The following is a 55,019-nucleotide window of genomic DNA, read 5'->3' as shown; positions in this document are numbered from 1 at the left end:
GACTGAACCACAAGTCAACCTCATGGTGTCGATTGAGGAACAATTAGGGGATCCGGAAGTTCATTAAGATTCCTCCTCTGCCGACAATGAATGTCCGTAAAGAATTTCATGGCGGTCTATGAAACAGCTGTCAATATGTGTCAGTCTGAACCAAAGTGGTGGGCCGTCTGACGGACCAATATTGCCATATCATAGTCACAAAGTCCCATGAGAACAAATCAGAAGCATGCAGTGAGTAAAAGCCCCTAAAAAGTGTAGCAAGTTCACATTCTTTACTGCTGATTGAAAGTTGTGATTGTGTGCTTCAGGATCAAATAAGCCGAATTAAAGGACGAACAACTCTCTAATCAACACTTCTGTCAACTCAAATGAATGCGGTGAAAAAGTAATGCTTTCTTTCTCTCACTCCACATGTTGACCCTTCATCTATCAATAGCGTTTAGAAAATGCTCTTAAAACTTACCACCACACCCCATCTCACCTTTTCTAGGGTTTTGGTAGCATGCCCTGTATATGAAAATGTGCTTTTCCACCTCAAATCTCTTTTTAATTAAAATTGTTGGAGGAAAATAGGCAGAAATGCGGCTTATCCCTGTCCCTCTGGCTCTGGGCTCCCAGCGGCAACAGGTCATGTGTGGAGATCTCCAGGAATGGGTGGAATAGCTCAGATTCCTAAAAACAGCAGGGACTACAGCCTGATTCATGGCCCGAGACGTGTGACCACTGGCCACCATGCATGGAGAGAATCGCCCCAGCTGGTAGAGGAGCTGGTCCTGCGGCAGCTGCAGGTCATTGTATCCCATCGCTGAAGGCCAAGAGGTGAATTCTATTTCCAGAGGAAATGTGGGGAAAATTGGAGAAGCATCATCAGTGTCACTATAAGGCTCAAGTTGAAGGCTAAAGAGGCATTCGTTGTCCCCAAACTGTGTGTGTGTGTGTGTGTGTCACATTTGTCTCTGTTTGGCTGTGACCACGTGCGCATGTGCTTGTGTGCGGTTTCATTATATTCCCATAATGTTTGTGTTGGTCCACAGGCTTCTTTGTCTGCACTCTCGCTGATGTGTGCACTGCCCGCTGAGCGTGTGTGTACACGGCTGCGATCTGAGCCCCATGGCGGCCCAGATAACACTATCTCTGTGGAGCCAGAGCCCCGTGGTTCTATTCAGCGCGCTGGATGAGAGGCTGGGACTGCCCAGCACGCGGACCTGCTCAAAGAAGGAGGAACAAGCTGGGCTGTCACTGTAGGCTAACCTGGCTCATAATGGTTTATAACCTCCTCCTCGGTGCCCCTCTGGGGGGCTCTGCATTATGTGTGTGAGCTCGGGAGGGTTGCACAGAGAAGGGCAAGAGACAAGAAGAGGGTGTATTCCGTGTTTTATTGCCATCATGGCACCCTCTGGACTGCTCCTGATTAGAGTCAAGCATGAACAGGGTCAACCAGCTTTGCTAAAGAAGCGCCCCTCCCAGCGTGACATAGACAGAGGGTTCAACTTTTCCTTTATTGGGGATAGCCACGGAGCTATTCTTTAAGAGGGAAAGCGAATAGAAGACATGATGGGGGTCCCTCACTAATTAGATCTTTCATTGTGGCACAAAGCAAAAAGTGGCAGCGGGAAAAACACCCTAAGCCTGTTTCATAGCCCCAGAGGAACCCCTGAGAGCGAGCGATTACATGTACAAATAACTGATAAATGCAATTTCCTAATGAATCAAAGCAAATAATCCAACACGTGTCAGGACCTTCAGCGGGGGTAACCTTCATCTTTTCTGAACTGGCGGGAAATTGTCATCCATCTCTTGTTTCCAATCCCTCATCACATATTGATAAGGGGAAAACACTGGGATGATATTCAGCGGTCCGACCGTCCATTAATGCCTCTCCAGACTGGCGCGACGCAAGAGGAGCGACGTAAGCAGGAAATACACCTAAATCGTCTTTCCAACAGGCTGTTGTTTATGTATAAGATGCTAATGAGGTTTCCATTTAGATTGCCTGTTCCATTTTGAAAGGAATTGTGGATGGTCGATTAGAATAAAAGGACTGCGGTGCAGTCTGGTGAGGGGTTTTTCTTTCATTTACGGAGATTAGGGGTTTTACCTACTTGAAGATGAAATTGGTAAAAGTGTGCACATGGCCATGTTTACATAAAAAAAAGACAGGATCATTACTCGAAGAGCTGAATGTTTCCTCGCATTAACCTGCCACAAAAGCCTTCTTGGTGGAGTTTTTTTGTCCGGGAGAGCCTTTACGCTTCCGAATGTGGGGATGACTAATGAAGGCTGGATCGCCAATTTGCCAACGCCACGTGAACCCAAACAGAAACCCTCTAGATTTTGTTTTGATGTGCTAATTTTATTTATTCGGGGGCATGTAGTGCAGACAAATGCAGGTGTGCAAATGAGTGCAAGCACAACTGCACTCACAGATGGCAATTAGGAATACGTATAGAGGTTATTTAAGACCAAATTCACCCTTATAGGAGGGTTCAGGGCTTATATGTAACATTCTTTTTTGTACCGGTTTTCTTCTCGTCCTGTTTCTCTTACAGTTCTGTGACTTGTAGCACATACACTCAGGGTTGGGCATTCGCAAAAACATCATAAACTATTTCCATTACATCTGTTGCAATCCTAAGTACTCAGAGTGCCTTTCCCATGAGGGCCTTGACCTTTACATTTTTCTTGAACCCCACGGAGTAGACTTTCACTAACTGCGTTTCAGGGACAGTGCTGATGCTAGTTAAGATAAGGTTCTCCAATTAGGTCAACCTTGTGGAAAACACACTCAGTGTCCACTGCAGAGCACTCTGCACATCTTCTCCGATGGCATCACTCAGCCAGTCGAGCATAGGGATCATTTAACTGTAAACGTCGGGCCACTCCTATGTACTGCTGCTTTGTGTTGGTGTTGTGAACTGAAATTCCACTGGCAAGGCGGTGTCATATGTCCTATTCTCTCACACAACACACAACATGTGATATTTGCATGTAGAAGACTTTAACATGTGGTACATAATATATATATATATATATATATATATATATATATATATATATATATATATACAGGGCTCTCAAGTGTCACGCATTGAGCGTGACTGTCACGCATTTCGGTCTTAAGTCACGCCCTCCCGCCACACATCGTATTTCTCACGCTGAAAAAAACCTCTAGGCTATTTAATGTGCCGCAGCGCGCAAACATGACCTGGTCGCGCTGCCCTCACCATGGAGGAATCAAGCACGTCTCCCCCGAATCCCCTAGAGTTCTGCCGCGAGGTGCCACTCATCAGCCAATCAAAAAAAAGAAATGGGCTACACGAATAGCCAATCAGAAAAACGTGTATGTTGTATCTGGGTGAAATGTAATCCAGTAACCAATGAAAATAAAGCTAATAATAATGGGGGGAGGGGGACTGGTCTGTGGGCATGGACAGAGGCGCGGCCGGGGGGGGAGAGGATATGTCACTCTTGCCTGTCTTAAAAGCTTGAGAGCCCTGTATATATATATATATATATCATTTGGCTTACTCCCCATCGAGACACTAACAGACTGTAAAACACACTTAATTCTAACTGAAAAACAAGCAGCGATGTATGCAGACAATTGTCTCAAAGTCGTCGTAAAAGACAGTAGCTAGCCAGCTGTCAGTTATTGGTTTAATAGACTCCCATGTCAACTGTCTGTAGCTATTCGTTTTTGCTAGAGCAGTTTATGCTCTGACAGCAAAGAGTTCAATAAAAGTGGACAAGGCCACACGGCTAATAAGCTGCGTTAGCTAGCCCTTTTCTTTGACATCGCATCACTTCCTTCACAGCTGTCAAGACACCTATTTATTGGTCAAGGCTGTCAAAGTTCACCTAATTGCGGCCAGACCAGGCCTTAAGAACATCTATTCCCGTGACATTCACCTGAAAAATATAATTGCATGTATAAATAAGAAAGCAATCTGCGTATATCAGCATGTATGTGTGTGAGTCTGGTTGGCTTGTGTGTGCGTGCATGTGTGCATTTTGGCATCCACCGCTCGGTCACTGAAAGACATTCTTGCCCAGTGCCTTCGGTCTCTGTGGTCGCAGGGAGCGGCTGATTGTCCCACAGGCAGACAGGAGGAGGGCACACAGCTGCCGCACACACACACACACACACACACACACACACACACACACACACACACACACACACACACACACACACACACACACATAGCATAGCATAGAGACAATTGCGCACACAGACTCAAGCCAGTCACAGATGACTCAGGCCTACAGATATAACTGCACGAACCCTCACGCTGTCAAACGCTTGCACACACTCATGCCCACACATAAGAGGGCGAGCCAGAGGGCAGCATGTCAGGAGAGTGAGCGTGGACGAGAGTGTAGAGAGCGAGCCAGGACAGCGCTGGCGCTCGGCCACTCACACAGCGTCAATCTCTGTGCCAATGAGCGGAGCAGAAAACAAGTCTGGACCAACCTTCTCAATCTGGCCTGCTGCTCTCTCCCTGACTCCCAGCCAGAAACCTCTTGGTTGGATCGCTGTTGAGATCCAGAATTCATGGTCACAAAAAATCTTGCCAGGTTCAAGCTTCAATGTGCAACTTTTTGTCCAGAGGCAGCTGAATGTTAGTGTCGTCCCATCTGACATGTTGGTCCCGATCAATGGATTCCAACTATACTGTCTACATGTCAGAGACCCATCAAGTTGTGTCTATTTCAAATGATTTTTATAGTGGATGTTAACACTACATAAGAGTGGATAATGTTTTCATACAATTGAATTGACAGATTCAAGAATTTACTTCTTAGTTTAAGCTATTTAAATAGTTTATAAATTACTATCTATTTAAACTGTTAATTCATTACATATAGCAAACTATTTCAACCATTTATGGATGCATTTTAATTATTTAAATTGTTTGTCTATTACTTTAAGTTATTTCAACTGTTTTTTCTTCTTCTTTAGGCTAACAATATACTTTAAATTAATAATTTCCACTGTTTGTTTATTACTTTAAGATAATTAGTTTTGACTGTTCATTCATTACTTTTTACTCCATTCTCAATAGTTCTCATGCAATCTCAGCAATAGCATGTGGCCTTAGGCGTTGCAGCATTACATGTATCCCGGGTTGGGAATAACTGATCTAGATGAAATGTCTGTTTAATTAATTGCATTTACTTTACAAGATGGAATAAATCCACACGCTGTCAAAATTAAAAATGTTCTTTCTCTACCACAAGACCGAGAAAGACAGCAAAGAGACAGAGATAAGACATACAAAATATGCTAGATATGTGTTTGCACTTGAATGCCCCATTTATGTATCTGCTGTGTGTGTGTGTGTGTGTGTGTGTGTGTGTGTGTGTGTGTGTGTGTGTGTGTGTGTGTGTGTGTGTGTGTGTGTGTATGCTTCCATCCATGCTTGTGTGTCTTTGACAGCAATCCAAGGTTGTGCAGGTGCATGTGTGTGTCCTTCCACCCCCGTCTGCTATCCAGGACCACTTCAAGCCACTAGACTGCCTCCACCACCCCTTCCTCCAGACACACACACACACACACACACACACACACACACACACACAGTTCTCCCATTCTTCGTCCTATGTCTGCACACTGCTGAGGGCTCTTATTTGATTAGCTGCGATTTGCTTTGTGAAGCAGTGGAGCATTTGGCTCACCGGGGGAGCTGTACACAGCACACATACACTTTCACGGACGCATGCGGGTTCTCAGACAATGCACACACAAAGACGCATATAGGATACATGCGCATTAATAAAGGAACAGAAACATATAATTATGGACATGAGCTCGACAAAGGAATATCTTGAGAATGGCAAAAAACAAATCTCATTCTGAAAACATGTGGACCTGACATGTGAGTGTCACAGCCTTCACCGCAAACGGCTCCTTTAACAGTGACTAACCAACGTCTGTTTACTGGCCATGACCTCATTCCGGCCTTCTCAGGAAATAACCTCTGATTACATAAGGATGACTGCGGAGCGATACCCTATCTTCCATGCCTTAGTCGCACTAACCACCTCCTTCAATAATGAATGCCAGGTCAATGTGTTGGTGAGGGTGCGTGTCTGGGACACAACACAAACAGCGGCTGTCCTTGTGTCAATGTCGGACTCCCTATGGCTTTGTGTTCTCTTCATTCATCAGGGAAGATGCACACGAGGTGACAGATTAAAGGAAAACAATGAGAAGGGTTTTGGGTATGTGCTGAGTCAGCAACAGTTGTACATTTTCAACACACTTCGTGAAATAGTCACAACATTTTAAACTATTGATTCGTGGATATGGACACGTATTTTCAATTTATTTCCCCTTTTGTCACTCATTATTTTCAAACTGATGTAGTTTAATTATAAGTATATTTCGTGCCACGTTTTTTCTTTCAAATGATGCCACAAAACGGTTTAGGCAACAAAACCACTTAGTTAGTTCATAAAAACAGTCACTTAACAACAATGCTTTGTGACGAACACTAGACTCGGGGTTGATTTTGAATTTGAAAAACAATATTTCCTCTGAAACAATGCATGAAAATCCTTATTGAATCCTAATTTTCTACCTAGATTGTCTATGACTGTCTGTTCATGTGTGGTCGACCTTGTCTGAGATTCAAACACAGTCACGTTTTTTATGTTTTACGACCCAAAAGTAATGACAGTGTCATTAAAAGAAACAAGGCTGTATCTAAATCCAGCAGCAAAGCCAAAGCCGAGAATATTTCAACATCTAACTAACCAACAATTTTCGTATTTTGTGTGTGCAAGGATGGCAAACAGAATGATTTGTATACCAGGCTGGGTCACAGGGGCAGCATGCTAAACAGGGTATTACAGACATCCCTCTCCCCGCCAAAATCGAATAACATAATTCACCGTAATATGTGTTTCATCACAAGCAGCTATGTGAAGTGCCTTTTCTGTTTTGTCTTCCCTTCACACTGACAGTTGTGCACGGTTCCTTTAACACGTCACTGTGTAACTACGGTCATGTTCAAAGGAACGTCCTCTCAACGGTTGTTCTTTTGAAGCTGGGCTTGAAATGAAACACACAGCTTTGTGTAGTCAAAGAGTTATTTGTCTCTCATTCCTGTAACTTCTACAATATTAGCATTTATTTATATTCATAAGAGAACACACAGAACAAGAACAAGAAAACATGTTTTTTTTCCTCTCAGAGACCATCAGAGTCCATCAGAAAAGACATTGGAAGCAGCCATATTTAGCCTTTATCTGAAAACCCATTGGCCAAATAAAACCTACAACAGGTCTAACATGAAAATTCAATGCATACCGATGCCAGCATTATAATCATAAAAGAACATGAAAGAAAAAATGTATATCTATCAGGATCTTCGTCTCGCTCACAGACCACTTCTTTAGGTACAACATATTTCCCTGTAAATGTACAACTTTAATCTTGGGAATTCAGACGTTTATTTTTTCTTCAGAATATCTATTTATTGTTTAACCAACAGTTGCTCAAATACGCCCTTCATACACTCATGTCTCCTTTTCCTGTCCTAATTTCTTGTTCTCTAATCTAGCACTTCTGTCTTTCACACCCCTCCCCATCCCCCCTCCACCACAAGGGGTTAATTAAAACTGATTGGGTCCTCTGAGACTACACCTGCCTCTGACAGGTAAGGTATCGGCTCATATGAGCAGCGTGTATCTGTGTATGTGTGACTCTATGCGGATGATATGTGCTTAGCACATCAGTCTGTAAGCACATCATGTGCTCTGCTGCTCTGGGTTCGAAACGGTCCCATTAGAGCACGATGATAGCTATCAGAGTGTCTGTTGGTTTAGACATATGCATCTGTGTGTGGCCTCCAGCATTTATCTCTGAATTTGCATGTGATTTGTGTCGGTGGATACGTATGCATTTCATTTGTGCATGTCTCCTCTTTGCACAGCCACTTAAGGGTCTCACGCTTGATGTGCTGATTAGACTCTGCTGGCTGGAACCAATCGCTGCTCTGCTTTAAGTTCACGCCTGTCTGCCTGTCTGTCACATTTAGAGCCACTGAAGGAGGAGACGTACAGTTTAAACCTAAGATCACCACCTTCCCCATTACCGGGATCCCAAACACAACATTACGTATCATCCGTTAGAGGGTTATTGCATTCCACGCGGATGCTGATGGAGCAGAAACCTGAGCAAAGAGGTCAAATGCGTGATTGAAATAGTGATGTAAAACATGATGGCCCACATTACGGCTGTGTGTGTGTGTGTGTGTGTGTGTGTGTGTGTGTGTGTGTGTGTGTGTGTGTGTGTGTGTGTGTGCGTGTGTGTGTGTGTGTGTGTGTGTGTGTGTGTGTGTGTGTGTGTGTGCATATTTGCTGGCAAGTGAGGTGTTTGTGTGCAGAGGCAAGAACCAGTGTTGTATAACAGCAGCTGGCAGGGGAGAGGTGCAGCACAAACACACACACACACACACACACACACACACACACACACACACACACACACACACACACACACACACACACACACACACACACACAGAGATCCCGCTGCTAGGTTGGCAAGTAGAACAGTCAAATTAGCCACTGGAGAACAAACCGATCCAAGAACTCTGCTGGGAAAAGGTGAAGGGGAAAGAAGCAATAGAACGGGGAGAGAAAGAGAGAGAGAGATGGAGTGGAAGAGGTGAAGAAAGAACAGCACGGACATGACAGAGAGGAGGAAGATGAGAGGCAGCACCATGAGGCGAAACCACGACAGAGTTGTAAACGAGTCTGAAAAAATAAGAGCGGGGGAAATGGGAGACATAGAGGAGGTAATTGAGAGAGGGGAAGATGGGCAAAGTGAGCCAGTGTGAGTAAGGTAATGAGGGTGGAGGGGGTGATGGTGGTATAACAAGGGGACATGTGCATTATGACACTATAACCATAAAACACACAGCACCGAGGGGACCACTTAGCTGATGTACAATTCAAGTTATTTTAAGTTAAGTAAGAACATTTTAATTTAATAATAATATTAAAAAGATTAGAGACAACACAGATCATGCCAATGTAGTTATGTATTCCACGGAATTTATTGTGTATATATGAGATCTAAGAGAATGTCCGCAGCCATCAGCAGTAATACGAGAATAACTTGAGATAAAAAACAAGGTGAGAGTAAACAAGCGGTCCCTAATGGTGCAGTGTGCCCTTCATGGCCAATTAGTGGCCCAACGAAATGTAACCTTGGTGGGACCTGGCACTGTAGTGAACCCTTGAGCCAATCATTGTACTTTTCACCATGCAGCAGTGTTCACCTAAATTTGCATCACTCGTCAAAATTGTATCCAAATTCACAATGAGTTTGCATGACAAATTCACAAACTGATCCACAATCTCAAAAAGAATCAATGATCTTACAGTGAGTAAGTGTTATTGCAATGCCAATCTTTTTTTTTATTAACTTAACAAAAAGGTACCTGAGGGGTGGTGTTGGAGAGCACTGCACACACTTGAAATAGGAAGCAACGCATATGATTTTGGATTTAAAACTAGACTGTATGTAAGAAGTGGACGTAGTCATCGTGACATCACCTATTGGTTTGTGGACTGCTGTTTTGAAGCCTTGAGTTTGACATTTTGTCCGTCGCCATCTTGGTTTTTGAGCGTCACCATATTTATTATGGTTTTGCAACCAGAAGTGACACAGAAAGGCGGAGTTAAGAGCGCTGAAAAGGACACTTTTAGTTAACCAACATTTTACAATTAACTGTCAAGGGGTTAAAGTTCTAGGGCAAAGACGAGAATGGCTCCCAGACTGGACTTGTGGTAGCGACCTGTCAATCACAAGGTAGCCACAACCTAAAGCATACCCTGCTTTAATCTGTCTATTTTACTCTAAAAGCTACAATAACTTACTAAATAAACTTCATGCTGGATTGAAGAAGACTTGAAACTAGCAATTGAGACCATAACCTAATGTTTACAATATTTACTGAGGTAATAAATCAAGTGAGAAGTATGCAATCAGTCTTTTCTTTGCAACCAGAGGAGTCGCCCCCTGATGAGGTCACCGTGGTCCGGACCTCGGTGTGTTCTGCATGAAAATAACTTGACTTTAGTGCAGCAAAGACACCAAGATTACCGACCTATTCATCTGATCACTGTCACCGCTTGTGTGTGTGTGTGTGTGTGTGTGTGTGTGTGTGTGTGTGTGTGTGTGTGTGTGTGTGTGTGTGTGTGTGTGTGTGTGTGTGTGTGTGTGCGTGTGATCTTGTGGTTACATCAAAATCTCAACTCAATTCATGCAAAGCGTGATTCCTCGTGGTCTGGAATGCTTGTGGTTCCATGCCATTATTCCAGAGACAGACATCATCGGACCAAATACATGTTGAGGTCAATACAATATAGGTTGTGATAGCCAGTGATGCCAGCTAGTCAGTTTCAATCAAAGCTCAGCTTTGGGCCATGAATAGATTCTGTACAAGATGAGGTGACTGAGAGAAAAAGAAAGAGAGAAGGTGATGGAGATGGAGAGGAGAGAGAGGAGGAACATGCACTGCCCAGTGTGCCCAGGATAGGATTAGCACCATGCTGATCAACACAAACAACAACTCATCTGATCAAATTCAATCAAGGTAATTATCACATAAATATATATGTTCTTTGGCTTACCTTTAGGCTCAATTTAACAACAGAAACACCTAGCACAATTATAGTGAAGTAATTAAGTATTATTGGATAAACATATTGGTGTAAAACACACATTTTGCTTCCATTTGTGTACTGTTTGAGACACATTCAAAATTCTAAATGATGCAAAGATGAAATCAAAACCCTGCTTAGGAACATTGTTGGCCCTGACTTGAAAGTGGCATGCCAACAGTCACACAAAGTCCACTGTGAAGACAGGAAAAAGACACAGTAGTTGTTTCTTCAATCTGTATCAAAGCCCACCATGCATGGTTAGACACTTTGTAGAAAAAACTTACCAACGTAATTGTCTGATTCTGTCCTTTTATCTCTTTGTCCTTGGTTACATTCACTGGCTTTCATGCTCAATGCTGAGGTACCTTCTTGGTTGTAGGCCATTATGAAAATCTGTCGAGTCAGCAGAGATTTCAGTACAATTGACCAATAAATTAGAAAAAAAGACATATCTCATATTGACATTTTGGACAGGTTTTAATTGACATGTCTTATTTGTAGATTTGACTAAAACTGAAATGCTGAAATTGGAGTGTCAAAGTGTCCCAATCAGGACAGAGCAGCTAACAATATACCAAAATCTGAATGTATTTGTGATTCGTCAAAAGCATACGTAATCCAAGGCAAAATAGATTTCCCTTAAAAAGGCAATCCCAATTGAGTGTTTTTAGGACAAAACTCTGAACGGGTACCCGGTCAATTTTGATGTGATCATTGCCAATGTCTCCCCGTCTTTGATCCCAGAGACGCTTGGTTGTGTCTTTTTTCCATCTGAATCGACACGCTCGTCACATGTGTGTGTGTAGGCCCGGAGAGTAAAGAGAGGCAGAGGAGGGGAAGACAGCACCGACAGGGGTATTCTCTGTAATGAGCTGGGTTGAGCCTGAGCCAGACCTGGGCCAGACCCACGGCAGCTCGGTCCAGCTAATTATGCGAGGCTGCAGACAGAGGGGGACAGCACAAAGAAGAAAGGAGAAGATGACATGAAAGAAGAGAAACGGAGGGAAGGAAGGAAGATATAGAGATGGAGGGACTGACACATTTAGAGAAAGCAAATGGAAGGGAGTGATGTGCACAAGATGAGGAAGGCAGCGGTGTACAAAGAGAGGATGAGAGGGAGCGGGGGAGGGGACGTAGCAGAGGGGCGGAGGCTCGTCCTTTGGCCGATGGTCAATTAGTGGCGGCGAGAGCAACAGGCCGCGGCGATCAGTGTGTGCGCCTGCAGAGAGCGCTCAGCTTGTTTATTCTTCTGCTGAAGGAGACAGCCGGGACACCTCCAACACAGAGTCCGCAGAGCATCATCATGGGAAATGTTAACGAGGTAAATGTGGGAAGAAATATTTCTTGATTTTCATTGGAGGAAGCTAAGGATATCGCTCTAAAATTAGATACCCAGCGCTTGAAACAAACTTATGTATCTCTGTATAATATCAGAGTTATGCAGCGTTGCAGCAGCATTCTGGAGTGAAATGGCTTTGAACACATTTTACGAGAGGATGAGCGAAGCACCCTTTGGCCATCTGGGTCAAGGATTCACAGGTACTTGTTAGCTAAAAGATAAGTGGCCACTAGCAGTATGCACGCAAACTTGACCGAAACTGACTTTAATGTTCACAGTTCCACTGTGGGAAAACATTACTGTAATAATAAGGTGAGATGTTCTAATAAGTCATCCTTTCACAATGCCGTCCCTTAGCTTTCTGTTCACTATGACACATTCATTCAAAGCTCCATTTCCTGATATAGTAAGTCCAGCCCTTTATATTACAACATCAGTCAAGCTTTACTTATACACGCTTTATATACTGAAGACTGTTGTGGGAGGGATTAAGTGTCTGTAAACTTACTACTTTTTTGCCTTTGTAAAAGCCTTGTAAAGAAAAAAGTCAAGTATTACATGAATTATAAAGAAACAAAGGTTGAATATTATGTAAACAATTTGATTTGGCTGGCAAAATATAAACTCAAGCGTTGTTACCACCTGCGGGAGCCTAGCGCCCGTCGTGATTACGTAATTTCTTTTGGACGCTAGGCTTGTTAGTAGCAACATAAGCTGCAGAAGTGAATTTTAATAGATCAGAACCTTTAATATAGAGCCATTGGTCTATCTATTGCTTTTCAGATGGAACACAAAGATAATTGTATCGATGGCATTGGTATACAAGGTCAATGACAAGCACAAGAAGTCCTGTACAGACACAAAGGCCGTATTTAGTGTTGAAGCTCAACGTTAGAGCTTCTGCATATCATATCTTTCTATGAACACAAAAGGTACAAATTCTGGCTTCACACACCTAAACACACGCACACACAGCTTCATGCACACTGCAGTTTGCGGGTAGTTGGCCTCTTCCCCGCAGCCTCCCAGAGGAACATAGATGTTAACAGGCATTGTTGGGGGGGCTGAGCTGAGGGTGTTTTTTAATAGCTCATGATTACTCTGGAGAGGGGGAGCCCATAATTACAACCACAAATGATTTCACGCCCCTCACCCCCATGATGTGCTCTGTTCCTAATCACAGGGAAGCACAGAAGGGGTGTAGCGGAGGAATCGGAGCTCCGACAAAAGAGGTTTCCTCTTTGTTTGCTGACAGGACATCGAGAAAATGAAAAGTGGCGCGTTTCGCCAGGTAAATGTACCGCACCGCCGTAGGGTTCCAACATTTGTGATCATGAGCGGTGAAAAATACCCTCAATGCATTTTTAGATGTTTGATTTATCTCTATATTGGATGTTAAAGTGAAAGTAAATTACTACATGCCATTTATTATCTCCGAATTAAATAAAAACAATCCCCTTCAAGTCAGTGGTTCTCAAACTGTGGGGCACGACCCTCTAGTGGGGCACAGAAGTATCACAGGTGGGGGAATGTAGATATATATTTGTTTTTCTTGCTCAAGCAGACTTCAACATGCAAACTATGGGGAGAACAGGGATCGAACCGGCTACCTTGTGATTTCAGGAAGACCACTCTACCCCATGAGCTACATGAGAACTTCACATAGTACAAATGTACAAAGTACACAGGCATAAAACGCCATTAATAAATACATGGCGAAATGCCTGTACTTTCATGGAAATGTTTACGTTGCAGCGTTAACAGGATACACTTGCGCAGGCGCGACAGCCAAGTTTCTTTGCGACTCACCGATTCTTGGTGTTTTGCCAAAACAAAAAAAGCAGAAAAGTCTATCTCATGGAGATCGGCTTTTTGTTGGGGCGGTGGGTCATAAACATTTTTCTTCTTCCAAAGTGGGGCATGACAAAAAAAGTTTGAGAACCACTGCACTACGTACAGTTGTAAAAACACACACACACACACACACACACACACACACACACACACACACACACACACACACACACACACACAGAATACAGACGATTAGCAGCAGTTTTCTTAATTTGCTGTTCTGGGGTACATATTGATGAGATGACCAAGGCCAGAATAAAGACCTCTCATTTCCCAGACATATCCCTCTGTCCCCGATGTCAATTGTGATTGTCTCTTTTAACCTTGCTGTCCTCCGTCAAGATTATCTCCTTTTTTTCTGCTTTTTTCCCCCTAAACAATTCTCTTACATCATCCTTTCACGTCTTCCCGAAAAGCTTGAGAGGGTTTGTTTGTCATTGCCTCATTTGTGTTTGCTTCTTTTATCCATTAAACGCAGACTCTGGGCTTCCAAACAAACCACAGTGAGACGAGCACAGCAGTGCAGCAAGCTCTTGCTGAATTACAGAAAGAAGGTGCAGCAACACTTTCGCAGCAATTTGAAGTTGTTTTTCTAAAATAAATCTTCACGATCTTGACCTTGATGTCCTCAGACGAGGCTACAGTCTCTCTCTCTCACACACACACACACACACACACAGACACACACACACACACACACACACACACCTTCACATGCTTTGATACTACCCAACAATCAGACTGAGTTAGCATTCTGCCCACACGTCTCTTTTGCCCAGCCCATGCCAGCCAGACACACAAGCGCATAATGGCCAGACTACATGTCCTTAATGGAGAAGCAGACAAACAGAGGAATGCTGGGGAGAGGATGGTGAAACCGTACGTCTGCCCACATCAGCCGGCCCTCAATAGAGATTGGCCAGGAACACATAAACTGCCCTCCCTGCAGGAGTAAAATAGTTAAATAGGGCTTCTCTTCTTCTTCTCTTTCATTGTCTGGCTCTTAAGTCTGAAAGAGAAAATGCTGGAACGCGAGCAAGTGTCTGCCACCTTACCAACTGCTTTAACTTTTACTTGCATTACATTTACATTTTATGGGTTTTTGCAAGAGTACAATATGGTTAGTTCTGGATCAGCAGAGGAAAACAACCAACAGTCTGAGTCAGAACCAGGTTGCCAGGGTGGAAAATCCCTGGTGTTTATCCTTTCTATTCGGTAATAATGCTATTATGGTGATCCCTTAATTCATACTCACATTTTCTAAAAAGCCCAAAAGTGTTGGGTGATAAAGGGATTTTGGTCAAGATTCCCCATTTTTTCTTCCCCCACTGCATTACAAACACTTTATGTATTGTGTAACTATTTGATCTTTTGGATAATTATTCAATTTTTTTCTTTACAATAAATGCAACAAGGGATGAATGTGAAGTTCGACCTTCCTCAGCAGAAAGAAACAAGTACATAAACGTTCCTCTTTTCGGTCCGTTCCTTCCCCCAAAAATGTTCATACAGCCCCTGCTTCGGTTGAACTCTAGAATCCATTTTTGTATAGAACAAGGACGGTGGAGTTTGTCCTTAATCTCATACAGTGCTGTTGCATATGGACAAGAGGAATGATAACAATGACCAGACACTCTTATTTGGGTTTTTCCCCACTTACTAACAAACTAAATGGCTTCCTTAGATACTTATGAAATATGCTAAGAGCGAGGGTCAGCGTGTCTCTTCCGACCGCTGATTCCCTCCCTCTCTCTGACAGTTTCACAGGCTTTGTGCCGCCCCTCATAGCAGCCTGGTTGAATGAACACAATCCCATTATCGGTGACAGTCAATTAAACACCTAAATGCCAAATTCTGAATGCTTGATGCTGTGACACAGAGGGCAATTGAAGATCGTTGGCCAGAGACGGATTGGCCCGCCCGAGCCTGGGAGGGTAGAATTATGGTGATGGCGGTTTCTGAATGTTTATTGGGATATCAAAGTACCTGATCACTGCCATTTATACAAAAGTATTTTGTCAAAGCTGGGCTGTCCTTGTCCACGCTACAACCTGAGAGCTGTGTCTCGCTGCGGACTACGGCGAACGATGCAAGGAGAAACAGAGTGAAGAAGAAAACAGAGGGATACTAAGACCAGGAAGAATGAAAAAGGTCATATCAGTGTGTGTTTGCTTTATCGAGAGGGGAGTCTAGTGAACATTTCTGTCACATTGTGTTGACACAGCAGGGAGTGAGGGAGAGAAGATGAGGAGGAAGGGGCTGAGCGTAAAAAAAAGAGAAAGAGAAAAAGAGTGAGAGGAGGAGTGTTTATTCTCTTTTCCTTCCCTCCTCTACTCAGTCTTTTCCCTCCCTTTTTGTCCATTCAGTAGTGTATGTGCTTGTGGTGTGTGTGTGTGTGTGTGTGTGTGTGTGTGTGTGTGTGTGTGTGTGTGTGTGTGTGTGTACGTACGCACTCTCTGGTGCACTTGAGTCTTTTACTGATTACCTCACACACGTGAAGTCTTTCTGGAGGGCTTTTAACGGAGGAGGATTATCAGGCAGCCAGAGCCTTTTAACCCTTTCTCTGCCCTCACTGCTCCGACCAGGCAGCTGACAAATGCTCCTCCTGCATCTCCATCCAAAAAGGTGCAATATGCAATGCTTGAGACTATATGCTAAATAGAGGGAGTAGACTACTCTTTTAGTGTATTAGAAGAAGGAAAAAAAGTAACATGACCTTTACAGACTTTGAAGGGGAAGTGACATAAACAAAAGGCCTACTGTATGTATACTATGTTCAAAGTCAATAACAAGTTACATTAAATGTTAATGAATACAGGCAATTATAGTCATTATTTACGTGGGAATGTAATGCTTCACAAGCTGTTCAGTAAAATTAGATCTGACATTTCTTATAAAGCTAACAATAACAATAATATTCAATGTGCAACCATTTTTAAATATTGCAAAAGTGAAATATCAAATGTCGCATTTGCATTAGCAGGATTCAAACAGATAATATATAATAATACACAGATAAAAGACTTCCTGAATATCAATGAAACAGCTTTATGACACATAAAAACACAGAATTGCACTTCATAAGCCAACAAGTATAGGATCAAATAGCATATTTATCCCATTTCATTTGTTAAATTTCTAATCAGTTTTCATAATTTGATATATAAACAATATGCAATGGCAATAATAACACAGGTAGTTTGTCCCATTAGGTTGGTTGATATTTAAAAGACTTTTTTTTTTGTTCCTTAGTAATAACATTACTAACATTCTTATCAAGGGTCGCCAGGAGAAATAGCTTGTTTGGGTTTGAGGACAACTTCACTAAATCAGGGTCTCATTTGCTCGTCCCCTCCTTGACTTTAAGGTTTGTGTTTTCCGTACAGGGTGAGGGTATATATAGCGTATTATGTCCGTCATGGACTCCAGGCACAAGGCCTCTCTGCTAGTTTACGTGTGTGCCATCTCTGAGGTGGTCGGGTGTTTGTCTCTTCTCCCTCCCCTCCTCATGTTTTCCTCTGTTTTATGTGTGTGTCCTGCCCATCCTCTTCCATTCAATCCCCCGTTTAGCATGACAATAGCTGCCTGCAGAGACACTCTCCCATGTATTGCCCTGGCCACCGCTGGCTACTGGCAGGGGCCCATTCACTGCTGCAACCTACCCTGGACCATAAAGAGCCTGGCAGCACCGGCTAGGCCCACAGCCAGCACCCCACTTGTTGTGTCTGCCGTCTACACTACCGGGGAAGGAGGCAGGGAGCTGGAGCTGTTGGGTTTATGTCAGGGGTGAAAGAGGAGGAGTTTGGTTTAATGTACCCAAAAGGATAGACCTGCACTTTGAATGAACAGGAAAACTGTAAGGACAAATTGTTCAGCGTTTAACCTGAGAGCAAGAATAAAGGAAATGGTGGATGACCAGATTGTTTCAAGACCAGACATGGTAATAGCAGTCTGAGTGCTGGGTGTGAGCGTGTCCCGTTTGTGTTTAATTTTTTCTTGAAACTGTGGAACAAGAAATAATTTCATATATCCTTGGTGTTCTGTACTTATGTGGTCTGAATAAGGATTTTAAAAATGCATTTTACTTTAATGCTTTCTGCAGTCTCAAATTTAGTTTTTCCAGCAGACATAACTTTTTTGTTTTGGACTGACACTGTCATTAAGTTACTGAGTGATTTGATTTAATCAATATCTATTTGGGTCGACACTAAAAATAGTCTGTTCTATCACTGAGACGGCACAACTGGATATTAATGAGCTGGGGAACCTTAGCTGTTGCTTTGTAGGCTATCATCAAGGATTTCAGCTCTCCCTATGACGCTTGGTCAAGATCTTCACGCAGCGCGTCAAAACTATAACTCTGCACTGCGGTTGCAGTAAATTCGTGGTTGAATAAATAAAAAAAAACACTTGTTTAGGTTAAGGCAATAAAGCCACTTAGCTAGGTTTAGGAAAATAGATTGTGGTGTGGGTTCAACATTGTTTTTCTTCTTTTTTTTAACTTTATACTATGCCATCATACTCAGTAATTTCCTTGAGCTTCTACTAATGACATGGATGTACATTGTAGTTACTTGAAAGCGTCTTGGTGCGTCTCACACAGGTGCTAAAGGGTGCCTTGGAAGTCAGTATAGGATGCCGAGCGGTGCTGGGATGAGAACGGGCTGACGTAGGACGGAGTAGACAAAAGACGAAGCAGGTGTTGAATTAGCACGGATGATAAGTAACATCTAGCGGGAGTCAGTGCTAACTTCAGCAAGCTAGGCAACTAGATTCAACTTTCAACACCGAGTTGAAGCTTCAACTTTCTGAGTGGAAAGCAAGCTTCACAGTGTTGCAGGTCAAATGTGTAATGTTGCTAATGGTAGCTACATGACCAATGCTATGTGAGCTTGCCATAAAAGAGGGGATAGACGTATTGTATCAGCCTTGGTAGACGATACAGGGCTATTGCGTGCTGCACAGATTCTAGAGAGGATTCTGTCTTGTGCTGATGATTGCCAAATTAGAAGAAAAAAAGAAAAAATGCCACAAAATGTTGCCCCCCTCTCCTTGACGATGGCTGGAGGTCAGACTGGTTAGCTGCCAATTGTCGCCTCTTTAGCAGAAGCCACACATGATTGGCCTCATCTGAAGAGTTGCGTTCTCTCCAAAATCAGCAATTTAGTTGTGGGGCATTCACAAGGCCTCGATGTGATTGGAGGAGAGGTTGTGTGTGTGTGTGTGTGTGTGTGTGTGTGTGTGTGTGTGTGTGTGTGTGTGTGTGTGTGTGTGTGTGTGTGTGTGTGAATGTATGTGTGTGTGCATGCCTCAGACCTTGGGAGGGCTGGCTGTGCAAGCCCAAGCTTGCCCCGCGATGCCACAAAGCCTGTCAGAAATGAAAGATGATGGGAACACCGAGCCAAGAAGCAAAGAAGAATATTCAGTGATTCTTTTAAGGACAAACGCACAGCCAACCGTCACACAAAAGCTGATATATGATACGGCACACTTATTGGAATTTGTCTGTTACATAATCTGTGCTTTTAACGCGCCGTTTAGAGACAGATGAGGAAACAAAGAGCGAGCTTCTTATCTTGAGGAAGAGCTGCATCCAACTATTATTGACGCAGGTGACCCACAGTAAACAGATTGGAGAGTTTAAGATTAAACAGATGACCAGTACAGGTTGTAGCAGTGTGTGTGTTCCCTCGACCTCCGCGTAGGCAGAACTCCTATGAAGAAAAATGATTAAACAACAAACTAAAGTGGAGTTTACAGATGTCACCTCACAAGCAATGAGAGGAAAGCTTTTGCTGTTGATTTAACCCTTAATCCGTTTAAACGTATTGACAGAAGCTGTTGCAGAGGGAGCGATCTATTGGAGCCGTGGGGTCGCTTGTGGAATTTTCCACTGGTTTCACACAGTAAACACAAGACTTTTCCACTCATACCAAGTTCTTTTATAGAGTTAGAAGCTTCAGGCTGATTCTCAATTTATCAGAGGATGATTAGCTGATTGAAGTTCGAGATCAATTTTAAACTCCCGGTAAAATGGCATTTTCACAAATGAGCCCAATCAATACTGTGGCCCATCAGCATCAGAATATGCAAGCAAGTTTCAGAAATTGAAAATCAGGGAGAAAATTGCACTTTATATGGAGTTTTGAAGATAACGTTGATGATAGTGTTTTGTGTGGGCTCATCTTATGGTGCCTTCCAGAAATATACATGAGACGTTGATTTGGAGTTCAAATTGTGTTTTGGACAGAGGAGGCTCTGATTTGTTCCTCTGGACAAATACTGAAGGAAAGAGAGATGGGATGTTTAAAATGTTTGGAGAACTGAAATAGAGGTTGACTTGCATTGTGAGCAGCACAACAATGCAGGATGAATGCTCCCGCTCAGCATAAATTTGTTTAATAATTGTCAAAGCAAATATACATTATCTGATCCTATTTCATGGTTGTCTTATTACAGAAAAACGCTGATGATTGACCAGCAAATAATGTCCCTCAGTCATGCTCGGGGAAGTGGAACACCATGTCCTGCTGTGAGAAGGAAAGGTATGTTATGCTGCATTTATATAACGTTTTATATGATTTATATTTTGGGACTTTTCAAAACCAAGCAGAGACACCTGATGCAGCAATTGGCCAGGTGAGAAGATAGAGCATCTATTTTTTATTTATTTATACAACTACTTCCATCACTTTTCTTTGTAAACCAAGTGCAACAACATTAATACCCTAGTTTTTGCTGTCTTTATAGTATCAAAGTACTCATGTGTTGATGTTAGAGTATTATATTATTATTTATGGTGCATTTTACGGTTTTAGTTGATCGAGTTGGAGCTGTCACATGAGATGACAGGTGAACAATGCTGTACATTACCCATATGGCACTTGCATTTGGGGCAGATCGAACCAAAAATAAACAGTACACCAACTGCACAGTAATTATGATTTCACCTTCACTGAGTGTGCATGTCCTTCTCATCCACCTGTGCTGAGTCATAAAGGCCCATCTCACTATCTCGACTGACTGGTAACAGCCAGAAGCCGCTCCTCTGTCCAGACAGGCCTAGACTTGTCTTGTACAATGATTAGTCCTGCTTGTCTTACACCGGACACAATGGTCCCTTCCTCAAGGCTTTGCATCTCTATTGACCCATTGCTAACTAATTGGAACAGAACGAAACGAATAGGGGGAACCAGATCGTTTCATAAAGAATAATAAGAGAAGCTCAATGTGGGTAAGCCACATTCCAGTGATGACTGTAATGACTGGGTACGATACTGGAAATGCTCAGTAATGTTCCCTTAATACTGTAAAACTGTATGGCTATGTGGGGTCATCTTATGTTAGACATTTAGTTGGACTTAACTGGAGTATGTTAAAGAAGGCTATCCCTACACAAAATGTACGTCTTTATATATGTCATTTTGTAGGAGTCAAAAAAAGTCTTAGAAAAACAACAACAACAACAACCAGTGCAGGAAATTATTTCAATCGGTTTCCATTACACATTTGCTGCTCAATAGTGCTGCATTGGCAATGGTGGTGGGAAGTCAGTGAGGGATCATGTCATTTGTGAAGATATGTAATTAAGGGTTGGCTTTTTTTCTGATGTACTTTTTTGTAAGGGACCATGTATAATACTAAACCTAAATGTTACCATTTGATGTATTGTATCTGAGTTTAAGAATTAAGATGCGGATCCATTATTACACCAGATATTTAAATTCAGTATTCATATCAATCTTTTCAACCTTGATGAAAATGTCAACATTAAGGGGCTGAACATTGGTTTGGTAAGGAAACATATCTTTCATACAATATTAAAACCGAGCCAAGATCAATCAAGCCACTGTGTGATCCTTTCCATAGTAGTAGTTAGCTTATAGCAGCTCACCTCAGCTGTTTTTGCATTAGTCATTGGCATATATTTGTAATTATACCTCATGACACATTAGTATGTCAACAAAATAACAGAGGGCCTAACCAGTAGTTGCATTAGATGTTCTCGATGTCCATGTCAATAAAAAAGTTTTGGGCCTTAGCTCTGTGCATTCTGAGTCACAAATGTACCATGTGAATATCAGACAACAATTCCATAAAAATTAATCCAGTGAGAGATAACCCACACATGGGGGACGGGGACATTGCGTGCACAGAGTGAGAGAGAGAAAGAGGGAATTACGAACCATCAGAGAGTTCTGTGAGGGCATCGAAGGAAGAGTATTGTTAGAGTGATCACTAATGAGGTGTGTGTGTGTGTGTGTAGGTGCACCTGTGTGTGTGTGTGTGTGTGTGTGTGTGTGTGTGTGTGTGTGTGTGTGTGTGTGTGTGTGTGTGTGTGTGCGTGCGTGTGTAATTAGTGACTGCGAGCCAGTGAGTGGAGGATAAGAGCAGGTTTTAAGGACGGCTGGAGGACACATGGCAAGGAAGAAGAGGATTGTCCTCTGGAGATGACAGGGAAATGTGTTTGTTTGGAGGGAGGGGGGCACTCAGGAAGTAAGTCATATTACAGTACTGTTTAAGACGTGTCCCCTGACACGCAAATCTCCAAAGAGTTGCGTGCAATCTGATGTTGGTGTTGCTTATGACAAACTCCACAATAGCTGCTTCATGTCAAACAAGGCCCGTAGACCTAGTCAAAGCATCTTCCATCAAGATGGTTTCAGGATGGTGTATTCCTTTGTTTAAAAAGCACTCGTGTGACGCAATAGTTTCTCTCACTGTGTCCAATTGGACACTCGTTAAGCAACGTAAAGCCTAGTTTATGGTTCTCCGTCACGTCGACGGCGTACCTACGTCGTTGAGCATTCGAAGTTCTGCGTCGAGGGACCGCGTTGCTCTGCAATTAACCGCCAGGGGGGTGTGGCTGTGTGGCTGTGTGGTTTCAGGGGTTATAGCCAAATTCCGGTCACAGTAAACAATGGCGACCAAGTTGGAGCGGCTGCATTAAAGTTGGAGCTCATCAATATTGAAGAGCAAATGCTTATATTGCAAATGTTGAAGCGCAGGCGACAGAGAAGACGTTTGCGGAGGTGGTCTGTACGACCACTAAACCGGTCGAGGCTGGGAAAAAGCAACTGCCGGAAATTACGTTCTGAGCGGACCAATCACAGCGCTTGCGGTCCGCGTCAACACGACACGTAGTTAGGATTTTTTGGAGGTGCGCGTCAGGCTACGGCGTAGGGGTCTGCGTCGACGGCGTAGCTACGGCGTAGGTACGCCGTCGACCTGACGGAGAACCATAAACTAGGCTTTAGATGTAAAGCGCATGCAGATGAACTGCAACTGAGGTTACAGTAAGATTAACTTTAATGATTGTAACTTCAGATTCCCCAAGGAAAACATAAAGGCTTGGATTGAAATCACAGGTTCAACAACCTTTGTAATAACAGTTGTTCAGGAGACGTGTACATGTTTGGATTCAAGAATGTAAGAATAGTGAGTACTTCTTATGATCCATGATGTATAATGTAACCATATTTTTGGGTCAATAATATCTGAATCTGTAAAAATTATGGAAGTTTGAGTGCACTTAACTTAGTGCACTTAACAGGATGAAAAATAATTATGACTTAAACACTTCAACGGAAACACACACACACACACACACACACACACACACACACACACACACACACACACACACACACACGCACACGGTTTGTCAGTATCAGTCCAGGTGGTGAATAGGGCCATGTGGTTTCAGGGGGCCTATAACATTACTCTCCATCAACTCTGACATAGGCGGGATCATCAGACAGGTGCGTGCTAGGCCTGCCTTCCCCCCTCACTCTCATTTGCACACAAACACCCTTCCCCCTCTGGGTCGGCCTCCTTCACCTGATGGCCTGGGTGCTGAGTCTGATGAGTTTGTGTGTGTATTGTGTGTGTGTGTCTTGGTTATTCCAGGCACAATGAAGAGAGAAGGGTCTGTCAGTGGCCACCTGTTGGCCAGCTGTCAGGGTCCCATTTCAGGGTCGCCTTTCCCTGCAGACACCACAGCAGCTACATCCATCCACCCATCCATCTACCATGATCCATCCTTTTGCAGAATCCCTCTCTGCTTTAGTCTTTAGCTGCCTGGGAAACATGAGTTTAATCGTCTCCAAAAAAAAGGCAACCATCTGTTTAAAAGATGAGATGAGGAGAACAAGGAAGAGGGGGTGGTCGGTGGAGTATCTAAGTGTGTCTCGTTTGATGTCGATCAATGGCTCGTAGATACCAACAATCCTCACATTAACATCTCTATAGGAGCTGTGATGGAGAGTTGGGTGGGAGGGGGGCAGTGGGTATGTGGAAAGGGGATTGGAAAAACCAAATGATGAATGAGTGATGGCAATTGGGAGGCATGACATGGACAGGAGGAGGAGGACGTGACAGGATGGAGTAAGATTGGAGAAGGGACAAGTGTGTGTGTGTGTGTGTGTGTGTGTGTGTAGGAGGTGGGTGGAGGGGGGGTGGTAGGTGTGGGAGTAGAGGGGAGAGATAATTTCCTATGAGGAGGCTGCAGGGGGGGCTGTGAGTGGGGGAAGGGGGTCTAATGGCTTTGGGTGCTGCCTCTATTAGGCTGAGCACCCAGTAGATGACAGAATAAGAAGTCCTGAGATGATTTGTCAGGGTCTGTATGTTGGCAGGGTCATTAATTTGTCACTATTAACTGCTCCACCAGCTTTTATGGTGAAAAAGGGCACCAGAGAATATTAGAGTGTTGTATGTGTAATCTATGACATATATATCTTGCTTAACGCTGCTATGGTTGATATTTCTATTGAAACAATACATCAAATGACAATGTGAAAAGGGTCAGTCAAAGTGACAAACCCACAGAAAAGTGCAAATTCTCTCAGCTGTGCAGAGCATTGAGGCAACTTTACTGTTTTAATTCACTCTCACTACTCTTGAAACTTTTTGAGCAAAAAGAGGAAAAAAACAGTTAACAAACAGCTGGTAAACACAGTGGAGCACCTAATGTTAAGGATTGGGGACCTTAACGAGGCACAGGTGGAAACAATCAGGGCGGGGCTTGGAGGGGAACACGCAGGAGTGAGGTGCCTGAAACAAGAGACAAAAGGTAAGTGACAGAAAAAACAACAGAAACAGAGAAAGACAACAAAAATACCCAGAAGGTCTGGACGTGACACGTAGTGGCTATGAGCCCTGTCAGCGCCGGATCCGTTCCAGCTGCCTGGTCGCGAGAGGCCTGATACAGGTGCACCTCGTTGAGAGTAGCTCTTGTGTTTGTTCCCCAAGTCCGGGAAAAAACTAGTCGATCCGAAAAACTGTAGTTTTAGGCAACTGTATAGGAAAGAAACCAACTGCGTACATTTTGAATATTGGCAGTTTTGTGAAAATAAATCGTTTCTGATAATATTATAAATGGTAGTCTCAGACTCTGCACTCCCGCACATGTGCAGAACGGATCGAGCAGCTGGAACGGATCGGGCAATGACAAACGCCCGATATTTCCACCTGGAGCGGGTGGAGACCAAACACAGAGCTAACAGAGATTGAATATTGGACTTTCATTCACCAGGTTGCCAGACGCACAACTCCAAATAAATGATACAATTGTGATTATTGCTTTTGTAACACCTCGGCCACACTACGCCTGGGCAACATGTGACAGCAACCTCGTTTAACTGCAAGGGCTGCATGTGTGTGATGTCCACATCTTTTTACATAGAGTTTGCTTGTCATAATGTTCTTTATATTTAACTTAGAAAAAGATTAAGAAGTGTGTGCTCATTTGTTAATAATTTATACAATTAACCCTTTAAGCCCTAGCCCTAACCCTAATAACCCTAACCCCTAATCCTATTTATTGTTTGAGTTGTGTTTAGAGGTTGTACATCGGGATTATATATTATTGTAGCCCTGATTTTTATGTTTAATTTGATACCTAACATGTTTGTTTTTTGGGGGGGGGAGGGATTTATACCATGATTTTTTCTTGATTTTCAGATGGCATGACCCTGAGTTGTACTGGAAGTCAGTGGTGTACAAGGCGAACAGGAAGGGAGAAAGAACAGTTCACTGTGGGCTCCAACATCACTGACCACAGAGACACCGGTTCCATCCAGGTGCGACTGAGCTCGTTGCAGCAGGTAGATGATGGCGTCGTCCACTCAAATTGCAGAGGGTCCAGTGATGATTTCACCTGCGGCCGAATGTGGGCCAAGAATCAGCCTCTCCAGCACCTTCATCACATGGGATGTGAGGGCAACTGGTAATGGTGTTTTACCATGCTGTCCTCTTCTTATATTTGAAGAAATACACATTGTATTCAGATACAGATCATAAGTACGAATATATTTTGGACCTTTTGTGGACAAAGCTGACGTACTAACATGCTGCTATTAAGTATCTTATGAACTTGATATTGATTGTTTTTTGTACATTTTCTTGAATCCTTCATTAAAACATACTATATCCTCGTAATGCATGCACCAACTGTGTTGATGCACATCATGAAGCAATAAAAAAAGAGGACAGGACAATATTTGTTTCAAGACATTCTCAAACTCTTCAGTTGAAGTTGACATATATATATATATATATATATATATATATATATATATATATATATATATATATATATATATATTTTCGAACAACGCTACAAGCAACACTTCCGGGGTCCAAGCAATTGCCCTGTGTGTGGTTGTTGAAGCCCATAAGAGAAAAAAAATGAATACAGGTTTACAAAAGTATCAGGCAAGTCACCTTTAAGCCAACATCTACGACATTTACACTAACAATGTAACGCTAGTATGTCAGCTAGTATGTTACGCTACTGTGTCACTTTATTTAATACAATACTAATTCAACCTACTGGTAAAACGAGGAAAACAAGGCTGTTACAGCAGAGCAGATTGATACCACCAGGGGTGTTGATCCTCTCTATGAGTCAATAAAGTCAATAAGTGTATTTCCCATAATGTCAAACTTTTCCTTAAAAAAAGTCCAACTGTTTCTCTTTTAGATTTGTCACTTAAAAAGTAAAATGTCAGCACAGGCTATACACTCTTCAGCACACACAAATGACAAGAACTTCACAAAAAAGGTCACCGCAAAGAAATTTCCTCTGCCCTCAAATAACCTCATGACCAAAATGTCAAGTAGTTTGACAATCAATAACACTGGCTGGCCATCGCAAAGGTCCCCATCACTCTCTCTCTCTCTCTCTCTCTCTCTCTCTCTCTCTCTCTCTCTCTCTATGTCTGTGTAAGTAGAAAGAAAACCATGCAGTGTTTCTTTACCTACTCTTATTTAATATGTTGACCATGTGACCTCTGACCTCCCCCTGTAGAAGGAGGGGGCAAGTATGATCTTTTCAGACACGTTGGTAAAATCAACTTCATGCAACACTACCTACAAATAGAATAAGCTCTGCTGTTGTATTTTGTATGCAGATCAGTGTTTGTGCTCTCAGAGCTCCTCTCTAACATAAGTACCGACTTATCTCGACTCAATTACAGACAAGACTTAATGAATGCCAGGGCAATCATGTGTGCGTGTGCACAAAGAGCAAGGGAGAGAAGCGCAGAATGAATGGTGAGCACAGCACACCGGGAGCACCGGCAAGAGTTCTGCACGCTAATAAACCTCCTGCTTGAATTAATGAACGTTCAGATCCCAAAGAACAGCCCAGCAATGTCGCAGTAATTCAAGCTTTACGCCCCAAGCAGCATTCATCCTGCCAACCTGGGAGTTATCGGTCTTGTGTTGCCACCTAGTGGGGCAACAACAGAACACAACGAGCCTGCTTTTCTCATGTCTTTGTTCGGACTGAATATTCAGGTGATATAAGAGATGCAGCAGCAGACTGACATTCACAGTTATGTCGAAGGATTTCTAGCGGTTCTTGCATGTTGAATCGTGGTACTTGGTCATAGATAGATTGGTAGATAGATAGACATCTATCTTTCTTTTCGTGTTATGCACATAACGTGCCCAACCCTCATGGGTTTATAACGACACCAAAAACACAGCTGCCATGGACACACCTTTCATTAAGAAATTAACATAAATTAAAGTCATTTTTACGAAAGGGATTCCTCATGTCCTCATAGGTAGGACAGTAAAACAAAAAGTGACCCTTATTCTCACTTTCCCCGAGCTCACACAGCAGACCGATTCTGTCTGTGGGGCTAATGGTAATTATCCTGAGCTGTTTTAGTTAAACTTAAACATAAAGTTCTGCACTATAGTTATTCTTTATGAGATAAGTTGATCATTAACAGACCATTTTTCTCTATGCATGAGAAACAGTTTGGTCCTAATCTCCTGAAAACCCCAACGTAACCTGTTCTGGGAACTGGATGGCATGAATACATTCTGCAGTCATCAGGACTTCCCAGTGTCCCCCCTCATTACATTACATTACCATCAGTGTCCCGCCCCCATCCTTAAACCCTAAACCTTCACAGAATTTGCAGGGGGGTGCGCCTCAAAGTCTGTGAGTGTGGAGATTGAGAACGGGCCATTCTTACTAAACTATCGTTGGTAAACCTACAGAGCCCGGGAGGCGACACGGACGTCATCCTATAAAACGCACGTTTCAATGCCAGCGACGCAGCCCGCCTGTCCTACGACAGTTCAGTGTTCAGTTCACTGTGATCCAGCCAACTGCCCGTTTGAATTTGGATAGTACCGGTGCCTCCACATTTTACATGGTTGTATAGTCATTCTAAATAGGACACAATTGGAAATTTCAACAAACCGCCTAAGGATTAGTATGAGCGTTAAAATTATGTTATAATTTTATAATGCAATTTTACAATGCAGGTCGAACAGAGATTAAAGGGACAGTTCACCCCCAAAATTAAAAAAGCATATTTCCCCCTACCCGTGGTGTAAAGGGAATCTAGAATCTAGTTTGTTCTTGTTTTGAGTTGTCGAGTGCAGGAGATATATCGGCTGAAGAGGTGTCTGCCTTCTCTTCAATATCATGGGACTAAATGGCATGAGGATTGTGATTGATCAAATCAACAGTAATGTCTCTTGTGTCAGAAAAAAAATGACCATGTTATGAAAGACAATCCAAAGACCTTGTTGTGAGCGGTTTCATGTAGAAACTGTTTTTTTTCCAGCCTCTTGTCGATGAGGAGATGCACGCTTCTTTCTTGCGATGTAATACGGTTGGTGGGTACAGTTATGTAGAAGGAAATTAGTCACTACATTAAACTGTTCACAATAAGGTCTGTGGTTTATCTTGATTAACCGGGTCATTTTATCTGTAAAGAGACATTGCTGTTGAGTTTTTCACACATATATTTCTGGTGCTTTGAGCACCACGAGCCCAGTGCCATCTATTTCCAATATATTGGAGAGAAGGCTGACATCTCTATGGCCGTTATCTCCCAGCATTTATAAAACAGCTACCATGACTGGTGAGGGACTGATGCCGCCTCCTGCCTTAGTCACAGCAACAGCAAGACTGCCAGGTGCTGTCTCTGCTTCCTGAACACATGCAGACTTGATGTGTTATAGATGTCGATGCATTGTGTTATAAAGCATAAGACTGGACTCTCACATCTCTTCTACAGGCTCCAGTGGTGCAATCGGTCAGCATGCAGTACATATAAGACAGTATCCTGCAGAGTAATTATGAGGTTGTGAGTTCAAGCCTAACCTGGAGCAGGTCACTTTGGCTTTCTGGTTCTATCCTCTATGAGGACGTCATAAATAAAGAGCCGCACACTGTATCCTGTTGTGTTTATTTATTGTTATGTAGCTAAAACGCCACCAGCTTGAATAAAAACACAAATTCACCTCAGTACAATCTTTTCACAATGGAGCAGATTACCGTACAAGTGAGTTATTTACAGATGTAACAGGGTGAGTATAAAAAAAACAATTCATTCGTGATTGAAGTTTGTTAAAGGCTGTGGCGGAAACTAACGTTTCCTTTGTGGTAAAAAAAACAAGTGCCCATACAGCCACCAAATACTGAAGTAAAAACATATAATAGTTTGTCATAGCTGGTCAAATTGTGTAAGACAGAGTTTCTACAGAGGTTGAGGAGCACAACCCAAAATGTCAAAAAACTGCTGACACAAACTGATACATGGCAAAAAAAGACATCGTGTGTGGTTTTGTGTCAATAAGGCACATTGTATAGTCTCATTTCTTGGCGAGTTTTAAATAAAAGCACATCCAGTAAATGGACAACACTGTTTGGGCGTCAACAAAAAAGTACAAAACAAAACTCCTCCCCTGTTGTGGAGGTATACTGCTCCTTTTGGCCACTAAGCGGTGCTGTTAAGTCCATTTTCACCACAGAAGCAAGGTAAATAATTTGGCAGGAAATAGTCTTTGTAGCTCTCTTCCAGTGTGACGAGTCATTGATTAGCCCAGCTAGAGATCAATGACACGTGAAATCAGTTGTTAGTCCTTTTCAGTCAACTTTACATTGATAGTTTTCTTCCCATGCGTGTGAATAAATGTCTGAAGGCTTTCATGCACAGCCTTTTTTTCATGATGGGTCTGTTGCTCATTATTCCAGGAGGAGTGTCACAAGTTGCACTGCAGCTCAATATCCAACATTCATCTTCATCAGCATCAGCATCCAGCATTTAGAGATATTGAGACCCGTCCAGCTGACATTTTCCTTGTGGGCTGATGTTCAGAGGAGGTGGGCATTCAGGTCGTACTTCTCGCAGAACTTGTCCGTGATCGGTATGCAGGTCAGGAACTCGCACCAGTCGCACTTTACAGGGTAGACGTAGAAGAGGACGGCCAGGGCGGAGAGCAGACCAAGGAAGACCAGCAGGAAGACGCAGATCTGGACCCGCTTCCGGTACATGTCGGTTTGCCCAAAGCTGAAAGGAAGAAACCTGCGTTAATCGTCTCATAATGGAGTTAAAAGTCCCCATAAAACACATCTTATTAGATTCACCTTGATGTTGCTCTTAGATAAGGGTTACCTTGCTGAGGAATAATTGTATTTTTATACGGATTATGCTAGCGTAGTAGTTAAATGTGGATTCCTCCCATTTTTTACATTGGTCCTGCGTTTGTTTCATTTTGTCAGACAATTAACATGGAATAATTCGACAATCAGTAAATTTGAGTTAGCATTACACACCCCAGTCTAATTATGCTGACTCTGGGAATAAGCTCATTTGGCAAGAATATCGATACTATTCGCATATATGTACATGAAGCTACAGCTATGAGCTAAGCTTAGCAGAAAGACTGGAGTCAGCAGGAAACTGCTAGCCAAAGAGGAAAACACTTTTGAGATTTAGAGGTGTAGGTAGACAGTTTATTCCTTCTTTGGACAGAGCCAAGCTCGCTGTTTCCTACTGCTCCCAGTCTAAAGGCCAACCGGTTGCAGGCTCTAGCTTCATATTTATCATACAAATATAACCATTAATCTCCCCGACTAATTATTTGAGATCAGAAAGGGATGGAGCGACACACATCCCTCTCTTCATCTACCTGATGTATGGCAGGAAGGCGAAGGACAGGAAGAACCCCGACACAAATCCGCTGATGTGGGCAAAGTTGTCAATCCATGGAAGCAAACCGAAGGAGAAGAAGAAGACGGAGATGCCCAGCAGCTTGGCGAAAGCTCGCCATGGTCGCTCGAGGATCTGCCAGCTCTGAAACAGCTCCACAAACAGACAGGCCAGGATGCCAAACTGGCTGCCTGCGGGACCCACCTGAGGTAGAGGAGACAGGTCGTTGACAAAGCTTCTTTTTTTTTTTTTTTATACTTCAAATGCAGCATCTTGTTGACATGAGGTTGCGAGGGTGACACTGTACCTCCGCTCTGTAGGGCAGGAAGATGGCCGAGGCCAAGTTGCCAGTGATGCCACTGAGCACGTAGATGATGGAGATCCTCAGCCAGCCAGCAAGCTTCTCTATGTCCCTCAACACCGTCATCTGGAAAAACACTGACACCAGGCAGTGCAGGATCCTACAGACACAGACAAGACCAATTCACTTATTTAATGGATAGAGTTGTTCTATTTCCCTCTTAAGAGCGTCTCTCTTAGTGCTGCTTTGAATGCTGAGGCCTATTGTGATATGTGCAAAAGAGTTAAGTCACCCAGCATGAAGAAAGAGAGACAGCCAGAGTCGGGAGAACTGGTCTGGAATCTCCGGGTTGAGGAAAGGCAGCAAACCACACACGTCATCCATGCAGGCCACCTGGAAGAGAGAGTGACAAGATCAGTCAGCCTGTGGAGGAACATGATGGTTGAATTGAATCCAAACTGCTTTCAAATCACAATTTTTATAGGCTCCAGTGGCGCAATCGGTCAGCGCGCAGTACTTATAAGACAGTAACCTGCAGAGCAATGCTGAGGTTGTGAGTTCGAGCCTCACCTGGAGCATGTGTTTAAAATGTAAGAGTCTGTATGTTTTTACCCATAAACCCTTTTATATAGTGGCTGGGATGTAAAAGCCTTTACCAATATCAAGCCGCTGTTGTGGAGTCGGTGAATGAAAAGCAGCAGTCAGACTGATTTTAAAATGTAAAATCAACATCTGTTCGTCCTACCTGTGAGCAGAGGGTAGCCTCCTCGTGGAAGTAGCCGTGCATGAAGTCACAATACTCTCTTGAAGTGATTTCACATCTACAACATAAAACATTATGACATTAAAATTAGATGAATATATCCTTGTTTTAATGTTCAATTCAATGTGATTCAATGTCCAATGAATGTTGCTCCTCACCGCCCTTTGGTCCCGATGCAGCATGGCCGGCCTGTGATGGTGCAGTCAATGTGGGGGAGGTTGGTGTGATTCCCAGAGTTGTAACGTGTACAAACCTACAGATAAGCACAGGAAACATTACATCTAGCCATCTAGTCGTCATGTGTACGGAGAAGAAAGTGCTGCATTCAGACCTCAGTGTGTGAAACTCACACTCGACTTTCTCTCACTTTTGCCCTTCTGACAACGGCTAACAAGGAAATTATCTTCGATGATTGAACTGTTAACATGTACATGTACTCACTGGCCACTTGGAGATGTCATCCGGCCACTCATGAGGTGAAACGGAGGCTGGCTCCAGACAAATTCTACAACATCAAGAGCAAAAGTAAAGAGGAATTAATAACAACAATACAGTCCACATGTGGAGTAAAATACTGTCAGTTCTGTATTTACATGAAAGTCAGCCAGCTGGTGCTGTTGCCTGAATAATGATCCCCTGTGAGGTGGAAACTAAATGTGTACTCCATTAACACACAAGGATCGTAAAGCCTTTTGGTGAAGTTACCTGGGGTCCTGATGGCAGACTGCACCATGTTGGCGTAGCGTGCCATTTAGATAGGGAGCACTGGGATGCTGAGGCCACTTCACAAACACTGCCAGGGTGCTCTGCATTAGGGGACGGGCAGACAGACGGAGGGAGAGAAATCATTGTTAACTCCAGAGACCATCTTGTAATGGGATCACAGCAGCGTCAACGCCAAAATCGGACCAGGGGCATAAAGTCGATGGACCAAGGGCCCCTTTCCCACTTTCGACTCCCCTACTTCCACCCCCCCCTTGCTTGGACCACACCCATCTTCAAACTCCACTTTAATTGTGATGTCATCTACACACCTACACACGTTTCATGACGCCACTTCTGACCAGGGGAGTAAAATGGGGCCATAAAGCAGGGGGGCAATACCAGCGTTTCTGTCGCGACTGGTAATCATTCTGTGTATTCATTTTGCTCGTCCAGTGGTTCCATGTGACATCTCTGAATCAATGCCTCAATCAAGTTGAACATCTTATATCCAGTACACAAAGACTCTTCACATCAGAGACGTACTGGCGACAGGTTGTCTCCAATATAATGTGAGTGAAATGGCCTGGTTGGTTTCACTGACCGAACACTCCTCTTGTAACGTCTGCAGGCAGCCGGAGCGATCGTTCCTCACGCAGCAGCCCGACTCCCTCTCTCTCGCTCTCTTCTCCTGGATCAGTTTCTGGATCTCTAGGTCTTGACGCATACATGGGGAAAACTTGGCTCCCAGGTGGATCAGCGCCTCCTAGAGGACAGCAGGTGAGGTGAGGGGGTACATTACAGCCTAGTGAAGTTATTTAAACTGAAAATATGATATTGTGACATTATCTTTTTCATCAAAGTGAATGTTTAGAACGGTTTGTTCAAGTTTACTACAACCACTTGAGACTGCAGTGCTAACACTTGCAGTGGCAGAAGCTAGATCTTTCAACCATTACCATTAATCTAGCTATCTATATTAACTATTTATTCAGCACTTTTTCCAGGTACCCCTTGAAACTGCAAACGCACCCCAGGGTAAGTACCAATGGCAGGATCACAGATCTAAACAACTTGAGCTTAATACACTGGGGCTTTCCCCAAGCTGACTGCCCCACTTGAGAGCTGAGTAAAAAGCACAATCAGAAATAGAAGATAAACATACTTACTGAGCTTGGACCCACCCAGAAGTTTTGTTGTTGCACAAACTTAACGTTTTCATAAACGCCCTTATTCCTCAACACCTCAAGAAAAAAAAAAGCATTATTTTACTAATATTGCTCATTCATAGTACATTTCCAGTGGAAATTCAAGACATTTATTCACAGACTGTATATCGATTGAATCATAATCATAACGCTGTAAAATATACTTACAGAATCGACAGTTTCATGTTGTGAGAAGCCCACAGGGGCAATGCCGTAGATGGCGACAGCCAGAATGGTGATGAGCAAATGGACACATGTGATCCAGTAAGTGAAAAAAGGCCTTGGGAGGACAGGAGGACAATTTGGGCTCTCCATCATCTGGGACATTGGCACCAACTCTATTTTATGTCACATCAGAGGACAGTCATCCTCCACGGAACAATAGAATCAGCTGTCTTACCTGTGATCGTCCATGTCCTCAATCTGCCGTTTGACAAAGCTGTCAATGCGTTTGCGGTACGTCCGATTTGTGAGACGACCGACCATGCCGAGCCCGTAGGGCCTCTTCTCTCTGGCAAACAGTTTCTGAACAGGAACCACGATCCTTTGTCCCCGCTGCTGATGGCTGTTGACGCTCACCACTTCCTGTTTCAGACGCACCTTAGGTTCGACCAGAGAGCCATCTTTTGCCTTACGCCACCCTCTCTCTAAGGGTCTGGATTGAAGAAAAACGTAGTTTGTATCCACTGCAGCATGTCAGAGGTTAACGTCAATGCATGTAAATAAAACTGTAAAAGAATGTAGACCCACAGCATGAGGTGACTCCTCTCCAGTTCGTTCTTATCCAGCGCACTCCCAGTGAGCTCGCTCTCATCCAGCTGTTTGAAGTCGGCCTCCGATGGTGTCTCGAAAACTTCGTCTGCATAGCTGTACAACTCATCGTGCAGCCCTTCCTGCAAAGATAAAAAGGGTAGGAATTCAAAGCTTAGTGTGCATGGGTCCTGATACAGCAAGACAATACATACAACAATAATATACATTGTGTGCTTAGAGCACAAGAACGAGCTTAACACCAACACATTAATGTTTTCCAGACAAAAAAACTCCAGAAAAACTAGAATGGCTCATCATTGAGTGCTTCGAGCGAAGGTGTGGATGATTACTTGTAATTATTTCATAATTGAAACTGTTTAAATGTTATCCTGGCATTGTGTGGAAGTGTGTTGACTGCTCACTCTGGTGAAGAAGGAAGTGTCCAGATCATCAGTGAAGTCCACGGTGTCGTCTTCAAAGAAACTAGGAGGCATGAAACTCCGCCGGCGGCATCGCCCGGCAGTGCTGTCGGCTAATGTCCGGCCCTGACGAGCGGAAATCACACACACACACACACACACACACACACACACACACACACACACACACACACACACACACACACACACACACACACACACACACACACACACACACACACACACTATTACTTTCAACAGACACAACAGAGGCGCAATGATGCCTGACGGATCCCTCGACTAGGCGTGCTACCTCCTTATTGATAGTGTCTGATGATTGTGTGTCAGGGGATTAGCTCTGCAGTTCTGGAATATTCTGATCCAGTAGAAAGCTGAGCATTTGTTGTGCATCATCATGGACTATCATGGTGTATTATCATTGGCTCATGAGACCCAATAACACTCAGATACTCTCACATCCATTCATCCCTTTAAACTGTATGTGCAAGGCTCTTACCATGGTGCCACATAAAGAGAGTCGTTTGCACTGTACTGTAGAATATTTAAAATGAGTTTAATCCGAGATAAAACCCATCCAACCACGTTTGTAAGAGACAGAGAATCAGAATAACACAATATTATGGAGAATATAGTCTGTGCATGAAAACTCAGTTTTTTGACTATACTTCTGGTCTTTTAAAGAATTTTACAAATACATATCCAGAGATTATTCTCCTTTTCAGATTAAAATAAACACTGTTTAAGACTGAGCTATGGCTGGTCCCAATGTGCAAAAATAGTGGTCTAAATGTCAGAACAGAAGCTGATAGTAGTTCAAAAGTGACAAGCACAGATTTTGCAAAACACAGAATATTTGGTGTCTTCACAAAAGCTGCTGCGTAAAGAAAGAATGAACAAACACCTTCATCAAAGCTGCTGCAGCCTTGAGGCTCATGACTGCGACAGACTCCCGTTTGCGTCGACGTGGCAACCGGTTGAGGGCGGAGCGGGAGCTGGAAAAGGAGCAGAGGGAGGCGGTGCCGGGCGTGATGGGAGTTTGCGGGACACTGAAGCCGTCTACCTCTTCCACCATGCGGAAGGCACGACCCCGAGCCAGGGGGTCTACGATCTGTGCGCACGCACACACACACACACACACACACACACACACACACACACACACACACTCTGTGTTGGTTCACCGCAGCTTGTTTTTCATACTCAATTGTCAAGCCACAAACAACGATAAACACACGGCGACAGAGTAGTGAAAAGCAGGATAACACAAATCTAAACTAGGGTTAGATTGATGGTCCAGATTATGGAAAGAAGCTTAATCAGTAGGTTTTAGTGATAGAGTTGATCATCATAATTCTAAGAAAGGCCAATCAAGACTTTTTCGACACAAGACAGTCGTACTATTGAAACACTTATTTTGTCCTCAAGGTCCCCTAAATCAACACAAAATGAAAGTTTATTGTAGTGCTTTAATCAGATTACATAAATCTACTACCAATGCAACAGTAGTTGTTCATGTCTATTGTGGGGAATAATGCGTGAATTGGATATTATTATCATGACATATTCAAAAACATCTACACACTAAAAATGGATTAATATGGGAAAAGCCATCAATTGAACCCATGGAAAGATTGCAAAGCAAAGAGGTAAAGCAAGCGCCGAAGACCTAATGTGACGTAAAGAAATAAAGTAAAAGGGTGAGGCAGAAAAGGTGAACGTCTCTCCCTCCGTGCCTCTAGCGTGCCTCCGGCGCTGCCCTACCCTCTGCATGCCATAGTGGTGGTGGGGTGGGAGGTAGAGGGGAGGAGGGGTCTCAGTGCTGGCCAGAGAGATGTTGTCCTGGCTGTGGAGCTCCATCTCCCTCATCACCTGCGGCTTCAGACCCCCGTACAGATGGCTGCAGTGCTGCAGGCTCTTCCTCCTCCATCGCTGGGTGCTGTCGCTGTCTTTGCTCACGCCAAACCAGTCAGCCGTACCCCTGGGGAGAGGATGGATTCATGAAAACGTAATGTTCTGAAAAATGTTTGGTGTTGGTGGGGAGTTTCACGAACTTTCACTGGAGCTCTTTTCTACAATTCAGGTATTATTAAAGAATAAAATAATGTCTTCCCATTTTACTGCTCAAAGGCAACAACACTGCCTCTAGAACGTTCATATTTTTCTATAGCCCCCAGAGAATCCTGACACACACACACACACACACACACACACACACACACACACACACACACAGAATATTCTTCGACAGTTTGAGCTGTACATCCGTCCTGATTAGCAGAACAATACGATGATTACTTGATTGGTTGCAGCTGGTTGTTGGTGATTAATTGATGGCTTAATTGCTTCATTTGTTGATTGCTTTCTTGTCTGTAACGATGAAGAGATTGAGCATCTTTAGACGTGAGACCTTTTTAAATAACAAATTCAAGACTTTTAAGCAAAAAGACAGAAACTTTGACCAGCTTGAGCTACTAGTTTTTGTAATAAAAACAATGACTGTGTGGGGGAAATTTACCAAATGAATTTGAATCGCCCAAATCAGCTTCAAGTCAAGTCAACTTTATTTATCAAAAATACCATATGTGCAAGACATACAGAAAGTGAAGTTATTGGATGAAAAATCAAGTTAAATCAAGTTAAATTTGGGCCGCCATACACAGTGGTCGGGCTGCAGCCCTTTTTAACCTTTCTCTCCATCCTCCCACTCTCTCTCTCTCTCTCTCTCTCTCTCTCTCTCTCTCTTTTTGTACATGTTTGATTACATGGAAGCTGCCTGCACAGCTTAGAGAGCCTGAATGAAAATACTGTCTTGATTCTCACACGACCTATTGCTCCCTGTTCAATCGGCTTCGAAGAAGCAGATGTTGCCCGACAGCCCTGCAGTTCGTGAACTGACTTGGCTGTTTGTGTGTTTGTCATTTAATCTGAACAAATGTGCATCCAGGTCCCCTTTTTTTCCCCCCTCATGAAACAGTGCCTGCGTGACAGGGTGCTTTTTAACTGACGGGGAGGGGGAAGGCCACACGGGGGGGAAACTGTTTGGAGAGCAGAACACTGAGTAATAAACACTCAGCCCTCATCGCCAAGAAAGACGCCAGCTGGGGAAGCCTTTTAAGGCTGCACAGGGGCAGGGAGGGGGGCGGCGCGGCCCTGATCGTTGTCCTCCCCGAGAGGAATGTTTGAGGAAGACTGAAGTCAGACTGGGCCTCTGACAGGAGAGAAAAAGTAGAAATAAAATCCTTGTAAAATACACATATCAATCAAGATGAACATAACATCCACTATTGGCGGTAAAACATGACGCAAACCTTCTGACATTTGTTTGTGTGTGTTTGTTTAGATAAGCAGGTATTTGTCTTCGTGCGCACATGCCCCGACAAGCGAGCATGTCATATTCGCCCACACAAAACCATAAATAAAGGATTCACGACTGGATGATGCCAGCAAAAATCCATCACGCATCAAAGATTAAATCTAATGTTAAGCCACATCAATTAGCTTTTATATCCTCGAGGTAAGGCTGGTGCAAATGAAGCAGCAATCTACCGTTGAGTAATTATCGGCTTAGACAGCCTTAATTTCATCAGGGGGAATCGGCCAAGGGGCAAAACTTAGAACAATCCTCACAAACACTATCACTTAACAAATAGAGGACAGCGCAAATAGGAAGGAATATGAACGTTTCTTAGTATTCTGATTAAATCCGCTGATGTGAGATGCTACTTCACCGCTGAACAAAAACCTCCAAGGACATGCTCAAATGTTATGTTATTTTTTCCAGAGTTCACGGTTGTTTTGAAAGGACATTCTTCCTTTAAAGTTATGAATGTCAAGTTCACAATGACTGGATGGGTATGGATGGTCTTCTTGCCATAAAGTAAGGAAAAGCACTTAAAAATAATTGCTGATCGGAAATGCTGTTTCACACCGTGACAAAAAAGTTTGAATATTTGTCTTTTTTGGCAAAAAAATGTATCCAAAATCTAACTGATCTGACTTCAGCCCAATACCATCTGTATCATTTATTGAAACACTGTAGTGTATTTTCAGATAATGGTGGAATGCACCTAACAACATTCATTCAAGTACAATCTTTAAAAAATGTATTTGATGAACTTCTAAATGCATCTTTATACTTCTACTCCAGTTTAATTTAAGAGGCAAACTTTATTGATCTCACAGCTATAGTTCCTATGCAGTTTCAACAAAATGAATGCAATTAGGGGTTAAGTGTCTTGCTCAAGGACACAACGACATGGACTAGCAGAGCGGGGGGGTCGAACCACCAATCCTCTGACTGAAAGAGGGGCATGCTAACCACTGAGCCACAGTTGCCCTTTGCATGTACTGTGTATTTCTGTATGTTAAGTAGTGTTGGAGCTGGTCAAAGTAGTGTAATGTAATTTGAACTACCTCATATATTGTTAGTGATAAGTGTTGAGCAGTATCGGTCTTCTCATTTAAGTCTTTAAAAGAAGTAAATAAGCACATTGCCAAAATGTCAAATATTTATTTCGGTATACGTATACTACATTCCAGACTCATAAAAAAGACTTCCCAGTTATCCCAGTTCAGTTCAAGACTAAAAGCTATTAGAATATGAGCTTCCAGTCTCAGCTAAATCATATATTATATTTCAAGAATAAATAATCCCTCCACAATATATTACAATATACATCAACAGGGAATTTGTTTAACATTTCCATCCACAAGCCAAAGTGCCCTAAAGGGCACACTCACCTGTCCAGAGAGCTCCAGGAGGGGTTCAAGGTCTGGGTCATACCTTTGAGGGGCAGGGACTGTGGAGCTGCAAATGCTCCATCACCAGCATCACGAGCATACTGTCCCCACTTACCCCCAGACCGGCATTAAGCCCTGATCCGCTGAATGCAAACTGATCCTCTGCAGATCAAATACAATGTTCCATGAGGGGATTTCCTAATATTCAGGCCAGCAGTACCTTGTAACACTCGCTGTTACGCAAAGAGAGGATGATCACCACATGTCCAGACTCTTGGTAACATCCCAGTCCTGCTCAGTGATCTCCTGGTTAATCAAAGGTTAGAGGAAAGCCTGCGTTGATCTCCTCCGTCTGACGGGAAACTGATCCCCACGACAAGTGCCCTAAAGAGGACTTCCAGTCTTCCACCAGCTGGACTCGCTCACTCAGCGCACTGATGAGCGGGAGGATCTCACATTTTTTGACCTTGTGTCCCCAGCACACAACACAATATGGCTTGTGTGTGTGTGTGTGAGAGAGAGAGTGTGTGAATGTGCCAGTGGCTGGCAGGCCTCCCAGTATCCCTCTTCGAGAGTTCGCTTTAAAGGATGTGACCTACTGGGCAAAGCAGACAGCGGCTCTGGTCCTTCTCAAGCTGATTATTCCCTCCTCCCCCAAACACACCATTCAGAGTCCCAAAGATCACTATCAGTGAGGTCCTCCTCTCTCTTTCCCTGCCTTGTTTTGCAGGAGTGTGTCTAAACACCAGTTCCACACAGCACTCCACAGGAAATGGGAGATTAGAAGGAGTGAGAGAGAAGAAGGATGGGGCATCATACACATTGGGAGGGAGGAGGGACGGAGGGAGGGCACTGGGACATGCCTGAACATGACACACGCAAACATACACACTCATACACCAGAGCTTCAACCCCACCTTTGCTTTCAGCGATGTATTTGTGTCAGCACAAAAAGAAGTCCATTGGAGCGTGTGATTGTAGGTTTAAACACCTATCATTACGAGCATCAGTGGGACTAAGATAAATTATTAACTCTTTCTCAGATCAACAAACATCAGGGTGTCCTCCTAGATTCTCTACAACCAAACATTTGCAGCAAACCACCCACTGACATAACGCTTTGTTTGAAGACTTAAGGATTCATCTGGTATGTGTGCACTCTTTTGAGGATCAGGTACACACACGCAAACTTTCTCTAAATCCCATTATTCTCTCATAAACATCAAACACATTAATTCATTCAGTGTCTCTCTCACACACAAATACAAGGCTAGTAAACCTCACATGATAAAGTTAAGACATTAAGACACTCCTTTGAAGAGTGTCTCTAGGTTTTAGTCAAACATTTACATTCAATTTAGCGCTTTGATGTGGCCAACATGCTTTGTGAGGCACATAGATAGTCTGTATGAGTAATTGTGTTATTTTGTTTGCCTCAAACCATGTGGTCCTATGTGCCACCTGGACTGATACGGATACACTGTGTGAGTGAGAGCTTATGTGTCATGGACTTTGTTCACGGCCTCACATCTGTGGCACAAAGAGGCTACCTTGGGCCTTTGGGAAAAACTCAAGACGTCAAGTGTTGCAAGAAACAGTATGTTTTTGGTCAGTTTTCCTCAACCGGCCTTTTATATGACTAGTTCATTTTCAACAATGCTGTTTTCTGCACTGTAGCTCTATTTTATTTGTCGTGAAAATAATAAGTTCTGCTTTAAAGCTGCATTGTCTTATTCTTTGGCCACATGGAGGGCATCAGAAACAAGCAGTAACCTTTATTCTGACATATACAAACAAACAACTAACAAACAAATGATTTAACACATCAAGCAGATCTGGAGCACATTCCTTTGAAGTCATGTGTCTGGCCACTTGAGGAATTTAAGTCCAATAGTTGCTGTCCTCTAGCTCTGTTTTGGTTTCCACCAGCTCCTGGGGTAACATCTGACTCTTTAGCTGCTAAATGTTCAACTATGTTCACCAACTGGTTACTAACTTTGTCTGTCTGCTTTCTGGTGTTGAACATGTAGCTTACAGTACGGTATATGTCCCCTGCTGCCTAAACCTAGATATTGCTTAAAGCTGCTTTAAGCTGGAATTGAATATGTGGTCAGTTAAATATCACCACATGAATAAAAAAGCCCAGAGATGTGTGCTTCTACACATCTACATTAGCTGTTTTAACAGTGCTTGATACATTTTATCCCCTTTCACAATGTTATGATGCTTATTGTGGTTGCATCTTGATTGCTGGAATGTATATTCATTTTTTAGACCATACCATCCAGTTGTCCCCTTAGCTTTATGGTTGCACAAATCATCTTCTCTTACAATATTATACAGTATTCGTTGTTTGAGCTCGTTATTTCCTGCCAGCAATATGATGATTATACTGAAATATAAATTATGACTTATAAGTGCACCATTCCCTCCATCAAACCAAACTATTCGAGATTGGTTATTTATTATTATCATTCAAAATTCCTCAAAAGTAAATCTCACATTTTATTTCTTTGGAAACTTTTGGCTCTTCACTAGAAATTAAATGAAAGTACTGAGGGTTTGAAATGACCGGCACACCACTCAGTCTGCCTCAAAGCTTTTGGTCAATTGAGCCAAAACTGGACACCTTCAAACTGCTGTCATCAGCTCCCTCCCTCCCTGATCCACCTGTCCTGTACCTGATGATCAGTTTGGGTATAGATGAACGCCGTCGGGTCAGTATCTTGGGGATGCAGGACCGCCTTCGGAGGGTTGACTCCCTCCTGGGCCCCCTCTGACCCTTTGGGGGAACTGTGTTGACCCGCTCAAAGCGCACCCTTTTCCCACTTAACGCACATCACAGCGTGTAGAGAAGAAGACAGGGAGGCAGCAAGGGAAAGGCCACAGGATGAAGGAAGAAGAAAGAGGAAATCAGAGAAAAGGGAGAATAAGGGAGAAGAAAAGAGAGCCAGATTAATCTGTGTTGAATCAGAAAGGAGGCTGCAGCTTAAATTAGTTTTGTTAAAGATTTATTACTGGAGAAGAAAGTAATACGACCATAAGAAATTAGCAGCTGGAGGAAATCAGCAGAGAGGAAAGAAGAGAGCCTGTGTGTGTGTGTGTGTGTGTGTGTGTGTGTGTGTGTGTGTGTGTGTGTGTGTGTGTGTGTGTGTGTGTGTGTGTCTAACCTCTTGATGGACTGGGTGAAAGAGGGCAATCTCTCCAGAGGAGGTCTGAGGTAGTTGTTGGAAGTTTCAAAGGCAGCGATGCACGTCTGAGGGTTTTCACCTGGCATGCTGACGCTGCGCTGAAGTTTTATCGGCTGCAACACACACACAGAAACACACACAGACAGATGATGCCCACTGTGCCAAGTTGTGTGCATTTGATGTCAAATGTAAGTGTCTGAGAATACATTTGTATTCAAATTCATTTCCATTTACACTGCAAATTGTGCTGAGTCGCGTCCTCTACTCGTCTAAACTACTACTCTAAATACAGTGCTATACCTTTCTGACTTTTTACCTGGGTGAGTGTGGGCGTGTCGTCCAGTGTCAGCTTGATGGTGGGAATGTCCAGTTTGAGCCATGGCGGCTTCTTCCTTTGCATGCTGCTGTTCCAGCTTCCCGGCTCATCCATGCTTGCCAGCTCCCCCTACACCTGCCAGCTGGACGGGTTTGTAGAACAACGCACAGTCAAAATACAGTCGCAGACACATCACAGGCAAAAGCGACAATCAAAAGCCCCCAAAATTGACCAGCTTTGTTGAGTAATTACAGACAGCGGGCAGACTGTGCGGCAGTAATCCACATCTCCCTGTTGTGGGCTCAGACAGATCCAGTGTGGAGGCAAAATGCCTGAATAAACAAACTGCTTAATCCGAATGTTTAAAGTCACTGCCATTCTCTGCATCTTCTCCAAATAACCTTCCTCACAAGGCGGAGGGCCACCACCGACGCTGAACAGGTCTAGGTGGTGTTTCACAGCACGAGCTGATGGATGTGGATGTAGGAGAATGGGCTGTGCACTCACTGGAAAAAAAGGTTTTCGCAGCAAGGACAACCAGATGCGGTGTCTTCACAAAGACACTCAATGTGACTATTTAGCCATGTATAAGCCATACTGATATGAATCCAGGTTGAATTCATGTTTGTATAGCGCAGCTCCTGTGATAGAGAGTCAAGATTAAAGCTACTGTGCTCCAGGTGAGGCTTGAACTCACAACCTCGGCATCACTCATGTACTGTCTTATAAGTACCGCACACTGACCGATTGCGCCACTGGAGCCTTGTTTGGTTGTAATTCAGGGCACAACTGCAGCTTCAACACCACAAGAGGGCATCAGGATTCTCAAAGAGTCACAGTCGCTCTCTCTCTCTCTCTCTCTCTCTCTCTCTCACACACACACACACATGATCGTCAATGAACGAAGAGAGGCAGACAGAACAAGAGTGTGCTCACACACCTTTTAAACAGACTTTACATCCAAGAACAAGTGGTCTGAGTGCAGCAGACAGAGAGTGCCTGATGGATCGAACAAGTGAGCGACATAAATAAAGTGAAAACCACAGAATAGTAAGCCAAAGCCTCCACTCATCCTGCTGTTTCCTGGTTAATGGATTTATGGGTAAAAGAAGGCATTTGGAGAGTGAAAGGGGTTTCCCTGCTTAACCATTTCAGCAGAAGGACAAGCGAGACATCTCTGCATCTCTAGAGAGGCGGACGAGCAACCAGTGCAAATGAGGCAGTTTGCAGAGGCCACGTTTAATATGAAATGCCAAAACGAACAATAATCATTCCTTTTCCCGTGGGGTTATGCACTGTGAAGCTGCTGAGCTGGTCAGGTGAAGCACGAACTCCAAACCTCAGCACCTTCCTGCTGCTCACTATGTCACTGGTGCCACATACTGTAGTGACAATAGCTCTTAATCATGCACTGAACACCTCCTCACGTACTTGTATTAAAGCTGGGGTCGGACATTTTTGATTGCTATCAAAGGGCAAAAATGTAATAACCTTCCAGCATGTTGTAATTCAAGGGGTCTGAGAGAAAATCCGACTTCTGCACCTCCTCTTGGAGGAGGGTGAGCTGCTATATATCCACAGCTGGTGGTTGATAGCATGAGCGGATTGCTATATAAGATGTTGACTGGGCCAAATGGGACGGGAATAAAAAAGAATACGGTTTTAATATTTTGAGGAGCTTGTTGTTCGTTCAGTAAACACAGCCAGATGTGTCTTCACGAATATGCTCTTATTTTAAAAAGTAGACAAATTCACAGTATGAAAATTAGCCATATATAAAGCTTAGTTTAATATTAGTGCAGCTGGATTCAATGAGTGTAATGAGCAACATCTGTTTGGTTTTCCTCAACAATGACAAAGTCTGAATGCTATTATTTATGTGGAATGTCATCATCTGCTCAGAGTATTCATTGTGACTGGCGTACAGGTTAAAGAATATATGCTCCAGGTGAGGCTTGTACTCACAACCTCAGCATCACTCTGCTGGCTACTGTCATATAAGTTCCGCTCGCTGACCAATTGCACCACTGGAGCCCTTTAGAATAAAAAAAACGTGAGAAGAGACAAGTTGCAGCTTGTAGCACCTCGCGCTACACCCGCTTTGCACTAACTCAGCCCATCACTTCAACCCTTAGCCTGACTATAGTCGAAGGCGGCATGCTGTGAGGTGCTCCTGAGGTGCTGCAGGCCACAGCTGGACCAAATTGAACGATATAGCACTGTTTTGGAAGGGCAGTAGTGCATCTTCAACAGCACCAGATGGCATTCACATAGGAAAGGCTGTCTTCTTATACCGAGACACGCACACATATGGCCTAAATAAACAGAGACAGATGGAACAGACGGAACTTGATCACATCCATATCCATGACTGCAGCGTTTCTGTTTAGAATAAACTGCTGTTAATGTGCCCACTATTTTTCTCTAATCCATTGTCATTCTCCTATGTACCTGTCATAATAAGTACCACACTGACCGATTGCGTCGATAGAGCCTCTTTGGTACAGGTGATTGAGTTTTAGTTTGGATGGTATGAAGTGCAGCTTCAACACCACAAGATGGCGTCAGGATTCTCAAAGGCAGGGCTGTCTTCTTACAATCAGACACACGCACACACGCCGGAGACAGACAGAACAGAAAGGGATGCTGTTACTCGCTGATGAGTGTGCTCACATTATTTTTAAACATACTTTACATCCAAGTACAAGTGGTTTAAATGCAGCAAGCCACATACTAACAGACAGAGTCAGACAGAGAGAGGCTGATGTGAGCGACATAAATAAAGAGAAAACCACAGAATAGTAAGCCAAAGCCTCCACTCATCCTGTTGTTTCCTGGTTAATGGGTTTATGGGTAAAAGAAGGCATTTGGAGAATGAAAGGGGTTTCCCTGCTTCATCGTTTCAGTGGAAGCACAAGCGAGACATCTCTGCATCTCTAGAGAGGTGAGCGAGCGGACCAGTGCAAATGAGGCAGGTTGCAGAGGCCACTTTTAATATGAATTGCCAAAACACAATAATCATTCATTTTCCCATGGGGTTATGCACTGTGAAGCTGCTGAGCTGGTCAGGTGAAGCACGAACTCCAAACCTCAGCACCTTCCTGCTGCTCACTGTGTCACCACTGGTGCCACATACTGTAGTGACAATAGCTCTTCATCATGCACTGAACAGCTCCTCACCTTATTGTGCCAAAAGTGCTGGAGCGGAATTAGTCACCATAAAAAAAGGCTATTTCAATGACCACAACATGCAATTGACCATCATCTCCGTTCTCACGCGGCACATAATGCAGCTTTCAATGAAAATGGTGGCAAATGTACCGCTCGAAATTCATGTTTATTTTTGGTACAACGGATAATTGACTTTACTAGACACATAAGCAAGCACATCTCATATGTTATGACCATATAGGTTTTGACAAAGTTCACGCTATCTTGGACGAATCCAATAAAGATTGTAGTTCATTTTAAGAAGAAATTCTGCAGTCATATTTGGATGTAATAACACTGTGAAACATATTTCCTATGGGAGATAAAACACAGTGGATGGGCTTTCGTTCGCAGGATAGTTTTTTACCTAAACAATAACCCCACAACATGTAGTTTGGTAATAAATGGCTCCTTAGCCTTGCAAGTAGTTTCCACTGTTAGCTAGTTAGCTGGGCGTGCTAACATTAGCATAGTCTGACCAATACTCAATTTTGAAACCAATAATACAGTATCCATATTTGAGAAAATCTGAGAAAGATGAATTGGCCATTATTATTTGTTTGCTTTATGAACACATCATAAAGAAACACTTTCAATAAAATGCCTTACATTTGGTTATTAATGAGGTGTGACAGTGTTTCTATAATCTCATATTTGGTCTGTACTACAGTTTACTCTTAATAACCAGCCATAGATCATACGAATACACCTGCAATAAGCTAATATCGGCTGTCAATTTAAGCGACTAGTCAAATAATGAAATTCTATTTTTTTAAGGCAAAGCAGGTCATGACCAGACCAAAGGGATAAGGTTATACCGCTAGCTACGGCCTGTTGAGGTGGTGAATAAAAGCCTTTATTGGTAGTTTTATAGTGTGTCTTGTGTATTTTTTTTCAAATGACATTTAGTGTGAAAAAATGTGTCTGGGCTGCAGCTCAGCTAGCGAAAACATTAGTATTTCTGTCTGGTTATAGCGCGTGGTCCAAGGGGAAGTCATTGAGCAGGAGTGGAGGGGACTATTACTGGATAATAGGACATCTGCATGGGGCTCTGGTGAGACGTGATGACCGACCGCCAACGAGGAGCTCCTGTAGACCTCAGCTGTGAATCATTCTGTCATTCATTGCTCTGCGAGAAATCACAGGCTCTCCCCTCCAATTCCATAAAGCCATCTATAGCTGAACAGTAATCTCCAAAGCGGTGCTGGAGCCGGGATACTCAAACATCTGGCATCAGCCGAGTCTAACAAAAGATGAAAGATATTCAACACAGCCCACCCCCCGATTTGGTTTCTCTCACTTACAATCAGTCTTAGAGCACTAAATTCTAACGTTCTCTTTTTCTTGTGTTTGGCCTACATCGCCTACATTTCCCAGGAAGCTGTGCAGCAATGCCTGAAGAACAGGTGTGAACTTGTAGCGCTCAGTACAACGTAGGTGTTTGGACAAATAAAAGGTGTGATTACTCAGCAATAGATGAAGCAGTAGCGCACAGCAAGAGCACGAGCTGAGCATGTGTTTCCACCCAGCAGCTCAACAAAGCTGTCAAACACATCATGGCTTGTTCATTACATACTGATCTACTGAGGTTACCGGGAGTGTGGATTACAATGTCTACAATGGATTTGACTCTGTGAATTTAGATGTAGAGTTTCATACCGGATTGTTTTACTCTCCTAATTAATGCATCCTAATGACTTTGGTGACCCCTTAGCTCTTACTCTCGCACAAGCGTCATTGTCGCACTTGTACTTTCGTTTATGACGAAATACGTTCCCACCAGCTGTACTTTGAGTTGCAAATATGCATAGTAACTGTAAACTCTGATGCCTGACTAAACAAATACCTTTTGAATAGAAAGGAAAATGAATTATTCTCCTCAATTGTCATTTTTAGCAGGCATGTTGACATATACACACGCGTATACCGACACTAAAGGCACAAAGTGACTGAGTCCTTTGGCCTCTCGGCTGCCCGTGTCAGTGTGTGTTTTGGTCTCTGCGGCCACATGTGGAAGCTGGTGCGTTCTCTTACGGTCACCGAGGATAAACACACCCCTGCAAATAGAAACCTTCAGCGGGACAATCCATAACCACATCCTTTGCTTATTCTGCGGTGGTGATGCTCAGTGTGTGTTGATGTGTACACTGACAGCAGCGCAGACTCAGAGGTACTGACACAGTAAAGCATGATGCACATGCAAGCCTGCACCCACGCTCACACGCATACAGTCTTATACAGTAAACACTTACTCGCTTCAGCGTCACACGGCAATGTTTTTCTGTTGCAATCCTCCATACGGCTGAAGACGAGATGTCGTGGGGGCTCTCATCTTGTTTGCAACATCCTACATCATGATCTCTTTTCTTTTTTTTCTCCAGCTGGGTTTTCATGACAGGCAGATTAGGGTCTGTAATCCCTGCGCTGTACACCACATGACATCGCTCCTGCTGTCCGGCCACAGAGGCTCATACTGACCCCTGATTGGACGGCGATATCGCTGAGCAGGAAGATATTCATCTTCAACGCGGGAGAAGTAAAAGTCATCACACAATCGAGTAAACTGCTGGGCTTTAACACCTAAGCAATGTTTCGTTTTTTTCAATAATGCCTAGTGATGGCTGTCACCCATTGAGAAGTATTACAGGAAATAACCTTGTGTGCCTCATGTGCCTATCGAGGATTGTAGCACAACAGCAGCGTAATTGGATCATTTTAACATTTTGGGGGGACATTTCCTGACATGCCAGGACAGAATGAAACGAAGGCATACCCTCGGCACCCAAGCAAGACTTGTCCCGACACTGCTCCCTGATTCTGCTGTTTGATGCCGAGGCACCCAGCCACTGTGGCATGGAAACTCACTGCGACTGCATGTAAACACGCTTTAATATTTAGTGGATGGGTGAATGGATCTTTACGTTAAGCAGTCAAAGACTTGATCTCTGCTCGGTCTCCTTTTATTCTCTGAATCGATCCCCCTCCCTCTTCCTCTCTTCTTTCTCCCTCTGTCTTCTCGGGTTCCTGCTCCACCTTTCTTATAGAGTCAGGTTATTCTGAACCTATTTAGTCAAGTTGGATTCTCATCAAGCAACAATAGCGACCAAAATACAGAAAAGCCGATCTTGGCACTATGTGAGCCAAAGAAAATCTCAATAGCCTTTCATTTGAGCAGGCTCTGTTTAAAGGTTTAAACTGATGTGTATTTTCATTTAGGTGAATGGTGCAGTGGGGGAAGAGTCGTAGTCTTTTCTCTTTTTTTGCACTCCAAGAGGAAGGTGTAAGCTGTAAAACTGTCAATTACCAGAGCACTTCGAAGTTAATTGGTTGGGGACTGAGCAGCAGATTAATGCTCAGGTAGGTTTGAACTCCATCCCGCCGGCATTGCTCTGCTCTAACAGGCACATTAACCTGCCCAACAACACCATTGGGTCCTTTCTAATTTCAGGGTTAGTGTAGTTTTTTCAGGACGGTGCTTTCGGGAAGCTGTGGTCATGGAAACTGACCGACTGCCGCCTGCTCCAGGTGAAAGCCCAAGTCTTGAACTTCACATTGGTAAGAACCCTGCATGTAGCATGCTATCGTATTCTGTGAAGTATCCGTATCTGTGTCACTGCTTGTGTTTTTTACAATCAAGACTCCTCTTAAGTCCCTTCACAAAAAGGCCTTTGAAGCGTTGTATTCTCTTGATGTTCCCTCGTGACACTTTTTTTTAATTTTCGTTTTATTTATTCATCTGCCTTTCAATCCTAACACCATCTGCTATTGAGAGAACCTCTCAAAAGCTTGAAATCCACTTTTGGAGAAAACCAGTGCCCTGTTCTGTGCCAAAAAAAACGTAGGAATTAAAATGCCATCTAGTGGCGTTGCAGGAGCTCTTCTCATTGATGCTAACATTTGTAATTGTTTATTGATGTTTAAATGCTACATCGAAGCACTGTTAAAAGCTGCAAGCTAATAAAGATATGCTGTCTCTCACGGTTCAGCACCACACATTTCTCTACTAGTTGTTTTCATCCTGTCTGCCTGTCTGTTTACTAACTGTCCTGTCATTTCAGATCCTGCCTCACGCCCCCTTCATCCTGTCACTCTCTCCTCGTCAGCCCTCATTCCATTCACCTGGCCCATCCCCATCTCACCTGTAGCACATTCCCTCATTAGTCTTCACTACTTAGGTCCCCTCACTTGCACTTGTCCCCTGCCAGATTGTTTTGTGTTCTCAGACCTAGCGCTCCAGTGTTCCCTGAGAGTCATTTGTGTTCTGACCCTGCCTGCCTGTGCGAGTAAAGATCCTTATATTCTTTACCTCTGTCTCTGAGTCGTGCTTCTGGGTCCTTGTTTATCGGGTCGTTACACTGTCTGCTATTAGCTGCTGCTCTGTGTGGTACTTCGGTTCAGTCTCAGCTTGAGTGCACATCATCAGTAATTACCATGCAACATTATGGAAAGATGAGTAATTTGTGCGGGTTGCTAACTTCTTTCTTCTTCCAAAGTGCTAGAACTCAAATGCACAAAGATTAGATCTGCGGCCGTGCTGTCAATGCATACAAGTCCTAAACCAGCATTTCTAGGGGACGTGTCACTTATTGCCAATGGCTTATCCATCCAGCTTACAATGTCAGTGACTTCTTCATCTCATGAATGTGAGACCGGATTTTGGTTCCTATGTGGCCAACCATTCGTTGGTATGGTTGTCTATTTTGGGTCCATCTGCTCAACTTGCCAGTGAATAATAAATTATTGAAAGTAAGTGGGGCTGCATAGATGAACTGATTGATTGAGAAAATAAATGGCAGATTAACTGATAAAGAAAATAATAATAAATAATTGCAGTATATGCTTTTTTTCAATAAGTTAAAAAGCATATGATTAAGAAAATATGTTTTCTCCTATAATGTCCTTTGGCCTTAATCAATAAGGGCACAGCATAAAAAAAGCTGCTTTACTAGACAGAGATAAACAGTAGCACACACAATCAGATCAGAGGTCAGGCCAACATTCTCTCTCTCTTTCTCTCCTACTACTCAGCTGTGTCAGCAGGAGAGATTTAATGGCAACTTGAAGCCGAAGCATAAGCAGCGAAAGTTAAAATTCTCGGATAAACTTCGTCTCCCATGACAGTAATTAAGAGATGGTAAAAGGACTGGCAGAGGCTATCATGTACTTCCTTTACTCTAGATTGGTGCGTGGCCTGTGGGGAAGCTGCTGATAATATTCAAACCACGGCCCAAGGCATTTTGTTTCACACCCACACGTCTTCCAAAGCAGCCTGCACCGGAAGACAAGAAAAGAAAGTGGTGTGATCTTTGCAGGGCTTGATTTCTTTTGTTTAACTCACGGTTATTGTTGCTGTCTTCTGTAAAGATCTCAACACATCAAAAATGTTGACAGTCAACCCCAGTGACATTTAAAAAAAGGTTCCATAAGCGTTCGTTATGGTTGTAAATGTTCTTCCAGTGTTACATGACTACAAAGTTGCGGCCGCACTGTGCGTCTTCATCTCCATATGACCTGATATGTGTCAAGGCAAGGGGAAGAGGAAAATACAGCAACACATGGAGAGTGATGGAAAAAGCAGAGAAACTTTATTTCATGTTGGGAGAAGATGAAGGGAGCAAGGAGAAAAGAAAAACAAAAGGAAATCCATTGCATCGACAGTAGAGAATAAACAGCGTGATGCTGTGTGCAGGGAAAAGACAGATGAACAATGAGATGAAAAGCCCCTAAAAAATATAGTCCACATTATAATGTCGGTCACATTTCGCTAAGCAATGTGATAACATCGTCCCGACCGACGGCATTGTCGCAGAAGCCGAGCGCCAGGTTAGCACCGCTAGCTCTGTCAGCACCGTGGTCGTTGTTTGCACAGTTAGCTGCGAGCCGCTGGCTTAGCCTTTGTCAAGTTGAAAACCTCCAGTGTGTGGAGCAATAGATATGCTCTGAATATGTTGCATCGTTTAACAGTCAATAATCACTGCCAACTGCATTGCAATATGAATGACTTCATGGAAAGAAACTCCTTAAAGAAAAAGCCAGCATTGCTATTCATCACTCCAACTGTTCCAACACCTCATGGGCACATTTGACTGCCAAACATGCCACTGGAGAGAGTATAATGGTTGCTCAGCTACTGTGCCAGGTGGAGGACTTGAAAGGAAATTTTTCTCCGCAGAGAGGACGTCTGGTTCCCTTCCGATAGTCAAGTCTCTTATGAAGTAGAAGCTTGTGACAGAAGCCACCAGAGACTGCAGGATGGCGTGATGGGAGATGAGGGACGATAGAGAGACAGAGGAAGAGAGATAGGATTTCTTTCTTTTTTTTGTTTCTGTGTACTATGCGCTTTTTTTTTTTTTTTTTGGCCCACCCATTATCTTGTTCAATCTTTCGAAGAGTGGCCTCAACAAGCATAGCACACCTTGTGCTGACGCAGCACTAACAGAGCACACATACAAGAGTAAAAGTAGGCTCAGACATGCATGCTTTTTTTAAATTCACAGTAGTACTGAGCGACATGAAAATTAGATTGATTTGATAAATAATCATTTATATTGTGGATATGATGGGTGGGTAACTTTAATGTAATGCAGCCTTTAAAAACATCAATATCTATATAATTATATATAATATATAATTTTGATATACTGCCCAGCTGATTCTTTATAATACAACCAATTCAGTGTTTTCTCCTTCTACAGCAGGGTATTGCCTTGAATAAAAATGTATGTGTCTGTTTGAAAGGTTTGCCTTTTGGTACTTACGTACTTCATTTTGCATTAGCAATATGGCATTTTGTTCTATATTCTCAGCATTAAGGACCTTCCTAAGTAGTCGAGTGATTGAGGCCAAAGGGCCCTATGAGGACTTACCAGGCCTTATAGCTTATATTATAGCTGCAAACTGAAATATATATAGAGAGACTAGAGTGTGTATTATGGCACATTTAACCCTAGAACACTAACGTTAAAAATAGTCACACAATCACTAACGTCGGGTGAATTTCACCCGATATAATATACCTGATGAAATATACTTTGCATCGAAATATATTCAAATACAACAATACAAGGCAAGTTGAAGTACTCTTATATTATTTTACCCTGTAGAACTTCTCCCTGGAAAAAAGGCTCAAAATCCGGTGAAAAATTAGGGAACCTTCAATAAAACATGATTACAAATATAAATAATGGAGCTATGAACTTATTATTTGGTCCACATGTTCCTGTGACATGTGAGTCTTGTTCTGTGAAGGAAAAGTTAATTAATGTTAAAAGTCAATGTTAAAACCCATCCAGAAAAAATAGTCACACTATCACTAACGTCGGGTGAAAATCACCCGAACATGTGCCTGTAGAAAAAAACAGTGACCGGAGCAGGAAGACACGCCCACCTTCAATAAGACACGCCCACCTTCACTAACGTCAGTGAGCAGCATCAAGCTACAGAAGGACCCACGCAACTCAGACAAAAGCAACACAATGAAAATAACCTAACAACAATCGCTCGGGTGAAAATCACCCGACGTTAGTGTTCTAGGGTTAATGGACCTCCCAGAGTATGCACACACTTCTAAACTGGGACATCCACCCTACAGAACGCTGCAGGGACACACCAGTGATCTTAAATGAAGACCGCTGCTGAACTCCATGCACAACCTTCTGGTTGGCTGCTCTGCCAGGAAATACAAACTGAGCTCCAAAACGTCCAAGAAAAGGCAGAACACTAAAACTCTTTTGTAACAAAACAGGGCAAACCAAACTTATAATCATGAGGTTTAGCAATTGAGGTCAAGTCTTTTTTTTTTTTTACTTCATGAGTATTACTATGTTTGTACTGATGTCTAACATAACTATCAAATCAACAATATCGCAACATTGTGTTTGTTGACGACAGGCATAACTCTCAAACTAAAAATAATTATTTTTCAAAGCGCAGAAACGATAACAGAAGCGGAGTTGATTGACCACATCTGTAGAATTAGCACCATGAGTCATAGAGAAACAATGCTGTGAACAGGGGACAGACACAGATGAAGAACATAGTGGAGCATTTAGCAG

The 55,019-nt window shown here is 43.2% G+C and overlaps 1 protein-coding gene across 2 annotated transcripts; it reads right to left on the bottom strand.

The window, feature by feature from the left end:
• Window positions 1-29,583: 29,583 nt before the first annotated feature.
• rhbdf1b (rhomboid 5 homolog 1b) lies at window positions 29,584-43,880 on the bottom strand. 2 transcript variants are annotated; one of them, XM_079214176.1, is made up of 19 exons: window positions 43,756-43,880; window positions 43,419-43,552; window positions 42,930-43,076; window positions 37,270-37,486; window positions 36,410-36,616; window positions 35,491-35,613; window positions 35,066-35,208; window positions 34,716-34,970; window positions 34,484-34,595; window positions 34,277-34,351; window positions 33,712-33,873; window positions 33,111-33,211; window positions 32,847-32,910; window positions 32,564-32,658; window positions 32,388-32,463; window positions 31,935-32,035; window positions 31,649-31,802; window positions 31,322-31,545; window positions 29,584-30,699 (listed from the first exon to the last, which is right to left on the bottom strand). In XM_079214176.1, exons 1-19 carry the CDS (start codon window positions 43,867-43,869, stop codon window positions 30,504-30,506), a joined length of 2,700 nt encoding a protein of 899 aa, XP_079070302.1. In that variant the 5' UTR covers window positions 43,870-43,880; the 3' UTR covers window positions 29,584-30,503. The 2 variants fall into 2 exon arrangements, with proteins under 2 accessions (XP_079070302.1, XP_079070303.1); XM_079214177.1 differs by having other exon boundaries at window positions 42,930-43,067.
• Window positions 43,881-55,019: the final 11,139 nt, after the last annotated feature.

Source organism: Taurulus bubalis (genome assembly GCF_910589615.1).
Source record: "Taurulus bubalis genome assembly, chromosome: 2".
NCBI classification, from domain to species: Eukaryota; Metazoa; Chordata; class Actinopteri; order Perciformes; family Cottidae; genus Taurulus; species Taurulus bubalis.
This window is presented reverse-complemented; position numbering and strand designations above follow the sequence as displayed.

What these genes read in the sequence shown, in the direction of transcription:
- rhbdf1b (XM_079214176.1), bottom strand. Translation starts at nt 43,869, where the DNA reads ATGGATGAGCCGGGAAGCTGGAACAGCAGCATGCAAAGGAAGAAGCCG. An exon ending in ACCACTATGGCATGCAGAGG is followed by an intron (nt 36,617 to 37,269) that starts GTAGGGCAGCGC and finishes GCGTGCGCACAG; the next exon opens with ATCGTAGACCCCCTGGCTCG. An exon ending in TCTCTCTTTCTTCATGCTGG is followed by an intron (nt 31,803 to 31,934) that starts GTGACTTAACTC and finishes CTGTGTCTGTAG; the next exon opens with GATCCTGCACTGCCTGGTGT.